General features: G+C 42.1%; 2 protein-coding genes across 2 annotated transcripts; both read right to left on the minus strand.

Moving 5' to 3' along the window:
• Positions 1-15,467: 15,467 nt before the first annotated feature.
• Positions 15,468-16,551, minus strand: LOC119904618 (trace amine-associated receptor 13c-like). Its single transcript, XM_038721432.1, has 2 exons — positions 16,379-16,551; positions 15,468-16,284 (listed from the first exon to the last, which is right to left on the minus strand). The coding sequence occupies exons 1-2, from the start codon at positions 16,549-16,551 to the stop codon at positions 15,468-15,470; spliced, it is 990 nt and encodes a 329-aa protein (XP_038577360.1).
• A 17,883-nt stretch (positions 16,552-34,434) lies between these two features.
• On the minus strand, positions 34,435-46,984 carry LOC119903563 (trace amine-associated receptor 13c-like). The gene is made up of 4 exons (XM_038719815.1): positions 46,812-46,984; positions 46,655-46,712; positions 35,344-35,492; positions 34,435-35,251 (listed from the first exon to the last, which is right to left on the minus strand). Exons 1-4 carry the CDS (start codon positions 46,982-46,984, stop codon positions 34,435-34,437), a joined length of 1,197 nt encoding a protein of 398 aa, XP_038575743.1.
• Positions 46,985-60,948: the final 13,964 nt, after the last annotated feature.

Consider the following 60,948-nt stretch of genomic DNA (forward strand, 5'->3'; position numbering starts at 1 on the left):
CTGGATCAAGTTTGGGCTTTTTCAGAAGAGGTTTAATTACAGCTACTTTAAAGTACTGTGGTACATAGCCTGTTGATAGAGATAGATTGATCATATCTAGTATAGAGGTGCTGACTAAGGGTAAAACATCTTTAAGCAACCTAGTCGGGATGGGGTCTAAGAGGCAGGTTGATGGTTTAGATGAAGAAATTATTGAAGTTAGTTGGTAAAGATTGAGGGAAGCAAAACAGTCTAAACATGTATCTGGTTCTACAGCTGTTTCTAAGGTTCCTGAGTTAAGAGATAAGTCGGTGCCAGTTGAGGCAGGTCTTGGTGAATTTTGTCTCTAATAGCTAGAATTTTATCATTAAAGAAGCTCATGAAATCGTAACTACTGAGAGCTATGGGAATACTTGGCTCAATAGAGCTGTGACTCTCTGTCAGCCTGGCTACAGTGCTGAAAAGAAACCTGGGGTTGTTCCCATTTTCCTCTATTAATGACGAGTAGTACGCTGCTCTGGCATTACGGAGGGCCTTCCTATAAGTTTTAAGACTATCTTGCCAAATTAAACGAGAATTTTCCACTTTGGTGGAACGCCAATTCCCCTCAAGTTTCCGCGATATTTGCTTTAATTTGCGAGTTTTAGTATTATACCATGGAGCTAACCGTCTTTGTTTTAGTATTTTCTTTTTTAGAGGGGCTACAGAGTCGAGTGTCATTCGCAGCGAGCCTGCAGCACTATCAACAAGATGATTGATTTGGGAAGGACTGAAACTAGCATAGGAGTCCTCCATTACTTTGTGACTAGATAATGTATTTAGAGCTGATGGAATCGCATCCTTAAATTTAGCTATAGCACTATCAGACAGACATCTTGTATAGAAATTTTTGCCCAATGGCGAGTAGTTCAGCAATACAAACTCAAAAGTTATCAAACAGTGGTCGGACAAAGAGGGATTCTGTGGGAACACCACTAAATGTTCAATTTCAATACCATACACCAAAACAAGGTCGAGGGTGTGGTTAAAACAGTGAGTCGGTTCATGAACACTCTGAGAGAAGCCAATGGAATCTAACAAGAGATAAATGCAGTACTAAAGCTGTCATTCTCAACGTCCACATGAATATTAAAATCCCCTACAATAATAACTTTGTCCGTTTTAAGGACTAAAGTTGACAAAAACTCTGCAAATTCAGATAAGAATTCAGAATACGGACCAGGTGCTCGGTAAACTATAACGAAGAGAATTGGTTGCAGTGATTTCCAACTTGGGTGCGAAAGACTAAGAACAAGACTTTCAAATGAGTTATAGTTTGGTTTAGGTTTAGAGCTGATTAGTAGGCTAGAGTCGAAGATAGCTGCAACTCCACCTCCTCGGCCTGTGCCTCGAGGAATGTGAGTATTAATATGACTGGGAGGGGTGGATTCATTTGGCTAACATATTCTCCATCACCCAGCCAGGTTTCAGTAAGACAAAATAAATCAATATCATAATCTGATATTAGTTCATTTACTAGTACACCTTTAGAAGAGAGTGATCTGATGTTTAAGAGTCCACATTTAACTCTATTCATTTGCACTATTGCTCTTGTGGTTTTAATTTTTATGAGGTTTTTATGCACAGCTCCTCTTCTGTTTACCTTTTTAAATAATTTCGATGGTCGGGGGACAGACACCGTCACTATAGGATTTTCACTAAGTAACTCCTGAAATGGAGGAGCAGAGAAGTGTGTTAGACTGCGACTCTGCGTAGGGTTTTGGGTGGGTAACTGCTGAAAAAGAAGGGCAGAGAAGTGTGTTAAACTGCGACTCTGCCTCCTGGTCTCAACTCTGGGTTGTCATGGATTTGGTCCACTAATAAACTTGGCCAGATTTCTAGAAATGAGAGCTGCTCCTTCCCAAGTGGGATGGATGCCGTCTCTCCGGATCAGACCAGGTCTTCCCCAGAAAGTCTGCCAATGATCAACAAAGCCCACATCGTTTGCTGGACACCACCTCGACAACCAGCGGCGGAATGACGACATGCGACTATACATGTCATCACTGGTCAGATTTGGCAGGGGTCCAGAGAAAACTACGGTGTCCGACATTGTTTTTGCATATGTACACACCGACTCAACATTAATCTTAGTGACCTCCGATTGGCGTAACCGGGAGTCATTACCGCCGACGTGAATAACAATCTTACTGTATTTACGTTTATCCTTAGCCAGCAGTTTCAAATAAGACTCAATGTCGCCCGCTCTGGCCCCAGGGATGCACTTAACTATGACCGCTGGCTTCGCTAAATTCACGTTTCTCAAAATGGAGCTGCCAATGATCAGAGTTGGTTTCTCAGCGGGTGTGTCGCTGAGTGGGGAAAATCTGTTAGAAACGTGAACAGGTTGATGGTGCCCCGTGGACTTTGAATGCTTATGACTATTCCTCCTTCGGACAGTCACCCAGCCCCCCTTCCTGGCTGCACAAGAGATCCCGGGGGACGGCTACCACAGGCTAACTCAGGCCGTTCTGCACCGACTACCGGGGACTGGCTAGCTACAGTAGCTAAAGACTGATCTACCAAGGTGCGGAGCCGGACTTCTAAATCACTGAGCCTCGCCTCCATGTCTATAAATAAACTACACTTATTACACGTACCATTACCGCTAAAGGAGGCAGAGGAGTAACTGAACATCTGACACACCGAGCAGGAGAAAGTAGGAGAGAGAGAGGAGAAGGAGAAGCCATCGCTAGCTGCTAAGCTAAAGTCGCTAACGGCTAAGCTAAAGTACTGTAGCGTCAGCTACCAAAACTTTAGAACAACTATGAGATTGAACAGCAGTCACTAAAAGATGGAAAGAACTGTGAGTGCTTAGGCAAAATTACTGTAATGAATAAGTGTTTAGCGAACAGTTGGCCGCTGTAATCAAACAAATGTAACTGTTATTTAGCGAGAGCAGCACAACACGGCACCAACACACAAGCGGAAATGAGTCGACACGCTTACCGCAATACGTCAGCAGTACGTCAGTCAGACATCCATATCTAAGAAATAAATGACCTTTTCCCTACTTGCTCTGTTGTCGTCACTTACCACTTTTGCGAAACACGGTTTTAGTGTTGGGTCAGCTCTCTGCTCAGCAGCAAGGCGCTCACGGGTGACTGGCAGACAATCAGAACCTAGGGGCTTTTCTGCCCCAGCCTCCTCAGACTGAGGTCCCCTGTCAGGCTTCTCCACCACCTCCTTCGGGTCAGGCACACCTGTGAAAGCTGGCATGAGGACACGGTCACATAAGTTAATGTCAAGGCTTTCATTCTCACTCATACGGGCTTGTGCACGGGTGATCACACAGGCGGGGAACACTTTAACCAAATCAGTATTATCAAGGAGCGTTACATTACCCGGCGGCGAGTTCAGGACCTCTAGTGTAGGGGTAACCTTGCCTCCAGCAATGTCATTACCCATCAGGAGTACTACACCCTGGACAGGTAGCTCAGGACACACCGCTACTGGGAAGAACCCAGTAATTAAATCGGACTGTACATGTATCTGGTGCACCGGCCGGGGAACATATCCCATTTCGATGCCACGTAATACGGAACCAAAACCACAGGCTGTTTGATCAGTGAAAGGCAAGGCTGAGGCTAAAATCACTGACTGAGAACAAGCTGTGTCTCGTAATACTTTAACTAGGCGCTGGTCAGCAGGTAACCCGGTAAGTGAAATACATGCCTCAAAAACAAAAGGCTTAAAGCAGGCATCTACATCTGTACACTCATTTATATGACTAAGCGGGTGGGCCTCTGCTTTGATCAAACCGACACCCTTAGGCCAGGAAACTCTAGGAGATTGCTCCTTACGTTTCAATGTGTAGCAGTTAGCGATTACATGTCCGCTCTGATGGCAGTAGTAACACTTACGATCATCCTTCTTAGCTTGTGTTGCTTTGGGTGAGCTAAGCGCCGGTGAGGGTGGAGTGTGGCGGATACTGCGAGGTTTACCACCTGCTACCGTGGAGAAAACAGTCTTATGCGTAAGCACATACTCATCAGCTAAGGTAGCAGCTGCTGTAAGTGTCTGCACCTTTTGCTCATTTAGGTACATCACCACACTGTCAGGGAGACACTTCTTAAAATCCTCCAGAAGCATTAGCTCCCTGAGTGAACTAACATCAGTAACCTGACTGGCAGCAGTCCATTTGTCAAACAATACGCCTTTCTCCCTAGCAAACTCAACATACATCTGGCCCTGCTCTCTTTTATGCTCCCGAAATCTCTGTCAGTACGCTTCAGGGACCAACTCATAAATGCGCAAAATGGCTGTCTTCACTTTGTCATAGTTCACGCTGTCCTCCAGAGGTAATGCGGCGATGGCTTCCTGAGCTTTACTTTGGAGCTTGCACTGGAGCAGGAGAGCCCAGACTCCAGGCGGCCACTGTAATGCGGCAGCAATGCGCTCAAAAACGCATAAATAGGAATCCACTTCAGTCTCACGGAAGGTCGGGACCAAAGCTATATGCTTACCCACATCAAAATTAATTTTAGCTGAATCAATAGCTGTATCAGAGGAGGGAGAGGGTTGTGGCCTACTCCACCTTGGAGTTTGAGCTCAAGCTTCCGCAGTCTCACAGCCTTGTCAACCTCCATTTCTAGCTCCAGCCTCCTAACATCCAGCTTAAGCTGCAAGTGCTGTTGCCGTTCCCTCTCCTGTGCGTCAAGTTGGAGACGGGCGAGTCGGACTTTCATCCGGGCCTCATCCCTGGAACGAGCACTGCTGCTGGGTGGAGATGGATCGTAGCGTGGCAGTGTGAACGGCGTCTTCATCTGCTCACCTGCCTCGCCGTCCCTCCCCAAATCAGGCTGGGCTTGGCGGCCAGGCACATCCTCTACCTCTGTAGGGATGTCTGCGGGAAGTGTCACTCCCACAGGTTGCTGAGCCTGCTCAGGTAACACAATCTCCCCCTGATCTATCAAGCCATCAATAACCCGGATCCGGAGATCCTTTTTCAATAAAGTTTTGGCAACCGTGATTCCAAAATGGGTGGCTATACGAATTAAGTCATCTTTACGACAACTGCTAATTTTCTCAAGGGTCGGGTTGACTATAAACGAGTCCAAATCAAAGCACAGTGGAGTCTAAATAGCACTTAAAATCACCTCCAGTAATGAATTGGGGCCGGAGGCTATAAGGTCAAAAACTTTACGAAAGAAACCAGGGTTGTCCATATTGGGGCCATAAATATTAAGCATTGTCACTGGAAAGGAGTTTATGGGCCCAGACATCATTAAGTATCTGCCATAAGGGTCTGCTGTCATAGAGTCAAGGTGAAATGTAATGTTTTTAAAGAATAGCAACCCCCCTGGCCTCGGCCTAGTAGAGTAAAGCTGCTTGAAAAACCTGAGAAATCCAAATCGCTCTCAACCTACACTGCTCATTTGTACCAATGTGTGTTTCTTTGTGTTGATTTGAGATGTGAGAAGACACAACCTCTTTTAATAACATGACAGAGGCCCTTCACATTCAGTGAGACTAATGTTAAGTTGTTAATGATGCTGCTATGTGCAAGACTTTCAGGCGCTGGACAGTATTCTGGCATGCCTCCCAGAAATTACTTTGTCTCACCCAGTGTGGAAAAAACCTTGACGCGGCCCCAGTGCTTGATGTGGAGCTTTGCAGGAATGAGCAGCTCCTTTTCCCGATAAAAATGGACCCACGCGATAATGGCGCGGGGCTTGGATCCCTCCGGAGGTGGCGGTCACAGGGTCCGGTGTGCCCGATCAATAATCACCGGAGCGAGTAAGTGTTTCTAAACTTTTATGTGTTTCATGTCGCGTTAATGTGTTGCTGTGTGTATTTCTAAGGTTAGTTGGTGTTGTTAGGTGTGTGTGTTTGTTTGATGATGTCATTTTTTCTGTAGTGGATGAAGAAGTCAGTTTTTTCAGGTAATTTGATGTTTTTATTTGCGTGGAAGTGTTTTCATTTCTCTAAATATCAACCGTTTGATTCTCTGACTTATTGAATGTTCTTATGTTAGTGAATCAGTGATGTTTTATTAAAGTGGGTTTAAAAAGTCAAAGTCCTTCTCTCTCTCGCTCTCTCTGGTAGGGTATAGAGGAGAAGGTGTGTGCCCGATTGTCCAGGTGGAAATGGCTGCTACCGCAGTTGTCCTACAGGGGGAGAGTTCTGGTGGCCAACAACCTGGTGGCCTCATCTCTATAGGTGCATTCGAGATGACGGTGGCTGACTTTCGCCGACTTCATAGTCTAACGTGAGCTGCAGGTGACTGCAGGGGCGGGGTATAAAAACGGCAGCGTAAAGTTGATGTTGACTGGTCTTCTCTCAGCATGCCTCAGGGTCGCCTTTGCTTTTTATAAACTCACAGACAATCTGGGCACTTTCTTATCCACGTGGGGCTTAAAACAAGTGTTGTGTTCAATATAGAATGGAACTTTAATACTTAACATATGAAGTGAAGTGTTGTGGGGACAGCCCAGCTGACGGTGAGTGTCCTGGTTTTACTTTTTTTTCTCACTTTATTTCACCCATTGTTTTGCACTGCCCCTCAATAAAACCTCCTTCCCTCTGAGTGTTGCGTTTGGGTCCTTTCTGTCCCGTCTCCTAACATGAAGGTGTTCAGTTTAACTTTTTAACCTGCATTTTATTGACGCATTTTTATTTTTACTTTTTTGGCCAAGATACTGACGTGTTTTTTCTTTGTAAAAGGTGTTTGTTTTTTCTTAATTTTGTTTAAAAGATGAAATAAAGTGTTTTTTAAAATCTCTCTCCTCCTCCTTGCCTCTGTCCTACTACCTAACCCCATCCCATATCTCCAAACTCAAACAACGGCAACTCAAACATACATTACTTTGTATTATACTTGTTGTACAGTCCACAGACGATGGGTTGTACAACGGTCAATTAGAGAATTCCAAAGTGTTGGGGGACCTAGAGGGGCATTTGGCTTATTTAGCGGATCGGGAAAAGGGTGATATTTGTCACCTTATTCATTGTCATGCTTCTCTGTTCGTTGATAAACCCACACAAACCATACTTTTACAGCACGATGTAGATGTTGGTGATCATGAACCTATTAAACAGTATGCATATCGCGTCAACCCGGTAAAGCGAGTTACAATGCAAAGGGAGGTTGCATATCTCTTGGAAAATGGCTTTGTGGTCCCTAGCTCCAGTCCATGGAGCTCACCGTCGCTTCTTGTTCCAAAGTCTGACCAAGCCCCATGTTTTTGTAATGATTACCGCAGGGTGAACACCATTACCAAACCTGACTCTTTCCCTCTGCCTCGGATGGATGATTGTTTAGATTGTGTGGGATCAGCAAAGTATGTCACAAATTTGGATATGTTGAAAGGTTATTGGCAAGTGCTTCTTTCACTGTGTGCAAGTGATATTTCAGCTTTCATCACCCCTGACAATTTCCTTCATGCCTTTTGGGTTAAGAAATGCCCCTGCCACCTTCCAACGGTTGATGAGTATAGTTCTTTCAGGTGTCAACAATTGTGAAGCATATATAGATGATATTGTAGTCTTTTCTTCCACTTGGTCTAATCACTTAGACATTCTACAGGACGATGGCCTCCTTGACCCTTAACCTGGCGAAATGTGAGTTTGGAAAGGCGGTGGTCACCTATTTAGGGAAACAAGTGTATACCCAGGTGCGCGGTATTGTATTTTCCTTTGTTGTAGGATTAATTATTGGGATGGAGAAAGGTTTTGTTTGTTATTTTGGCCTAGTTTTCTATACGATCTGTGAATAAATCTAACATTAACTGACAGAATCCGTTGCACTTTGATGATTTATGGGGAGTGGGGAAAAGAGAGGAGACATCATGTTGCGCTCAGGTTTCCCCTTGGCCGGGTGTAACATACATGTTCTACATCTTCCTTGGACCTACATTCCAAACATTCATCCAATTGACTTTTGCCCATGAAAAACAGTGTTTTATTTAGCCCTGTGTGATCAAACCTTAGCCTGGTTAAAACGCTCTCCTCTCTTCTGTTACTTCTATCCACACCCTGAGCATTAATAGATTTTTGCAAGCTGTAATATTTCCTTCCACTTTTATCCCCATCCCACCTGTCCTGCCATTTCTTCATCATTTCTTGTTGATTATCGTCTTAGCTTCTCATTTTCCAAGGGGTGTTGATTTTGTTAGCTATTTTGTCTGCTCGCTCATTCCCTTTTATACCTACGTGGGCAGGTACCCAGCAGAATCTCACATCTTTCCGTAGTGTCTGTTGTCTAAATAAACTTTGTTGGATTTCTAGCATTAGATCTTCTCTATTAGATTTCATATTTTGAATAGTATAAAGGGCTGCTAGAGAATCAACACAACACACCACTGTCTGGTTTTACTTCCTCAACCCACTGCAGTCCTACAATAATCGCCATCATCTCTGTCATGTACACTGAAGCCTGATCAGGTAATCTTTTCCCAATGCTTACATTCGTTGTTGGTAGTTCCAATATATTTAAGTTTATCTCAGTTTTTGGAAATAACCAAATAGGGATATTACTAATAGGTGTAGGGGAGTTAAACCAGGTATTATTTAATATATATTCCTCCGATTTAGTCTTTGTTACCTAGCCAAAGCCATTACCTTTAAAAAAATCTATACTCCCAACATTCCTGAATAACACTCTTTGCATGGTTTTCATAACCACATCCATGTAAGCAACTCCAGTATGTAAGCATGAGTTTCTCTTGTCAGGTCAGAGGGCCCTTCTCCTAACTCAATCTGGATTGCTTTAATTGGTGTTGATCTCATTCTACCAGCACAAATCATCGGTGCTTTGTTAATAACTCTATCCAACTTCAATATATGTGTTTTAGCTGTTGCTCCATATACACAGCATCCAATAATCTATTGTTGACCTCATTAGAGCCTTGTAAATATACATTAATGATTGTTTATTTGCTCCCTAGTCTTTCCCCACTACTGCTCTCATTAAATTTATGACTTTATTGCATTTTGATTGCACCTTTTCAATGTGTATTTTCCATGTTCCCTTTTGGTCTAACCACATACCCAGGTTTTCATGACACTCTGCTGTCTATTTTCCTTGGTTTCATAAGTGCCCATGCAAGCCTCTGCCCATGCTATGACACCTTATTCACAACATCGTACCTCTGTACTTCTTTAGCTTGTTTGTGGACCACACATCCAGCATATGCAGCGCTATGCTCACCTCCACAATTGCAGCATTTTAACTTGGCATCCTTGTTACACTTGCCATATTCATGTTCTCCTCCACATTTCGTACATCTTTGTCTCCATTTACATTGTTGTACTGTATGTCCCATTCTCTGGCACTTAAAGCACCTTAACGGTTGGGGAATATACTCCCTAACTTTGTAGTTTATCCATCCTATTTGGACTTCACAAGGCAAAGCTTTTTCAAAAACAAGCAGTACAGATAGGCTGTCTGATTTGACACCACTTTTATTAGTTTGGCCTCTAATACTTTACCACTTTTTATCTCACTCTTCACATCCTCCACTGACATTTCCAGAGGAACATTTGAAATAACTCCCTTTAGCTTTGCTGCCATTCCTGGTACATGCGCTTAAATCTTTCCACCACCAAGGTTATTCATTTTCCAAATCATTTCCTGCTGCTTTTTATTTACTGATGAAATTACAATTCTTCTGTTACTCAATAGTTTAGCATATTTAATTTCCCCCATATCTTTCTCAATTGTTTTGGTCACCTGAACTGGATGAAAAGTGCCTTGCCTTTTTAGTTTGGCTAACCTCCATATCTAAAGGTAACCCATTATCATCACCATCTGAGCTATAGCCCATTGCTACACTCACAATACACTTCGCTCCGTTCAAACTAGTTTCCTTCGATCTCCCGCCAACCTCTCATATCCGTTCCAGCTCCATCTCTCGTCCCAAGTGAAAGCCATCTTGGTTCACCACAGCTTTTAAAGATATGCACAGGTGGCTGCAATCACTGAGGAGGTGGGCGTGTCTGACCGAACAGAGAAGAGAAAGACCTGAAAAGAAAAGGAGAGAAAACAGGCAAACACCACAGGCCCTAGGCCGTCACAGCACTAACTCAGTCATCATGAAGTCTTTTAAGACCGGGGGCCAATCTGCTGGGTCATTTGGTGGAGCAGCAACTGCTCCATTAGGGTCTAAGCTGCTTGTATCTGATGCTGGCTGTACATCTCTAGCTGTGCTTGTACTGGCTGAGGCTGTCTGTAGTTCACCTGGGTCTGTGTGACCTGCTAAAGAATTCTGGACCGGATCTGTGCTGGTTGTGGATCAGCTGTGCTTGTACTGGCTGACTGGCTGGAGTCTGTATGTATGTTAATGTAGCTGCATTAGGCTCATTCAAACTGGCTCCTCCAGGTTTCCTTAAGTACATTGTGATCTACTGACATCAGACTTGGAGAGGAGAGAACAAGTTTACCTGACTGCTGTTCCCGCACTTCACCCTCACTGAGTTTTTCTCGTCTAGTGCCTAGAAGGATAAGTCGCTCTTCATCCTCTCATCAATATTTTAAACATTTGCGTTCACCTTTGACAGGAAAGTGAGACAGGGCCATCAAGCTCTGTACTGGATTATCACTGCATATACCGCTGTTGCCCCCGCGACGCTGTATTCAGGATAAGCGGTTGACGATGGATGGATGGATGGATGCCGGTGTCGCATCAGCTGGGCGAGTCGGCTTTATCAGTTTGTTTTTCACTGCTGCTCTACTCAGGTGTGCTGCATAGGCCATTGTAACGAAGTCTTGCGCAGAATGTAACGGAGTAAAAATTCGATATTTGTCACCACTGCGTGGAGCTGGTAGATGTTACAGACTTGCGTGCCTCCACTTTCCGTTTGGGGATGCCCCACAGATGCTCAATAGGCTTTAGGTCTGGAGACATGTATGGCCAGTCCATCACCTTCACCCCAGCTGCTTTAGCAAGGCAGTCCCAAGTTGACTGCATCATCCACTAATAATACAGCAATAAAATCAGACACAGGCTAGAGTATAGCGAACACATATAAACAAAAACAATGTAGACAGATTGACATTTATCAACCCCCCACATTTCAGAACATTTGCACATGTCCTTGAACAACCATCCTCCAAACAACTCCTGTGCCTTGCAAAACAAGCACACAAACTAAGCCCATATTAAAAACAGTAAACTGCATTTTACAGCTAACATACATTTTCAAATACTGGTACTGAAGGAACTTAAAATACTGCAACCAGAAAACATGTATTAATTTAGAACATTATTTATCTGTTCTAAAATAATAATTGTATCAAATAACACATTTAGAAATAGTCAATCATCAAATGCACTATATATTTGTAAATATTTATCCTATATAAGAAGATTTTAGAAGTGCAATGTAAAATTACAACAAAGACATAACAAGCTGAAAATCTAATTTGATGCAATTATTCCACAATAACTTAGTATTTACATGAACTAGACATTCTAACAATCACACAAATATTTCAGGGATTTTACTCACTTCAGTGTTGATATATCCAGTCCGATGAAACAAGGAGATGCGCTGCCAGGAAAGTTTGCAGGTTGTATAAGTTCAAGGCCTTATGGCCAGACATACAGTACATGCACAATTAGTATCCAATGGCATTGCAAGGCTAAACAATAGGACCCATTGGCTATGTAAATGTGGTCTTTCAAAAAAAAAACATGGGCAGATGTATTTTTTAGAGAGCTACAAGGGATGTTGTAATTTTACAACCACGGGTCTTACATTTATTAATTTTAGCTGACGCTTTTATCCAAAGTGACTTACAATTGCTATACTTGTCAGAGGTCGCATGCCTCTGGAGCAACGAGGGGTTAAGTGGCTTGCTCAGGTGGATGTCTCACAGTGGGAATCAAACCCAGGTCTCCTACACCAAAGGCAAGCATCTTATCTATGCACCATCACCACCCCTTACTGGTGGCGGCACAGTGGTGCGGTGGTCAGCACTGTCGCCTCACAGCAAGAAGGTCGTGGAGTTTGTATGTTCTCCCCGTGTCTGCGTGGGTTCTCTCCGGGTGCTCCGGCTTCCTCCCACCATCCAAAGACATGCAGGCTAGGTTAATTGGTTACCCTAAATTGTCCTTAGGTGTGAGTGTGAGCGTGAGTGGTTGTTCGTCTATGTGTGGCCCTGCGATGGACTGGCGACCTGTCCAGGGTGTACCCCGCCTTGCGCCCGATGTCAGCTGGGATTGGCTCCAGCCCCCCCGCGACCCTGTATGCAGGATAAGCGGTTGACGATGGATGGATGGATGGATGGGTCTTACAGGGTTAAGTCATACAGGCTACAGAAGAACTCAGTCTGGCCTAAGTGAAGTTACGCATACCCTGGGGGCTAAGCCCCCACTGTCTTTCAATCCTAGTAACGTCCCTGGCTGTGCGATGTGTTATTTTGAGGGGACACTGTTATCCAAGCTGTACACTCACTACTTTACATTGTAGCAACATGTCCTTTATTCAGTGTTGTAACATGGAAAGATACAATCAAATATTTACAAAAATGTTGACACCTCAAAAATGAGGTGTACTTTTTGTAACTTTTTTGAGAATGTAACTGAATGACCGTAAGCTGTTGTTTTATTGCATCTGAGCTAATCCACTGACATCTGCTTTCATCTTGTGGCCTTGGGGGTTCTGTTGTGAACTACAATGTCAGATCATTATTTTTGGGATGTTACATTCTATGAAGTTTGATTGTAGAAATCTACATAGTTAAGTGAACTTGTACTGTTGTGTACTGTTCCTAACTATGGTAAGTTTATATACGAATAATTACAAACAATAGATTAATAATCTGTAAAATATAATGCCATATATGAAATTTGCAGTTAAATAAAGAATAAATATATACATCTTATCATGGTAAAAACAATAGGATTTAATACATATTAAAAAGAGTTGTTATATTTTACTGCTGGGCAACTATTAAAAAGTTAATCGTGATTAATCGCATTGTTACGTGCAAAATTGAATAATGAATTCTAAATCATTTGGCGCACTTTTAATTCAAATGTACTGCTATATATACATAAGTGCAATAAGACATTGTTTGTAAACACTTTAAACAAATAAGGTGCGTCTTACCAGCAGTATTCCCTTTACACAGTAGCAATAAAATATTTCTTGTAAATCTCAACGTAAACCTTAATTTAATCAAATCAAATATAAAACCAAAGCTATTTGCCACTGCCAAGGCATTACCTTTTATCTAGCTTGTTAAGACAAGTTACCATCAGAGTCCAGAGCCATGAGCATGACAAAATAACAGGCAACTTCTGAGCAACAGGGATCAGCTTAAACAGTCTATGTTCAGTAGCAAGTATCCCTGTTACAGTGATGTAAAATGGTCGAGCACAAGGCGTAACGACCAGAGGGCACGTTTCTGTGAAACTGTCGCGGTTTTACTCGCCTTCCTCACCCGACGTCAAGGCCCTTTGGCATCACCTTTTAATGGCCTGGGTACCCCTTTTGTGTCATTTATTGAGGTTTAGGGCTCCGCGGTCAAGTTAGCAATGCTTAGCAACAACAAATATACAACTTCGGTTCAAGTTAGCAACAATAAATATGCAACGTCCAGTTAGACTTTCAAAATAAAACGGTAGCATTTCAAAACATCGCAGTTTAAGAAAACAGATCATGATTTGGGTTAAAATAACTACATACGTCAGTTAACACGTAAGTTAAGTTACGTCACTTACATCAATTTACGTAACTTGCCTAATATTTAATGTTGAATTTTTGTTGAACACAAACCCGGTCTCCTGGTTCAAAGTTGGGGTCCTGGCCCTCTATCCACCCCAACCACCTCCTTGCTCAGTCTTTTCTGTTAAATATCATATACTTACCTTTACCGTCAAAAACGACGCTACAGGGCCTGGTAAAGGGATCCCCAGTGCGTTACAAACTGAGGGAGACAGCTCTTGACCATGCGTCCATATGTGAACGGCTTGTCTGATCACATGAGGAGAGCAGTGTGACCCACAGGGCGAAGCAAATACATTGCGATTATAAGAACGTTCCTAACACTGACATCTTCCCCAATATTAACCAGCATGCAGTGTGTAGCTATCCACTTTGCAATGGCATTTGATCGCTTGTCTTGCTTTTGTTTATCAACGTAGTCTGCCGAAGCATTCCTCCGCTGCTTGCTTGGAAGGGTGATTTGCAGGCTGATCAACATCCCACCCCTCCTGTGACCCGTTTGACTGGATGTGTATTCAGAGCCGGTGAGCGAATAATAATAATAATAATAATAATAATTAAAAATGCGATAACGTGTATTTACAGTATGTTTAAATTTCATATTTCCTTGCAACGTCAATAAAACCTGTGGACAAAGGGACATCTGTACTAAGATTGTTAATGGTGTTTTTCTGACTGTATATACACAGCAAATACTGAGGGCAGCAGAGTTGTTCATGGTTCAATCTCCAAAGAGCAGCATTTTTTTTTAACTCTGGACTCTTTTCTTTTAACTGGGAGTAGTCGGTAGCTTTTTCATTCTCATTGCTGTGCTTATTTGTATGCATTCAGTTTTCGTGGTTCCTCAAAATCCCTTACTCTTGCAACATGTACAGTGTGCCAGGCCAATGCACACATCAGCATTTTCACTCATTGCACACTAGTATTTAACCTTAGCCTAAAAGGTTAACAACCCTAAATTTCACTACACAAATCAGACCTTTAAATCCAAGAACTCCTTGAGTTTGTTGTATTTCTGAGTTTTGTTGAGTTTGCTTTGTTCTGCTGGGTTTACCTTATTGGGTATGTGTGTTTAATTTTGTTTTTCCCCTGGATAAAGTCAAAATTATGTTTTATTTGATTAAAAGGACATATACAGTGTATATTGTAAAGTATTATTTAACTTTACATATTCTGCAGTAATGAAATCATGTAATGATGCTTTTTTAATTCAATTTATTTCAGTCTAATCACATAATGGAATTTCATACCTGTAAAGCATCTTTGGTTACAAGAGCCTTAATATAAATAACAGTAAAAATGCTGGTGCTGTGGTGAGTTTAAATGTTAAACAGTGCAGGGTGCTTATGATAAGTACAAAACAAAACTCTTCTCTCTAATCACATGCTGAATGTGAGAGGAGACTTTACATTGGATCTACACAGAGTCCAAGAACTGAAAACACGCAGGTTAGAATCTGCAACAGCCACTGAGTGTCATAATACAGGCACATTTAACTAGCAGCACACTCGAACTATAACTGAATATTGATCATAATCACCATTACTAAAACAATAAAAACATTCTTTGCAGGTTAGTAGAAGCTTTGAGCAGAATTACACACAAGGCCCGATTCCACCTCTTTTTATGCACATTTTCAATTTGCACATAAATTATATGTAATTTTGTTAATTCTTCAGGAATTAATATTTTCTCCTTTTGGACTTGTGAATTAACACACAACATGTTTTAAATTAATATGTAGATTTCATTCACTCAATCACTCCACAGCCTCTCTAGAGTATGTTGGCCTCACAGGAACCAGGCTGCAGAATCTTAAATGTAACAATTTGAAAAACAGCTTTTTTAAACCAGGGGTAGAACAAGGCATAGATCACAGGGTTTAGACAAGAGTGTAAATACAAAAGAGAGAGTCCATAAGATGTAGATGAAGAATTGAGCGTATTGTCACCTGCAAAAGAGACACAGTAATATGGGCAGAAACATAGTAGGAACACAACTACAAGAACTCCAAGAGTCCTGGCTGCTTTCAGTTCAGATTTCTTTGTTGTTAGAGTCACTGAACTTTGGAGTGTGACAGCTGTAATTTGAGAGTGCATGGCACGAGCCTGAGACACAGCCACTACAAACACTCTCATATACAGAACTACGATGACAGTGATGGGAACAATAAAAGTAAAAACAAGATCAGCAGCTCCTGCAATATAACTTATAACAATCACACACTCTCCGTAGCAGGAATTATACCTGTCTGGTTGAGTCAGGCCATATTTTGCAAAGAGACTGCAGTAGAAAACAGAACAGAACCAACACAGACAAACACAGAGTTTAACTCTTCTCTCAGTGATTCTGGTGGTATAATGCAGAGGGTCACAAATAGCAACATATCGGTCAACTGATATGAGCACTATGTCGCCTACTGAGGAAGAGGGAATGATGAACGATACATATTTATACAGAGAACACATGAGGTCACCAAGAAACCAGCAGGATGTTTTTCTGAGGATTTCTACCGGCATCAGCAGGAGGCCCACGAGAAAGTCTGAGACAGCCAGAGAGAGGAGGAGAATGTTGGTGGGCGTGTGGAGCTGCCTGGAGGGAAAGAGGAAAGTATCATCACTCAATTGTGCTAACTAAAAGTACATGTCTTATATTTCTAAAACTTTGCTGAGAAATTGATCTCTGCCTGAAGTGGGAGACTGAGATGATGACAAGCAGGTTGAGAGCCACAGTGAGCACAGAGATGGAGAACACAAGAGTGTGCAGAAATACAGTTTCGGACCCAGGAAGTGCCGACTTCCTGCAGGAGGTGTTGAGGAGTTGTGGAAAGCAGAGCTCTGCTCCATCAATAACCTCCATCAGACAGTGAGAGGAGGAAAGGAGGAGCTGCAGCTCTGGCAGCTTCTGACCAGAACACTTTATCATACAGTTGATTTATCTCTTTCTGACATTCAGTTTGTCCCTCCTCTCCTCTTGCTCTCACTCTCTGTTGGACACTGATGCCCCTCCTCTCTTCTTCATATCACACCATGATCTTTAACACCGTTTCTCCAATAATCCCTGTGTATGACTGCCCTTCTGTCGGCAATCTGGTAGGTCAGGTTATTAGAAAACTATTTAAGAGATGTATTAATAATAATAAACTTATTGTCACTAAACTTAGATAAAAGATAACGAAGCCCCACCCTGGTATCAGGGACCAATAACAAAAACCTGACATTACATTCATTTAGCTGACACTTTTATCCAAAATGATTAAAATTGCAAAATAATTCATAGGTTGCACACCTCTGTAACAAGGGGTGTCGTTCTCAGGGAGTGGATGTGTCACAATGGGGAATTAAACCCGGTTCTCACTTTAAAGGCATGTGTCGTATCCACTGCTCCATCACCACAACACTTTAAATATTTGGTTTGTTCATTTAACTTGCTTAGTTAAAATAGTTTACTTAAAGTTATAACAATATCTATAACAATAGCTGCTTGACCACTGTTATCTACTCTAAACAAAATTAAAGCATACAACAATCAGCAATCCCCCCCTCGATTGTGAAAGCGAGGAAGATGGTGGATGCAAGCACATGGGTGTCTCAGCACATAATGATGCAAAATGTTGCGCAAAATGTTGCACGTTGTTATCTTTTGTCTGCAGGTATGAGATAGTCATGTGTTGTAACACAAAAACTGTTTGTCATCCGGACAGTGAAGACCCACACCTTGGGAAAATAAAGTTATGTGTTGAAGCAGGTTACCTTTTGCTACTGGAGTCACAACGTCAGTCCCTTCACCGTGTTGTGGTTCTTCTCTGCGGTCTCCATCTGGTTGGACATAACAAAGGTTACGATATGGTAACCCTAGTTCTGTAAACACAGGCGGAGCCCTCTACTGGACTCTATACCTCCTCCAATCACACGCACGCACTTGCCCACTGAAATTTTATTGTGCATGTAGCCGACCAATAGGACGCTGCTACAGATACGTGTGTGACGTATAATAAGCAGTGTCCCTACTGCCTCAGCATCCGACCACCTCTTCAGCAGACGGGGTCAGAGCGGCAGGGCTCATCGGTAGATGGCTCCACCTGTGCTTATAGAACTAGGGTTACCATATCATAACCTTTGTTCTATCTCTCTACTGGACTCTATGGGTACAGTGGGTGGAGCCCGATGTATGTCCGCCCTAGCCGTGACAAGCCAAAGTCCTCCACACTAACCCGGTCGGCCACAGGCCAGCCAAAGCCCTGGCCACCACATCACCTAGTGACAGAATGGTGGGACACCCTGAGAAGGTCACTGGACCGATAGACCATTAACACCTGGACTGCCCTGACTTCTCACTGGAACGTCAGGCACTGCCAGTGTATGTTCCCCCTCTACACCCAGTAGTCACCAGATCCTCACTTTTCAGATCTTAGGTCACACTTGCGAGCTGGATCTCGAGAGATAGAAACGCACAAATGAGCACAGTAAGGGCCAAGATGCCATTGTGCAGATCTCTTCAACACACACCCTCTGAAAAAGGGTCACAGACACTTTCACACTTCCGAGTGGAATGTGCATGCACCGCTAAGGGTGGGTCTGTTCCCGCCCGTGTACAGGCTTAGGAAATTCACTCTCAAAGCTAGCTGGCCAGGCTCTTCTTGGACAGGGATTTACTGACTGCACTCTCACTGAAACAGACGAACAGCTGACCAGTGCACTGAATGGGGGCCATGTGCTCTACACTGGACGTTAGCCTAGCACACATGGACACAACAGATGCACTCTCACCTCCCTGCACCCTAAGTGGGGTAGGGGGGTAGAAAGCATCCAGATTTATTGTCCTGGACCTGAACATGCTCCTTATGTTCTTAAGAACAAAGGAGGTGTGTGAACCGACAGGCACACAGCTCACTCATCTTCTTAGCAGAGGTGAGAGCAAGGCGCAGGGCTATTCAAGAGATAGCATTTTCAATGAGGACTCCTCCAGGGGCTCATAAGGTGCAGATATTAGAGCCACCAACACAAGCAGCAAGCCCTACTGATCTGTGGTGTCCTTGAATGCACCACAGCTCGCTGCTGCAATGATGGCTCAACGTGCAACAGTGTCACCGTGAGCATGTCATCAGTGGAGCAGTCAGTATCAACACAGCTGCCGAGTGAAGCCGAGTCAGGACAGGGCATCCTCCTCTCCACTGCAGCGAGCTGCTGCTGGGAGAATGAGCCGCTGTTCAATGTGATAAAGTGCCACGGGCCGCACCGCTTGAAGAGACGTGTTGTCTGGTTGCATCTCTCCGGCTATATCTGACCTAGATTGGCGTTGTTGCTGTCGCAGCTAGTCAGCTGAACACTGTGCTGGTTCGGTTGAGCGTATGTTGACAAAGTGGTTGTGTGTTTTAGGAACACACACACTGTCAGTGAGCTAGCAGTGTTCCCGTGGGCGCTGTCGTGAGTGCACGGGGAACGCAGAGTTGGCTCGCATTGCTGCATTGTGTCACTGTCATGGCAGCAGCCCTTCATTTGGCTGCCAGGCGATGTAGGCGACCCGTTGCGCAGGCCGGACAACCAGCTAGCAAGGAGGAAGCCCAGGTCCTACTACCGTCTCGCTCAGATGCCACCAGGAGAGCGACCGGGCATGGGAATGCAGAGTTACAGTATTGCATTGCCCAGTTTCCACGGTAAGAACAGCTTGTTTCTTGGCTGTCACGTCGTGGAAGCGGACCATTATGGCTGCGCGGACTCTGAGGTCAGGCTAGTCACCCACCCTCTCACTCAGTTCTGACCGGGAGAGCGGTGTGGGCTGCGGGGCGAACCGTTAGCTTAGCATCGGTGAGTGCAGTTCAACAAGGGTTGGTCGGATGCTGTGCTAAATATAATTAACATGTTTTACTCAAAAAACGGTTTCCACATTCTCAAAAGCCTTACCATAGTGTACACAAGCAGCACATGTAAAACAATGGCGTCTTGAACACCAGACGGGGGATTGTGACAGCGTCAGCAGGCCTCTCTCCCTCCATAACGGTCACTTGGCCAGTCGCATTTCATGTGACCTCCTTTTCCTAGCAGGAGCTAGGTAATGCATTTGAGCATCCATGAGTGTCTGTGTTACGCCCCTGTAAAAGGGGAAATAGAAAGTACGACACGGACACGATGTAGCCTCAGTCAAGTCCAATGTTGTAATGCATTTACCAAAAACATACCAAAATACTTTCACAGCATTTTAACAGTATTGGCAAAGAACAGTAAATTACATTTAGCTCTGTGAAGTGTTGAGAAAAATGAACAGCACAATTGGAAATATCCTGTAATGCTAAATACTGCTACCTTAGAGTTATTAATTCAGAATACTCTTAACAATTAAACCTCAGCAGTGTTGCACTTACATATAAAGTATCCTGCCTCTTCACATTACACTCAGTTTTCTTACACTGCAACAATCCCTACAGTGTAAAACAAATACACAGAAAACGGCGGTGGCGGCGTTCCATTACAGCCCCACTTTAACCTCGGCCCACATGACACAGCTAGCATACAGGCTACACTGGAGCAACACTTCACCTTTAGCCTGCTGTAAAAGGGGAAATAGAAAGTACGACACGGACACGATGTAGCCTCAGTCAAGTCCAATGTTGTAATGGACAAACGTAAGCCACACGTTCCGTACACAGGCTGAACGAGGCATGAGCAATCGTGAACAGATCCTCCAATCACAAACTAGTACTTAAAACTATACGTCAAAAAGAAAGTTAAGCTTATGTAAACAATCAAACACTGCATATTGTTTTTTTAAGATGCATTTCCCCAAATTGATATAGAAGTTAAATAAAAAAAAAACATTTTAAACATAGATCGTCTTTTTATCCTATTAACCTTTTTAGCCTCTTTTACCCAAAAAGCAATAGATTACTGATCTACAGATCAGTGTATTTTAACTTTGTCCTGTTTTATAAAGGAATGAATTATCAGTTTTTACTCAAACAGTGCAATGATTCAAAGCATTCTAATTTTCCCTTTTTATGGACATTTTTAAGTATCTTTTAAGTCATATCAACCCAACTTATATCCTCCCATTCAATTTATTCAGTATAACACCTTTTTGATCATCCTTACGTGCTCACTTAATGTACTCAGTATTACATAATTTTCATCATCCTTACATCTGCACATATTTAGCCAAATAAATGTGGCATGGTGGACCAGGAAGAGTGGAGTGCCAAACTACGCCGCCTAGGGAATTGCACCCCTGGAAATATTATATGAATCTTGATTATTTGAAGGAGATAAAAAGAAAAAAAAGGCACACAGGAATGTTACTGATGAGGCAGAGATGTGGTTCAAAATACACCAAAATGTTTTTTTAAAGGTTCAGTGATTTATCGACAGAAATGCAATATAACTATCCATAACTATGTTTTCAGTGGTATGTAAAGACCTTACATAATAAAGCATTGTGTTTTTATTACCTTAGAATGAGACATTTATATCTACATAACTGCGGGCACCCTCTTCCATGGACATCGACACATTGCATCGTGGCTGAAATTGGACAAACAGCGCTACGGAATGCGTTTTGTCACTACATTCTTCTTGTTCTACTTCTTGTCGAATTCAGGCAGTGTAGACACTCATTACTATGTTGAATACGTATGTTAAAAGAAGTAGTAATAATATACAGCATGGGTCTGCAAATAAATTTTGAATCGGAGCAATATTTTCAACCATTAGATGGTGGATGAGATTGTAAGTTATAATATTACCTTTCAGCATTTAGTTTGGTTAGCTCAGTTGGTAGGCCGCAGGACACCCAACCTAGGGATTGAAGGTTTTTTTTTTTCTCTGCAACAAATGGATTCTGCAGTGAATGTTTCTCAGATCACAGCATGTGCTGCACTGTTTTTGTTTTAGTGTTTGATCCGTCCCCATCAAGCTACGAACGCTTTTGCATTTCCCCAGTATCTCCAGGCAGAGGAAATTTAGGGGAATCACATTCCTTGACGGCTCTTTCAGAGGCTACAGACTCTTTTAATGTTGAGTTTTTCAAAGTAAAAGCTCGGTTCAACTTCAAATACAAGATTGCATTAAACAAGCTTTCTCGTGCCTTTATTTTCTAGGCAAAACCACTAAAGAGGAAGTGATTATGTAAGTCATTGCTGTCATCATGATGGAGATATATGATGTAAATAACATGATAGAGTATGGTCTAGACCTACTCCATTATGAAAAGTGCTGTGAGATAACTGTTGTGGTTTGGCGCTATATAAATAAAATTGAACTGAATATATTTCAGCACCGCTATCAAAGTATTTATTTATATTTTTTGCCGCTATTAAAGCACAATAGCCAGATATTATTGTTGGCGGACAGTTTTGGCGAGGATAGAGTAGTTGCAAATCACAACCCTCGCCACTAGATCTTACACACTGAACACACAATCTGGGACTGGAACTACTGAAAGACAAGGAAATATGAAACATCAATAAGAACTATGATAAGATAGTAGATAAAATAATTTGCTCTGTATTTGTACAGCGCCTTTCTAGCGCTACATCTGCATTCACCAGTCATACACATACACAGGGGCAATTCGGGGTTTATTATCTTGCCCAAGGACAATTCGACACGCAGCCAGGAATTGAACCACCAACCTTCCGATTAACGGCCAACCCGCTCTTCCCCCTGAGCCACAGCCGCCCCTCAAAATGATGCAGTCTAAATGTGGCCCGCCTGAATGCAGAAAAATGAAGTGACCTTGCCACGGGTACCAAGCCTCCCAACAAGATGGCACCCTGCTCTCTGGCTCGGGGGCCCATGGAGAATAAATAACCAGAGTTATAAATGAAAGGGGCTTGTGGTTACAGAGATGTGAAATTAATGTATGTCTATGGGAGTGTTTTTTGATTTCCAATTAATAGCGCCAGCTAGAGGCTGATTGACGCCAAATTTCACACAGGCCCTCGGTAAGGCATGCCAGATAAGGTCCCCGAGTTTGGTGTAGATCGGCCATTGCAAACGTAAGATCTGTAATGACACCCCGTCTTTAGCGTTGTCGGCTCGGATCAGAGATGGTCCGTGCAAAGTGACCATCGTGGCGATCGGACTTGCGGCTGGAATGGGGAAGAATTGGTATCAATGGGACTTGTGGTTATGGAGATCTAAAATGCATGTAAGTCGATGGGATTTTTTTTAATGTCTTTAATCTGCAAAACAGCACCACCTATGGGCATATTTGGGTGAAATTTGGTGCGTGTAGTAAGGGGACCATGCTGAACATTTCGGCTGTGGTTTCATGTCAGTGTGACTTGTGGTTATAGAGGAACAATCTTTTCAGATAAAATAGCGCCACCTAGGGAGTAGTTGCACCAAATTTTTCACAGGCCCTCAGGGGGGCGTCACACATTACTGCTCCAAATTTGGTGTCGATCGGCCATTCCAAACCGAAGATATCACCTGATTTGCTGTTAGTAGCGTTTTTCGCAAACATTTGTTAGCCTATAATTGGGACATTTTTAGTCGGATCAAAATTTTCTCTACAAACTTTCATCAGCTTGGTCCAGAGATTATCCGTGCGAAGTTTAGGCAGAAATGGCCATGGCCTATACCACGAGATTCAGCTCGTTCCCCGAACGTGTGGATATAAGGTTTTTGATATCCGCCTTTGTGAGCAGGATTTCCCAGCCCAAACCTGTTGATCTTGCTTATAGTGCCCAAATGGGCAAATCAACAGTGAACTAAAACCAGGAAGAACCTGGAAAAGTGAAGGAAACAATAAGCCAGGCTCAACCTTACTGTGTTAGAATACACTTACCATGCTCACCACCTCTGAAATGGGTCATGAAGATACAACAATGAATGGTCACAACGCAGGAAAAAGGATATTCCTAACAGTGTTTCAAACAGCAGGTAATCCACAAAATCAACTGCTGAGGGAAAAAAAAAAAAAATATATATATATATATATATATATATATATATATATATATATAACACCAACCACAACCACAGCAGGGACAGATCATGAAGCAGAGAGAGAGCAAGGGAACACAGGTGTTTTATATAGCCTAAGCCTGATAAGGAGGTTGACCAGGGGAGGAGTTAAGTCAAGGCTGCAACACTACTACACATTAACCTGCACTTGGGGCAGCTTTCCCCACCACTTAAAGAAAAACCTTGTATGGGAGACATCGTAGACTCTATGGCAGTGGTCATCATCTGGCGGCCCACCAAAGCTGCCAGTCCGCATAATGGACACTGATGAAGGTATTGCACTATTACAAACTGTGCATCTGTGGCGAAATTTCTGGTAAAATGCTGTTATTAACTAAATATTTACTAGTTCTGCAGCTACATTTAAAACAATTAACTGGTGGAACACAAGTTCACTTTATTATGAAGTAGCCATAGAACAGGGGTCACTAATAGGTGGACCGCGGTTCTTCCCAGCCGCCGTCCTCTCCGGACCGCCGACCTACAGCACATTTATTATTGAGACTTACTACCTCGTGACGGAGCATTTCTATTTTAACCCACGCAGCTTTTCTAGCATTTACTGTACTGGTTTAGAGGACCAGGAAACTCACAGACCAATCGCATGTGCTCCAATCGTCTCATGTGACGCTGCTCAGCCAATCAAATCTGTGCATACCGATGCTTGCGAGTCGAGTCCGCGAGATTCACCAGAGACGTTTTGGAAACACACCCGAATTGAGGAGACGAAAGATAAAAGAGATTTCACATGACTTTTAATCAAGAATGTACAAATTTTTACATGTACATTCCTCCCACGGGCAGTTCAAAACCAGAATATCTCATAGATCTCCAATATGCTAGCTGGAGCTCACGTTTCTCACTGAACAACATAAAGTAGGAAAGTGGTAGCTCTGTAAGAGGAAATGAAAGAGAAGAGGAGGCATTACAGCTGTTCATTTGTTATGATGTATTGAGTGTTTATTATAAAATTGGTTAAGACTACACTTCATCACTTCAAGCTACACTTTTTATTAAATTTTTCTAAAAATTAGGCACTTTAGTTTACTTAAATTTAGAATTTATTATTTGAATAGTTATTATTTATTATCCCTCCAGTTTGATGTGAAAACTGACTGTGAAATATTATTTGATTTGACAGTCCGTTGTTGACTAAAAACATGTGTTGATACAACTATAGGTTATAGTACTGAATGATAACGCAAGTTCGTCGTTTTGATGTTCCGGACCTTTGCTTCAGGAAATTTTCTCTAACTAGACATCTTTGAAATCTACAGTGGGTACGGAAAGTATTCAGACCCCTTTAAATTTTTCACTCTTTGTTTCATTGCAGCCATTTTCCAAAAATCAAAAAAGTTCATTTTATTTCTCAGTAATGTACACTCAGCACCCCATCTTGACAGAAAAAAACAGAAATGTAGAAATTTTTGCAAATTTATTAAAAAAGAAAAACTGAAATATCACATGGTCATAAGTATTCAGACCCTTTGCCGTGACACTCATATTTAACTCAGGTGCTGTCTATTTCTTCTGATCATCCTTGAGATGGTTCTACACCTTCAGTCCAGCTGTGTTTGATTATACTGATTGGACTTGATTAGGAAAGCCACACACCTGTCTATATAAGACCTTACAGCTCACAGTGCATGTCAGAGCAAATGAGAATCATGAGGTCAAAGGAACTGCCTGAAGAGCTCAGAGACAGAATTGTGGCAAGGCACAGATCTGGCCAAGGTTACAAAAAAATTTCTGCTGCACTTAAGGTTCCTAAGAGCACAGTAGCCTCCATAATCCTCAAATGGAAGACGTTTGGGACGACCAGAACCCTTCCTAGAGCTGGCCGTCCGGCCAAACTGAGCTATCGGGGGAGAAGAGCCTTGGTGAGAGAGGTAAAGAAGAACCCAAAGGTCACTGTGGCTGAGCTCCAGAGATGCAGTCGGGAGATGGGAGAAAGTTGTAGTAAGTCAACCATCACTGCAGCAATCCACCAGTCGGGGCTTTATGGCAGAGTGGCCCGACGGAAGCCTCTCCTCAGTGCAAGACACATGAAAGCCCGCATGGAGTTTGCTAAAAAACCACCTGAAGGACTCCAAGATGGTGATAAATAAGATCCTCTGGTCTGATGAGACCAAGATAGAACTTTTTGGCCTTAATTCTAAGCGGTATGTGTGGAGAAAACCAGGCACTGCTCATCACCTGTCCAATACAGTCTCAACAGTGAAGCATGGTGTGGCAGCATCATGCTGTGGGGGTGTTTTTCAGCTGCAGGGATAGGACGACTGGTTGCAATCGAGGGAAAGATGAATGCGGCCAAGTACAGGGATATCCTGGACGAAAACCTTTTCCAGAGTGCTCTGGACCTCAGACTGGGCCGAAGGTTTACCTTCCAACAAGACAATGACCCTAAGCACACCGCTAAAATAACGAAGGAGTGGCTTCACAACAACTCCGTGGCTGTTCTTGAATGGCCCAGCCAGAGCCCTGACTTAAACCCAATTGAGCATCTCTGGAGAGACCTGAAAATGGCTGTCCACCAACGTTTACCATCCAACCTGACAGAACTGGAGAGGATCTGCAAGGAGGAATGGCAGAGGATACCCAAATCCAGATGTGAAAAACTTGTTGCATCTTTCCCATAACGACTCATGGCTGTATTAGATCAAAAGGGTGCTTCTACTAAATACTGAACAAAGGGTCTGAATACTTATGACCATGTGATGTTTCAGTTTTTCTTTTTAAATAAATTTGCAAAAATTTCTACATTTTTTGGGTTTGTTTTTTTCTGTCAAGATGGGGTGCTGAGTGTACATTACTGAGAAATAAAATGAACTTTTTTGATTTTTGGAAAATGGCTGCAATGAAACAAAGAGTGAAAAATTTAAAGGGGTCTGAATACTTTCCGTACCCACTGTAATTGAATACCCCTGCCATAGAAAATGCAATGCGTTTGTGACTGAGATTAGCACTGACCCCTATTGTTTATCAAAAATGCATCTACAAAACGACAGTCATTTTCAAGATTTTAACAGCAGACCAGTTTGAAATACTGCAGCGAGTAATCGGGTAGTCAGGAGAAGACACAGTGAGCTGTTAGATAAATACAGTTACAAAAACAGTTACATTATCAGGAAACACTCCATAAACATTCATTGTTATGCAGATGATACTGAATTATATCTATCAATCAAGCCAGATGAAACAAATCAGTTACGTAAACTTCTAGTGTGCCTTCTGGAGGTTGGATGTCCTTTATTTTCCTAATGTTAAACACTGGGGCCCAAGAACATCCGTGACGCAATATCTAAATTTACATTTACTCCAGATGGCATCATCTTGGCCTCCAGTACCACCGTGAGGAATCTCAGAGTTATCTGTGATCAGGACATCTCCATTAACTCTCACATTAAGCACATTTCAAGGACCGCCTTTTTTCACCTATGTAATATTGCAAATATCAGAAACACGTTAATCAGAAGGTCGGCGGTTCAACCCTCGGCTCGCTGCATGTTGAAGTGGCAAGATACTGAACCCTAATTGAATGTTAGCACTGACAGGTTAACCCCCCACCCCTTTAACCTCTGCAGCAATGTTGGCAGAACGCATGCGTCTATCTCCCAAAGACAACCTCTGAATATGACACTGAGCATGTGCACTCAGCTTCTTCTTTTCAGATCAGAGAGTTCTTTGCCTATTTTAGGGGAGTTGAACCCCCCCAAATAATAATAAGAAAAATAATTACATTTATTTATTTTTTTTACAGTGCAGAGATGTACTCAACAAAGAGAAGCAAGAATATTCATAACTACCACAGAATAATACAAATCTAATTTTTACTTATTGGCTTAAAATAATCGTTCTGGTTGTTTCCTCTGCTTCACAATTTAAATCCCTATCAATTTGAACACACACGCACACGCACACACACACACACACACACACACACACAGACACACACACACACACACAGACATGGTGAAGGAAGATTGATTCAGCGTAGTGAGTGATACAGAGTGAAACTGTAAGTAGTTGTTAATTATGTTAACTTAAGCTACGTTTACTTGAGGTAAAGGAAAAGGGATATTTTAGTTGGTTACGAAAACACTAGTGTTGGTGGTGTGAACGCCATTAATATTAACTATCTCTATAGTATTTCAAAACAATATCAGTCTCCATAGAATGATGTTGTCAGTGAAAACTAAATGTCATAATGTCCCTGTTATTGCTGTTGTACCGGTGTATCCTTCAATTCATTGATCAGATATATTGAAGATATTTTAGGAGAGAGAGAAGCAGGAGATTGGCAGGGCAGCTGATCAGGTCAGTAGTGGTCTACAGTTCAGATGTGTAATCTACAGGTCTGTAGTGGTGTAATAGATGTCATTTACACTGGGGACACTGGTGATGTCCTCACCACATTTTGTAACGGCTGATTTTGTCCCCACAACTTTTTGAAAATGTACTGAAAATAGTTTGCACCAAGATATGTTAACTATTAAATGGAAATGCTTTGAGAAAGGTTTGTTTGCACAATAAGAAAACATGTGAAACAATTTAAATATAAAAGAAACAAATGTGCATTTTGCAAAAAGTGACAGGCAGCTGATTACTGCATTATACCTAGTTAAATTTTCTATTAATGAATTGTTGAAGTGTTTCTCTTTTTATAAATGAAGACATTTCCACCCTAAATTGGAGCAGAAAATGTCTCCAGAATTAAGGAAATTAAGTGTTTAATGCTCAAAATCTTCTGGGGAAGGACAGACTCCCCATTCATATATTTCAGCATTTCATATTTCTTGAAAATAGTGTTAAAAATCTTCTCATCTTGTTTTTGAGCATCTTTAGGTCTCGTGACAAAACAAAGTAACGCCCTTGAGTGGTCTACAGGTCTGTAGTGGTCTACAGGTCTAAGGAAATGTGGGCTGTTTTGTTCTCTTCTAACATTATGTATTTGTTGGCAGGTCTAGGCACTAAGTCATAACCTAAACTAACTAAATTTGCTATATTCTGAACCACTTAACTTTCTGCGTGTATTGGCTGTAATAAATAAAATAAATATGTACATGTTGCCTAAATGTAGGCTAGGCTAGGCTATACATGAGCATATACCACAGATATACACACAATAAAATATAATCAGAATCAGATGTATTTGCCAGGTATGTGTATTGTACATTGCACGTGCTTACTCATGAAATAATACAACAATAAGATCAGACACAGGCTAGAGTATAGAGAACACCCAACAGGGTGAGGGTGTTGAATGTCGAGCTTAAGTCCACGAACAGGATCTTTGCAAATGTCCCTGGACAGTCAGGTTGTTGCAGAATGTAATGCAGTCCCAAGTTCACTGCATCATCCACTGACCTGTGGGCCAACACCAGTCATTCAAAGGACTTCATGACTACAGATTTCAGGGCAACAGGCCTGTGGTCATTTAATCCAGAGATGGAGGGTTTTTTTGGGACTGGGATGATTGTGGAGGGAGCTTCACACAGCTTCAGTGATCTGTTGGAGATCTGTGTTAAGATGGGTGCCAGCTGGTCTGCACAGATTTTCAGGCATGATGGTGACACACCGTCTTCCTAAGTGCCTTCCTAATCATCTTCCTTCTTGGAAGAGCTGGTTCACATCCTCTTCACAGATCATGAGTGCAGATGAGGGGTCGGTGAATGGGGGTGAATGCGTGGCAGTGGGGAAGGGTGACTGAAGTTGGAGTTGGAGTGGGGGAGAGGTGTGACTATGGGCTTCTCAAATCTACAGTAAAAACCATTCAGCTCGTCAGCCAGTTGTTGAGTACCAGCAGTATTGGGGGATGGTCTCCTGTAGTTAGTGAGTGTCTGCAGGCCTATCCACACTGACGCAGGGTTGCTGGCTGTGAAGCTGTTCTCTTTGCTGCTTTAATCTCTTTAGTCAGTGTGTTCCTGGCCTGGTTGTACAGATCTGTGTCTCTACTTCTGAAGGCCTCCTCTTTGGTCTGAAGAATCTGCCTGAGTTTCGCTGTGAACCAGGGTTTTTGGTTGTTGAATGTGCGGAAGGTTTTAGTCAGCACACACATGTCTTCACAAAATCTGATGTAAGATGTCTCAGTGTCAGTGAGTTCATCCAGGTCAGTGGCTGCAGCCTCAAAAACACTCCAGTCAGTTCAGTCAAAGCACGCTTGTTCCATCTTGGTCCATCTTTTCACACTCTTTACAACAGGTTTATCAGATTTTAATAGAATAAAAGCATACATGGATACATACATATAGTAACTCCAAATCTAAGTAACTCTAACTCCTTCCACCATCAGACAGAAGCCACTTTAAACAGGATCCTTATCAATAGCTTCTGTATGTTTGTATCACACTGTGTGCCTGTCTGCCCTGTTCTAGTCAGTTTTGCTATTTTAGTCTGTTCTTTATCTGTTCTTTAGTGTGTGTTTTGGGTTTCAGCTCTGTCTATCGTCTTGTGTTTAGTATGCCCAGTGTTAGTCAGAAAGTTGTTTACCATTGCCTGTTTGATGTCAGTTTGGTATGTGTTTCTAGTTTCAGTCTGTTTTCCCCATTAGTTTGTAGTCTACTCTGTGCCTTTAGTGCTGTTCAGTCTGTTCCTGTTTAGTTTGGTTTTGATCTGTGCCTGCCTTAGTTCCTGTCTAATTCTGTCTATTCTGTTCATTTATCTTAGTCTGATATGTCTTGATGTGGAGTTTGTCTGTGGTGTTCTGTTTTATCCTAGTTTCAGTCCTGCCTTGCTGTCTGTTATGATCTCTTTGCTATAGTTGGTCAGTGTTTGTGTGTTTACATGGCTTTCTGTTTGTCTGGAGTAGATTCTTGTGATATTTTGTAACATGAGTTCTGTCTGTTTCCCCAGTAATCCCTCTGCGTGCCTGTCTCTTTGTTTTCATCTGCTGTCTCTCTGCCTGCCTGTTTCGTTAGTCCTGATCCCCCTCACCTCTGTTGCTCCCACGTGCTCATTAGTCCCTGGTGTTAAATGTTTGCTGTTTCTGTTCAGTCTCTGTCTGGTCATTGTATAGTGTGGTGTATCTTATGCCTCCTGCTGGAATTACCTGTTCAATCATTTTGGATTTACCAGTCACAGCAACCTGTTAGCTTTATAACTTGTTTTGTTTGGATTAAAATCCCTGAACTTGACGCTGGCTCTCTAGTGTCTTGTGTTTGGGCTCTCTCCTGTTTTCACTTACCTGAATCCTGACAGTATGTTTGTATGTTAGCCAAACTACAGAGCAAAATCAAACTCTCATTGAACCTATCTACAGTAAAGTAATATGAATGAACACATTGGCAGATATTTTTTGGAGAGCTAATAGGGATGTTGTAATTTTACAATCATGTGTCTTACGGGGTTAAGTTATACAGGCTACATAGGAGCTCAGTTTGGCCTAAGTGAATTCTCCCCCAGCTTATGTGTCTAAAAAGTAACTTTACAGTAACTTTTGTTCAACAGAGGAGAAATGGAAGAAGAGAGTATGTCTGTCACTTTTACCTGTTAACATCTTGGCTTCTTCAGAGGTACATAAATGTAGTTCTAATACAGTAACAAACCATGTGAGTGCAAAGATTTCGCATGCGCAAGTTACATACACATCCCTGTCTTTCAATCCTAGTAACGTCCCTGACTTTAAAGACATTAATGGCTGTGCAATGTGTTATTTTAAGGCGACAGCAAATTTACAGCTGGAAACTCACTGCTTGTGTATCCTTTCTTCAGTGTTGTCACATGAAAAGATACAATCAAATATTTACAAAAATGTGAGAGGTGTACTTTTTGTGACTTTTTTGAGAGTGTAAGTGAGAATGATCGTAAACTGTTGTTTTATTGTATCTGAGCTAATCCAGTAACATCTGCTTTCATCTTGTGGCCTTGGTGGTTCAGTTGTGCTCTACAATCTCAGAAGTTTGATAGTACAAATCTACATAGTTACAGTAAGTGAATATACTGTTCCTAGGCTGTAGTAAGTTTTATATGCGAATAATTACAAACAATAGATTAATAATCTGTAAAATATGATGTCATATATTACATTTGTAGTTAAATAAAGACTACATACATACATCTTATCATGGTAAAACAAGAGGATTTAATATATATTAAACAGACTTTTCTATATTTTTTTGCGCTGGGCAACGATTAAAAAATTATTTGCAATTAATCACATTGTTAATGCGCAAAATTGAGTAATGAATTCTAAAGTAGTGTATTGTGCACTTTTAATTTAAATGCACTGCTATATACACAAGTGCAATAACATGTGGTATGCAAACACTTAAAACAAATAAGGTGTGTCTTACCAGCTGTATTCCCTTTTACACAGTAGCAATAAAATATAGCTTATACTAGCTTGTTAAAACAAGTTACCATCTCCAGAGCCACGATTATAACACCATAACGAGCATATTTTGAGCAACAGGTTAACACACACACACATATATACACAGCACATATCACTGGAAGAGTGACTGATCCTCTCTGTTTGTAAGTTTCCAGAATCTATTACTGTTTACTAAATAGTTATCAGGACAACAACAGGAAGAATTCGCATGACAAAGCATCTCCGCAAAACTAGATGTAGGCCTATCAGGTAAAGTTATGTAACCTGTAATTTTAACTTAAGTTAAATAGGCTATAGCTGTGTAGCACACACACAAGCCGTTGCCATGGTTACTATCCATAGAGCGCCTGCTGTTTAATCGCGAATCACTTGTCGTCCTGTCTGATCGCATGTGGAGCGCAGAGTGACCTGCAGGGCCAAGCAAATATGTTCAGATTATCAGAACATTCCTAAGATTGACATCTTCCTCAATACTAATCAGCATGTAGTGTTTAGCTATCCTCTTGGCCATGGCATCTGTTCGCTTGTCTTGGTTTGTTTATCAACGTAGTCTGCCAAAGCCGTCCTCCACTGCTTGTTTGGGTGGGTGATTTTCAGGCTGATCAACATCCCACCTCTTCTGCGATTCATGTTTTGACTGTAAGTGTATTCAGAGCCAGTGAGCAATGCACTTAAAAAAAAAAAATTAAAAATTAAAAATGCGTTAACGTGAGATAAAATAATTGTTAATTAACTAATGCGTACTAAATCGTGATAATAACACGTTAACTTGCCTTGCCCTTGTATATTTCCAGTATAGTATGTATATCTGTACATGTTAAAATCTAGCATAGTATTGATTAAGCCTTTTGTATGTTTAAATTTCATATTTCCTTGCAACATCAATAAAACCTGTGGACAATGGGACATCTGTACTGAGATTGTTGATGTTAGAAAGGTATTCTTTTTCTGACAGTAAAGTTATATACAGCAAATACTGAGGGCAGCAGAGTTGTTCATGGTTCAATCCCCAAAGAGCAGCATTTTTTGTTGACTCTTTTCTTTTCACTGGGAGTTGTTGGTAGCTTTTTCATTCATATTGCTGTGTTTATTTGTATGCATTCAGTTTGGTGGTTCAACAGCATTTTCACTCATTGCACACTAGTATTTACCCTTAGCCTAAAAGGTTAATAACCCTACATTTCACTACACAAATCAGACCTTTAAATCCAAGAACTCCTTGAGTTTGTTGAATTTGCTTTGTTTTATTTGATTAAAAGGACATATACACTGTATATTGTAAAATATTATTTAACTTTCCATATTCTGCATATTCTATAAATGATCATGTAATAAAATCATGTCATAATGCTTATTTACTTCAGTTTATTTCAGTCTAATAATCACATAGTAGAATTTGATACCTGTAAAGCATGCAAGAGTTTGGTTACAACAGCCATAAATAACAGTAGAAATGCTGTTGCTGTGTTGAGTTGAAATGTTAAACAGTGCAGGGTACTTATGATAAAATAACAACAGCAAAGGTAAAGAATAAACACAAGAGTACAAAACAAAACGCATCTGTCTCATCACACGCTGAATGTGAGAGGAGACTTCCCATGAAAGCTACAGAATGTCATAATATAGCCACATTTTATTAGTAACAAACTCAAACTATAACTGAATAATGATCATAATTAGGGATGCACCGAAATTAAAATTCTTGACTGAAGCTGAAATCAAATATAATGGAAAAAATTGGCCGAATACCCAACATTGAACACGTACATTCACATTTTAAAGTAAATTACATGTGTCCATTTACTTTTAATGGACATATGTAATGTGTTTTATACTTTCTGTGAATATAATCCAAAAAATCTGACAGGATAAAGTCGCTAACCTACCTGTCAGCTCGCACTGGTCCGCTTCAGTGGATTTACCATAAAGGCTTGAATACGTATGCACTCCAAATTAGGTGCAGCTAGCTTAATCGCCTTCTCATAAACAAGTGACTTTTCTAAGAAGTCAGCCACAGATGGAGTGGATGTGCTAGGAGACAATTCAGCAGAACAGTGTCTCCAAACGGCGATTTTTGGATCTTTCTGTAATTGTAATCTAATTGTTCGGTAAAATTTAATTGTTTTTTTGACTTAGTAGGCCGAACACCAAAAGTGCTATTTTCAGCCGATGAATTTCAGTGGCCGAACATTTGGTGCATCCCTAATGATAATCACCATTACTTAAACAATGTAAACATACTTTGCAGGTTATTAGAAGCTTGAGAAGAACATTGAGCAGAATTACACACAAGGTGTGTTTTTACCTCTTTAGATGCACATTTTCAATTTACACATAAATCACATGTAATTCTCCTAATTCTGCAGGAAAGCATATTTCCCCCTTTTGGAAAAAAAAATGAATTAGTCTCATGCTCACAGGTCTCATTTCAGTCACACCACAGCCTCTCTAGAGTATGTTGGCCTCACAGGAACCAGGCTGCAGAATCTTAAATGTAACAATTTGAAAAACAGCTTTTTTAAACCAGGGGTAGAACAAGGCATAGATCACAGGGTTTAGACAGGAGTGTAAATACAAAAGAGAGAGCCCATACGATGCAGATGAAGAATTGAGCGTATTGTCACCTGCAAAAGAGACACAGTAATATGGGCAGAAACATACTAAGAACACAACTACAAGAACACCAAGAGTCCTGGCTGCTTTCAGTTCAGATTTCTTTGTTGTTAGAGTCACTGAACTTTGGAGTGTGACAGCTGTAATTTGAGAGTGCATGGCACGAGCCTGAGACACAGCCACTACAAACACTCTCATATACAGAACTACGATGACAGTGATGGGAACAATAAAAGTAAAAACAAGATCAGCAGCTCCTGCAATATAACTTATAACAATCACACACTCTCCGTAGCAGGAATTATACCTGTCTGGTTGAGTCAGGCCATATTTTGCAAAGAGACTGCAGTAGAAAACAGAACAGAACCAACACAGACAAACACAGAGTTTAACTTTTCTCACAGTGATTCTGGTGGTATAATGCAGAGGGTCACAAATAGCAACATATCGGTCAACTGATATGAGCACCATGTCTCCTACTGAGGCAGAGGGAGTGATGTAAGCTACATAAATATACAAAGAACACATGAGGTCACCAAGAAACCAGCAGGATGTTTTTCTAAGGATTTCTACCGGCATCAGCATGAGGCCCACGAGAAAGTCTGAGACAGCCAGAGAGAGGAGGAGGATGTTGGTGGGTGTGTGGAGCTGCCTGGAGGGAAAGAGGAAAGTATCATCACACAATTGTGCTAACTAAAAGTACATTTGTCATATTTCTAAAACTGCTGAGAAATTGATCTCTGCCTGAAGTGGGAGACTGAGATGATGACAAGCAGGTTGAGAGCCACAGTGAGCACAGAGATGGAGAACACAAGAGTGTTCAGAAATACAGCTTCGGACTGAGGAAGTGTCGGCTTCCTGCAGGAGGTGTTGAGGAGTTGTGGAAAGCAGAGCTCTGCTCCGTCATCACCCTCCATCAGACAGTGAGAGGAGGAAAAGAAAAGCTGCAGCTCTGGCAGCTTCTGACCAGAACACTTTATCATAATGTTGATTTATCTCTTTCTGACACTCAGTTTGTCCCTCCTCTCCTCTCTCTCTCAGTCTGTGTTGGACGCTGATGTCCCTCCTCTCTTCTTCATTTCACACCATGTTTCTCCAATAATCCCTTTGTATGACTCCCCTTCTACTGGTAGATCAGGTTAGTTTATTAGAAAAAATTTAAGATATGTCTTAATATTAATGCAGTTATTAATGTCAGTAAACTTCTCAGCCAGGTAACCAACTCCTTTCACTTTCTCTGTTCAATGTTGTGTGAAAAAAACGGTTGATTAATATTTCCTGTCAATCAGAACTGCATCCTGCAGTTACTTCCTTAGCGAAAGTCTGACAGGATTTTGTAATTAAGTAGGCTATATATCATTATGGATTTTCCATATTTTTAGAAGCTTTTCACAGTGGTAAAAATTTATTTTGTGTATTTGAAAACACTAATGTTCTAAATGAAGTAAATTAGAAACAAAAATTTTAAATTCGTCTCTCGCAGTGTTTTTACTCATTGGCAGATGCTTTCATCCAAAGCGAGGAACAACATACAAGCATCAACAAAGCATCAATATAGTACAAGATATATAACTGAGAATACATACTAGTAAGAGCAGCACTAAATACTAGTAGGAGCTAATGGCACATATCACAGCAATAAGGTAAATACCTAGGGAAAGAAGTAAGAGTTAACAAAAAGTGCAATCAATACAAGAGAATTGTAAGGGGATAGAAGAAGAAGAGCACAGGAAGTGATAGAGGTTAGAGGTGTTATAAGAGAAAGTGTTGTTAGAGAGGGACGCCCCTGCTCTGATGGCATGTGCTAGCTCATTCCGCCATCGTGGTGTCAGTCGAGAACAGGGACTGAGACTGCTTTGTGTGAAGGGATGGCAGAGTCAGGCAGCGTTCGTTGGAGGAGTAAAGTGGCCCAGAAGGAACTTAAGCTTGTATTATGAAGTTTAGGTAGATGGGTTGCAGACCCAGTAGTCACTATGCAAGCGTTAGTGAATTGAATTTGATTCTGGAGGCCAGTGGAGACATGCGTCCTTTTGCTGCGTTCTGAACCATTTGTAGGAGTTTCACTGCACAAACTGAAAGACCCACTTGGAGGGCATTGCAATAGTCGAAGCAAGACATAACCATGGCCTGTACCAGAAGCTGGGTGGCATACTCGGTGAGGTAGGGCCTGATTTTTCTCATGTTGAATAGAGCAAAGCAGCACAACCAAGACAGCAGTAACATTGTCTGAAAAAGACAGCAGGTCATCAAGCATGATACCCAAGTTTCTCACCACCCTGGTTGGAGTGATGGTTGAGGAGTCAATTTGTAGTTATGGCAAGCCTTCATCCACACAGATATATAGTTGAACCCCTGCTCTATGGAATAGCAAAGGGATAAATATTGTGGAGCAAGAAGCAATCTTCAGATTTGGTTTGGTGCTACATTGTGTTCACACTCTGTTCTGCCGATGCCCTTTTCTCCTTGGACGAGCTTTAGTGCTGTGTAAGACATTCTTATTTTCCTGAAACCCTTTTCTTCAATAAGAGGTAGATCACTCACAAGAATTTCCATCACACGCCTTACAGTTCTACCGAGCAGAGCATCAACTCTGAGCTCCTCCCAGAGTCCAGACAGCCTGCAGAGGAAAGTAATTTAAATTTGGGTATCCATAATCTCATTCATTCATTCATTCATTTTTTTTTCTCTTTTTCAGGACAGTTTGGGACAGTGCCCATAACACAGCTATTTATCCACTAGACACAATTACATCATTCTTACCCTCACTTGTGAACAAGACAGTGCGATATCTGAATTCCACCATTTCTAACAGAGTACCAAGGCCTGGACTTGGAGGTGCCGACCCTAATCTCAGATGCAAACTGCCCCAGTGTATGCTGAAGGTCACGGGCCAATGAAGCCAGCTGAACAACATCATCAGCAGAGAAACAATCCTCACAAAACTAGACTTTCTCAACTTCTCGGATATAGACTACTGCTCCTGACTTCTTAGCTGTCCAGTAACCCAGAGACTTTCCCCACTAGTTTCACCAAGATTCCGCTGTCTAGTGCATCTGAGACTTTGTTGCCCAGGACCTCAGAGACCAAGCTAACCTGTTTTCCTGAGACATTTCTAGCCAGCACCCTAGAGACTCAGCTGGTTAGCATTCCACTAAGTTCCAGAGACTTGAGCTGTGTCTCAATTCATGTACTTCCGTTAGTACACTTACTTAATTAGCAGAAGACTGCTCATATTGTTTACTTTCTTTCTTAGTGCAATTTCGACAGGGTAATGTCTCAAATCAAATAATGCCATTGTGCACTAAGGGGAAATGACAATTGCAAGATTGTGCAATACCCCCAGCACAGAGGTCGCCCGCAGAGCTCCAATATAACAGGCTTCATCAACCAAAAACAAAAAGCCCAGAATTGGGTTACAAAGGAATTTGCTTTGGTATATTGATGCATAAATATGAATTATATTTTAAAAAAGCAAGTACTGTAACCACAACTGTAAGCTAACAATATAATGTCTAATATAACAATAAAAAGTGATAATGATACTAATAATAATAATACCAATAGTAATTATAATAATACAGCAACAATAGTCTCCTTTCATACTACTTCCGGTGTTTATTTTATTTTTTTATTAAGTTTCACAAACCAAGAAATTTCTGTACAGCACGAGCCAGATGTCTCTTGATTTAATTTAAATTACACAAAATTTAATGACAGAATAATAGCAGTACAATCATTAAAACCATCTTACAGCTGTAAGTGCAGTACACTGTGAGTGCACTCACTGCCATCCTGTCACCAAACTCCAATCCTGCTGCCCTGTCACCGGTCTCTGGTCTTGCACTCCAGTCATCATACTATGGTCTTGGTTTCTAGGGCTGAACGATTTTAGAAAATAATCTAACTGCGATTTTTTTCTACCAATATTGCATTGCGATTTAATATGCAATTAATTTTTAATCTCTTTACCTTCTGTATTATTTAAAACGGACAAGCAGTAAATCAGCGTATATACTATCTATCAATATCATAATATTAGATCTAGAACTACACTGTTCTTTCTTGTGTTATGATGAATTAGGTAGAATTATTATTATGAGCAATGGTGGAGAAGATATATCAAATTATAATAATATGAGAAAGATAATTTGAGTCAAGTCATGGCATTAAATAATCTGGAATAAATTTCCTGGAAGCGCTCAATGCCAGTCCATCTTTCTATACCCCAGTAAACAAACAAAAAACACTCAGTTTGAGGTTCAATTCAAAAGAACGAAAATACAACCAAGTGTTGCCTCTCATGTTTAATAGACAAGCTTAGTAATTCTCCAATGTTGTCGGAGTTCCCCTCCTCCCCCGCAGCCTGCGATGCTGGTGAGCAGTGATGCTGGTGAGCAGCGCACTGGCTGTAACCGGGTAGTAACTTGGGACAGAGTGGGCCTCTTTCGGAATGTGGGTTTGGTTTGAAACGCTGTTTCACAGATGTCTATGAAGATTCTCTTGTCATCCAGGTCATAGTTATCCAACAAAGGTTAAAATCAAGGGCAACTGGAAGATACTGGAAGACGTTTCGTCCCTCATCCAAAGGACTTCTTCAGTTCTGACTGACTGGCAGGGAAACTCAGCTATTTAACCTCAGTGGGGTCGTTATCCCGGCCTGAACTGACTGGTGTCGCCAAAATGTGCTTACCTAACTACACATTCTGTTGTGCATTTTTCCTGTCCGTCAAAGATGATGATAGCCCGACGATTTCACCCATCACCACCACCACCAAGTTACCTGCGGGTGGGGGCTGCTGTGACACTAAAGTTTATGTAATGTCAGCTTCTGTCAAGCTTAAGGCCGCTGTACAACAAGAAGGCAAGGTACAGCGTAACGTGCAGACGCAGCATCAACTTCGTCCGCAGACTGCTTTTCTCTTGGGTGTCATGTGACCCGAGTTTAATCGCAGCCTTTGCGACTAGAAATTCTCGTTTTATTACATACATACATACATCGCAATATCACAAATGCAATTAATCATTCAGCCCTAGTTTCTAGTCCCCATTGGAGGGTCCCCACCCTCACTGCTGGCCTCCTGCCCGGCCTCCAGAAGTTGTCGTCCTCATCACCAGCCTTATGAGGGGATCCGTGCACACTGTTGGCTTCGTGGCTGCTCTCCTGACCTGATCAGTCTGTTCGGCCCCACCGTTCAGCCTTCAGGTCGTCCGCCTGAGGAGACCTGTCCACCTCTGTCTGGTATCTCTGTGTGGCTCCAGCCACTGGTCTCCCACCTCTGGTTTTCCTGCTGTCCCCTGACTTTTTAATAAATATAATAAAATTTCTTCCTTAGGTAACGGAGAAGAGAGAGATTAGTTACAAATCACAGGTTTATGGTCAGATAGATAAGAATCATCCGCTCAACATTTAAGACAGGAAAACCTGATGATAAAACAACATCAAGCGTATGGCCATGTTCATGTGTAGGGCCAGTTACAGACTTTGTTAGATTATTTGAGTTGTAGGGATCTTCTAAACCAGGCAGATGCAGCTGACACAGCTGGATAGGAAGGTGAGTCGTTCCAGGGATTGTAGATGGGGTGGCTGGGGAACAGAAATAACAGGGAGGCCAGCACAGGGCTAATAGTTTTGTGATCAGCTGTGGCAGCAGCTGGAGACAGGGAGTGCCCAGGCACTTAGGGCGTACTCACCATAGGCTCAGTTACCTTGTACTGTGCCCAAGCACGATTGTCCTTCCTTTCCACCCTTGCTGGCCTGCGCTCACATTGCGCAGGCCATATATTTTCCATCTACAATCTTAATCTGGTAATGAGATGCAATTTTTATGAGCTGCTCCTTAGTGCAGATGCTGAAGGAGACTGAAGGAACAGAAGCCATAACATCCATCAACCGCAACCTTAATTAAATAACAAACCAAATAACAAATCTGGGGTAGGTGAGCATGAAACTCACCCCTATACCTGTGATAACTTCAGCAATGGCTAACTAACTAACTAACTCTCTCCTCTTTGTTCAGCTAGTTGTGAGGGGTATTCAAAACCAGTGAGGAAAAAAGGGCAACTAGAAAACCAGCAACCATCTCACAGCCACGGAGGTGCTCCAGAGCAAAGCTCTACCCACGCTGACTGCCACCTAAAAGCATCACACCACAAATTCCCTAAGGGCCTGTTAGGCCTAACAGGGGAAAGTTCTACTGTAACACTACAAAACCCAGATAAGGTCCAACACAACAAATTAAGCCACCTAAGCTAAGCCACTGACAAAGGGACCATGCACCTCAATCCTAGGGAGCACTAAGTGGCCTACCCAAACCTGAAATTCCACTCTAGCATAGACTGGCAAACAAATACCAAAGTAGAGCTAAACAATACCACAACACAAGCCAACCTACACCAAACAAACCTAGTCCATGAACCACTGGGCAGAAGGTAAATAACACAGAATATATCCGTCACCCTAGCAAAAACAAATCCCAGAACCCCTCGTTTAGGGAGGGAGGGGTGTGGGCAACAATATAGAATGGCGTATAAATAGTAGACCACTTTTAAGGAAATTTTGGCATGCATGTCAATGCATTTTACTTTACTACTTTACTGTTAACCTTAACCATCATTAATTAAATATGCACGTCGACCGCCTAATGCTACAGCTGCATAAATCGGCCTCAGTCTATTTCACAACATACTGGAAACCAGGGTAAGGACTTGAAAATGGGGGTGATGTGTTCCGCAGCTGCATTTTGTATGAACTGAAGAGATTAGATTGTCTTTTTTGGGGGTCCATGGGAGATGGAAGTTCTGACCTTGGAACTCACATCTGATCAGCTGTTTCCACAGTCGGCGTCTTGCCAGATTTTCCCATAACATGCGGAGACATGGCTGGTAGCAGTTTGCCCACTTGAAACACATTCCTGAGGGCCTCTCTCTATTTTTCTCAGATTAAGGGTCATCGGTTCAATGTGACTGGTTTTGTTTCTGGTTTGAAACCCATACGTCTTGTTTATTACAGCCATGTGTAACGTCAACTACTGACATAAATACTCTAGCCTTAGCTTGGTTTATTCGCTTTAAACCAGCTGATAGAAACATATATATATATATATATATATATATGTCTTGTGCAGAGTTTGCATGTTCTCCCCGTGTCCGCGTGGGTTCTCTCCGGGTGCTCCGGCTTCCTCACACCATCCAAAGACATGGAGGCTAGGTTAATTGGTGTCTCCAAAATGTCCTTAGGTGTGGATGTGAGTGTGAGTGGTTGTTTGTCTTGTGTGGCCCTGCGATGGACTGGCGACATGTCTAGGGTGTACTGCGCCTTTCACCCAATGTCAGCTGGGATTGGCTCCAGCCCCCCGCGACCCTGTACGCAGAATGGATGGATAATTTGGGGAAGCCCGGCTTCCGTTGGCTTCCAAGTATGTTCACCAGCAAGTCTGGTGGTGGGACTTTTTGCTGAAAACGGCTGCCTGCTGATGAGAGCAGTGAGAGTGAATCAAAACAGTGAAGTTGTAGGCCTCAAAAAACAAAACAATGAATTGCTTTGTAGAGGAACTGCAGAGTCAGTGGATAATTCACTATGGATTTGTGACTGTGATGACCCCTCTTACGTCACACCTTGTAATTTGATCCTATGTTTTTATTATAAAACGTATTTCTTAAATATCTGAACAAACACTAAATGTCATGACTGACAATCTCAACTGGGAAAAAAACACCACTGTCAGCAATGATTGCATCACTTGGTGATGTGTGGTGGCTACATCATGTGTTTATGCTGAAGCTTGTTTTTCTGAACTGTGATTACAGCGACACCTCCGAGGTTAAGATGGCATCATCTGAGACATATACATGCAGGTGTGAAACTTCCTGTCTAGGTTCAGCGCTCCATCATTAGACAGCTAATAGCCTGCATAATGATGCTCACAGAGAGGCAGATTTAATCTTGTGGGAATTTACGTTTGTGTGTGTGTGTGTGTGTGTGTGTGTGTGTGTGTGTGTGTGTGTGGTATGGGTCTCCCAGTGGCCACAATACATTAGGGAAAATTCAGAGATCATGTGGAGTAGATTATAATTTTTACCATCAAACACTGATCTGTAGAGAGATATGTTTTTGCACTTAATTTGAGCTCTGCTCATTAAGTCATTCACATCAACTTTGTTTTATTTTGCTGAAAACTTAAAATTATTATTATTATTATTCACTAGTAACATGTTTAGTGCTTCTTAAGTTGGCATACTTTGCTTCATTTGTGACCTCTGCACTCCATGTGTTCTAGGGGGTTCAAACATCTAGTTCTTAGGTGCCAGTATTATGCCAGTAAATTTTAAAACATTAAATAGAAAGTAGAATATTAAGTATACTATCACTATATTTACAGGTCACACATTATTTGGATAGTCAATTTGTGTTGTAAAGTGGTGAAGGGAACATTTTGGTCACATGAACAAGATGAGAAGATATTTTAACAGTAGGGTCCAAGAGTATTAAACACTTAATTTCCTGCATTCTGGAGACATTTCCTGCACCAATCAATGGTTGAAATGTCTTTATTTATATGAAGGGAAACAAAATTAAGGTGGCAGGTGACAATTCAAAATTTAAAAATATAATGGAATAAAATGCAGTAATCAGCTTTTGGACAATGAATTTGTTTCTTCTACATTTCAATTACACTGCATGTTTGTTATTATGCATTGTTTCATTTGTTAGTTTACATTTTTGTTGTAAATGGAGACTTTCTGATTCTGACCTGTCCCCAGCATCCCCAGTGTAAATGACACCTATATGTCAATATTTTTAAATGTCCCGCTCCATCCAGGCTATGATTGGTCGGTTCACAAAAACTGACATTGACGAGCTACATTCATCACATGACTGCTTGAAAGACACCCGAGCTTCTCTTGTTCCTCGTCTCCTGCTGACAGAGACTAGCAGGCAGGCGAGAACTGGAACAGGTGAGGTCAGGTAGCGCCCAGAGCAGAGGGCTGAGGAGAGTACCGGCAGCTTGGGAGAAGTCCCGGTAAGAGTTAAATGTTGTGGTGCCGCTACTGTGTCCCGGTGCGTTCCAGCCCCTTTAAGCACTTTCTTAAAAGTATTTTCTTATTTTATTCTTGTAATTCTGCAGAAGGCATCAAGGGAAGGACCAAAATGCAGACCGGCCAAGAAAACTGGAAGACCCCCACCCCACCTAGGGTACAAGGAGGTGAGATTACATCTGTTATCACCAGATTACAAATTACAGTTTTGGCTATCCATTTCTGAAAATGTATCCTCCCTAACGTCAATATATTTTGAGCTAGATGTACATCTAAAAATTTAATAGATGCAAAAAAAATATTCCTCAGCATAAAGGCTAATATAATATGTATGCAAATAATATAATGTCAAATTGTTCTGTTGGGTTTACCATATTGGTTTATAATCATATTTCATAATGTTTATTTAATTCAGTTCATTTCAGTTAATAACTGTCAACCTGGTGGAATTTGATTCAAGTAAAGCGTGTGATAGTTTGGTTACAAAAGCCACAATATAAAAAACAGTAGAAATGCTTTTGATATGTTGCGTTGTTATTTTTACTGTTACAAAAAAAAGGTTTCCTGAATTTTTGAGCTGGGTCATTTGTTATTTAGAATAAATCATAAACTGTTATCCAATATGCTGTGATTGATTCATTACAAATATATGTATATACATAAACAGTTTATATTGAAATTGTGTGCTACGAGTGTGGGCTGACGAATCTAAAAAATGCCTCCAAAAAAAGAGGCAAAACAGGAAGACAAATATGTGACAATCGCCAGTGTAAATGAACAGCTGCAGCAACAGAAACCAATGTTTACTGCCCTACTGGAACAACAACACAGCAATTTTAAAGGCTTTGTCAAGCTAATAATGGACTCCACTAACATTAGACTGGAATCAATAACCAGGGAACTACAAGAAATAAAAACCAGCCTGCAATATACACAAAAAGAAGTGGATGACATTAAAACTGAGACAGCAAATCTGAAGGAACGTCTAGCACTCGATGCAAACAGATATTTTTAAAGTCTGTGATAGCTTGCTGGCTGTCACGGACAAAATGGAGTATCTGGAGAGTTAATCCAGGCAAAATAACCTGGTATTTGACAGGATACAGGAGTCACAGGGCAGAGACGGAGGAGAAGGTGAAAAAAGTCGTGAAGGAACAATTACAGCTGCAACGCGAGGTGGAGGTGGAGAGGGCCCAATAAAGCTTACAGAGCTCTGGGTCAATCTTCCTTTCTCTGACAAACAACAAGCTGTATCAGTTCATGAAGTCTGACCAGCTATCTCTCCCTGACCCAGTGTTTTAGTATACATCATCACGTCATAAAAAATAATAATAAAAATAATAAAACAAAAGTGTGGGTCAGTCCGTGATTGGCCCATGTCCTCTGACCCCAATGTTTGTCCTTGACTCCACAAATCACCATGCTGTTGCTGGGCAGCGTAGTTCCTGAAATAAGATATCTTGGAGAAGAAATGTTTTGTACCACATTCCAAACTACCCCTCACCCATTGTTCCTAAGTAAGTGTCTTTATCTGTACATGTTAACAATGAGTACTCCAAGCACGCCAAAGTTAGTCATGGAGTTCCTCAAGGATCTGTCCTCGGACCAATCCTCTTCACTTAATTTATGATTCCCTTAGGCAATATTATCAGGAAATATTCCATAAACTTTCAGTGTTATGCAGATGATACTCAGTTATATCTATCGATCAAGCCAGATGAAACTCAGTTAGCTAAACTTCAAATGTGCCTTCAGGATGTTAAAACCTGGATGACCTGTAATTTTCTAATGTTAAACTCTATCTAAATCTAAAGATATAGTTTCCCTTGATGGCATCGCCCTGGCCTCCAGCACCACTGTGAGGAATCTTGCAGTTATCTTTTACCAGGACATGTCGTTTAAGTCTCACATTAAGCAAATTTCAAGGACTGCCTTTTTTCACCAAGTAATTTTGCTAAAATCAGGAATATTCTGTCTAAAAGTGATGCAGAAAAATGATAAAACTTAGAGTTAGGGCTGGCTCAGGTGAGTCCTGAACCATCCCTTAGTTATGCTGCTATAGGACTACATAGGGATTTCCTATGATGCACTGAGCTCCTCTCTCCTCTTCTTTCTCTCCCTCTGTATGCAACCTCATCCCATTATTGCATGTTACTAACACAACTTCTCCCCTTTCCGGTAGTCTTGTGCTTTCTCGTCCCTCTCCTCTCTCCTCCTATCACTTCCTGCAGGTGTTTCTGGCTCTGGAGCTGTGGAGTCTGGATCTGTGGCTGCGGGTCACCTGCTGCCCCCGTGTTCCTGCTCGACACCCTCTGCTGCAACGACTATTGTTACTAGTCCTATTGTTATTATAATCATTAACATTACGATTATTATCATTAACACTACTATAAATATCTATACCATTTTTCATTTAGTCTATAGCAACATCACCTTTACTGTCTGTACCTCTGTGTGTGCATATTATGTACTGTATAGTACACTACTTAAAGAGAGTGAAGAAAGACATATGACTTTTATGTTTTATGTTTTACATCAGTGAAAACATTTGTAGAGCAGATCTCATTTCAGTCACACCACAGCCTCTCTACAGTATTTTGGCCTCACAGGAGCCAGGCTGCAGAATCTGAAGAGCAACAATGAGTTTAACAGATTTTCTAAACTAGGGGTAGAACATGGCATAAATCACAGGGTATAGACATGAGTAAAAATAATACAGATCGATCCCAATGATTGCAGAAGAAGTACTGAGCAACCCATCCCCTGCAAGAGACACACAGTAATATGGGAATAAACATATTAGGAACACAACTACAAGAACACCAAGAGTCCTGGCTCTGGCTAGTCCTGGCTAGCAACATATCAATCGACTGAGATAAGCACCATGTCTCCTACTGAGGCAGAGGTAATGATATACACTACATACTTGCAAATGATATACACTACAACACACGAGGTCACCAAGAAACCAGCAGGATGTTTTTCTAAGGATTTCTCCCGGCATCAGCAGGAGGCCCACGAGAAAGTCTGAGACAGCCAGAGAGAGGAGGAGGATGTTGGTGGGTGTGTGGAGCTGCCTGGAGGGAAAGAGGAAAGTATCATTACACACAGAATCACACAATTGTACTAGCTAAAAGTACATTTATACAATTAAAAAAAGCTAAAAGTACAATTGCCTGAAGTGGGAGACTGAGATGATGACAAGCAGGTTGAGAGCCACAGTGAGCAGAGAGATGGAGGACAGAAGAGTGTTCAGAAATACAGCTTCAGACTGAGGAAGTGTCGGCTTCCTGCAGGAGGAGTTGAGGAGTTGTGGAAAGCAGAGCTCTGCTCCGTCATCAACCTCCATCAGACAGTGAGATGAGGAAAAGAGAAGCTGCAGCTCTGGCAGCTTCTGACCAGAACGCTTTATCAAACAGTTGATTTATCTCTTTCTGACACTCAGTTTGTCCTTCCTCTCCTCTCTCTCTCAGTCTCTGTTGGACACTGATGTCCCTCCTCTCTTCTTCATATCACACCATCATTACCTTCATCACTGTTTCCTCCAATTCTGCCTTTGTATGACTCACCTTCTATTGTCAATCTAGTAGCTTAGGTTTGGTTATGATCAAATATCAAAGAGGAAAGCTTTATTTTTTTCTGACCGCTGTTTATTGCTGTTTAGACAATATATTGCTGTTGGACATGTGTATAGTCTACCTGTAAACTGTTTGGCCCTCATACGTAAGTTATCACCTGTTTAACTGTATTGAACAAGGCTCCAGACTGCGACCGTTTTGGCAAACTACCGTAATCCCCCTGCCCCACCGCTAATTGTTCAAAACAGTCGCTCTGTGGCAGCTCGTAATACAAAAACACGAGAGATGTGTCGTCAGCTGAAGTGGTGAGACAGAAGGCAGCAGGCAGAAGATAATGAAGATTTGTGTTTGGCTAGTTGGACATTTAGCTCTATCAGGTGCCTTTTGTTGAAATGTTCATGTCGATGAGCTCTGCGATCAACCAATCACAGCCCGGATGAGGTGGGACATTAAATAAAGTTTGACGTGCTGCAGCAAACTTTCAAATGTTGAACTGATTGTTCTGTTACCACTTAGCATTATCAAATTAAGAGACTAACTCAACCACCATGTGGAGCATTTTTCTTGCACAAGCATTTAATGAATCAAAACTAGCCACAAAATTTTTTATTTTACTAGTGTTAAGCTATACAAGATTACATGATTAATATTTTAATATTATACTAACAGTATATTATTAAATTAACATTATACTTTCATGTTATAATATTATATGTTGCCACACATACTAGTTCCTCCTCCAGGTTGTGCATTGAGCCTCTGCAGTGCACAGATGTAGATTTAGCCACAGCCAGGATAGGGACCAGGTGGTTACAGTACAAGGAGGATTGCAATGCTGTATTTATATTGTAGGAAAGGTGGCCGATGTGCAGGCAACTCTAACCTTGGTACCGGGTCAACACAGTTATAGCTTAAAACTTTGAAGGTGCACAACGAAAGTAAGAATCATAAAACTTGCACGGACCAATGCATTACCCCAAACACTGGGCCCCTTCCCCTTCTTATCTGTGGTCACTGATTAATACCTGTACAAAAAAAAATGAAAAGGATGCAACTGAGAACTGAGAAAATTGGTAGCACCAGTGCTACAAGTGGAAAAGTTGGTCTCTAGCTGTGTTTAATGCTTAAAAGTAACCGGATGTTGGATTCTTAGATAAGTCTCCCCTCCTTCGACTCTCGCCGCCTACGTTTTTCTTTTCAGGTAGTCGCCTATAACTATTTTACATTAAGGTTAAATTCAATCACTGACCGTCACAACCAGCTGTTTTTACAACATATGCACAAATAGCCACAGGCAACTGCTCTTAATAGGGTTAACTGACCATGTGGGTAGATTGTCACACGATGATCCAAAATGGTGAGTAGGCCTAGGAAGTTTAAATAAAAGGGTAAGAGCCAAAATGAAGGACGCACCTTACCTGTCCTCACTAAGATAGCATAGAGCACTACTGAGTTAGGCTGCCACTGCCCGTTCCAAATGACTGTGTATGTGTGTGGATATGCATAGGACCCCTAGGTGTGTGTGTGTGTGTAGGCTGGTAAAGGAAGGGAGAGGAGAAAAGGGCGCAAGGTACATGAGATTGTACTTGCAATGGCAAGACACTAGCCTTTCTCCTGGCTGCTCTGTCGATGTGGTGATTGAAAACCAGGCAAGCCAGCAAATTTCTCATCGGCCGCCTTGTTAAGGGAGAGGACTGTTTGTGTAGCCTAAATAAATGTTTTAACACAAGCGGAATGCATTTGGTTTACTCTCCTCTCAAACGGGGGAATCCAAATTAGAACCTGGGTCATGCCATCTTGCGTGTATGTCCCCCTCCAGCCAGTGACATCACTACTCTGGAGGGCTGCCCCTTCCTGCAGGTAAGTTATAAATGGGTGGAGCTCCGGTGCCCCCTTGCTACTGGTGCACAAGCGTTTTGTGAAAGTGTGTTTTTTACCCACCAAACAACATGCTTCAGCTTCATCAAAAGGAACAGGGGTTACGTACTGTAACCCAGATTCTATCAGTATAGGCGCAGCCCTCTAAGGCTATCGCTATTGGGTTTACCCCTTCCGTGCTTGCACGGAACTGAGAATTTTAGTCTACGCCCACCCACAGCGTGGGCCTCTCCTACGTCCACACTTTGTATATATACACACACAACGGTGAGGCCCAGCCGTCGACTCCCAAATGCCTTTTCTTCAGCACTGAGAACCAAGGTCCAGTGAGGCCTTCAACTTAGAGGGCTGTGCCCATAATCTGGGTTACAATACGTAACCCCTGTTCTATTTCGTATAGACTTCGCACTCTAAGGCTATCGCTATTGGGTTAGAGGCGAAGCAGGATGAGTCAACGCATCACAGGCCCATACGGTACCACCAAGCACAACTCTCTTGCCCATAGCCATAATGAGCCACCCAGTCGCCTGCTGACCACGGCATTGGTGTCGGCGTGCACACGAGCACCGATGGCGCGGCATGGGAAGCCGAGGGCCGACCCATGCGTAAGTTGGGAACCTGGGTGGGGAGCCCCGCAGCTGTACAGACGCAGGCGGGGTCACGACAGCAGCCGCATCAGCTGCGCATAAGGCAGGGCCATGTAAGCAGCGGCTGCCACCGCACATTCACAAGGAGAATCACTAAACGAAAAACACTCAGTACTGAGTGAGTCAGAGAGAAAAGGGAGACATCCCGCAGGTAGAAACTGACGAAAGAGCATGGGGATGACCAGGAGGCCGCTGTGCAGATGTTGTCCACTGTCATCCCACCGTGCAATGCCACTGAGGAGGAGACTCCTCTCGTGGAGTGTGCTCTGATGCAATTCAGGGGAGATTCACTGGCAGACACGTAAGCCTGGGAAATGGCATTGCAGTGAGACAGGCGCTGCGAACGGCGCCAGGCGGCTGTTCGCACCGGAGAGGAGGTGGGACGTGGCGTCCTCCACCGACCCATGGGGGGGAGGAAAAGAACCTGATGACCCGCGACCGAAAGGAGTTTGTAATGCTTTTAGGCATTAACGTGACATGACGAAATGGCGGCAGTGTAAGTTTTAACTGTACTGAACGCCAGCCCCCCATTCATGAGCAACTGGAGAAACGAAAGCACTGCCTGCAGCGGACAGGCGACAGGGTCCGTCCCCTGGTCCAGACACTAGTGTTGGAAAGCCGACCACTTAGAGTAGTAAGAGGACAGAGTGGAGGGGGCCCTCGACCCCTGGATAGTGCGAACCACCTCCCAGGAGAGACCTTAGCCCTCCAGGCGTTGCCTCTCTGGGTCTGGACGCTGAGAGGCGATGCCTGAAGGACTAAGGTCGGCAGAGGAGCGGTTAACTCCTGATCGCACCCCCCGCCTGAGAGAGCGTCCCTGCTCCAGGGGAGTTTGCTGGTGGGGCAGCCGCTGGAGACAGGGAAAGCAGGACGCGCTGGTGCGCTCCGGGGCCACCAGAGTCACTACCAAGGTTGAAAACTGCAGGTGATCCAGAAGGCACGGGATCAGCCGCACCGGCGGAAAAGCATACAGTAGCCGGGAGGCCAAAGGGGGTGCGCAAAGGCGTCCACTCCCAGAGCAGGGACGTCCCGCGGGCTCAGTGAAAACCAAAGGGAGCACTGAGCATTCTCCTTTTTGGCAAACAGATCCACCTCTGCCCTGCCGAACCGAAGCCAGATCTGGTCGCCAGATCGGGATGGAGGTGCCACTCGTCTGGGCGAGGGCCTCCCCTCGACATGATGTCCGCCCCTCTGTTCAGCATGCCAGGGATTTATTCTGCTCTGATGGAGAGCAGGTGAGTGTGCAGGTGAGTGTGCCCTGCCACAGTCTGCCAACCACCTGAGAAAGGCAGGTCCTGCCCCAATTCATCAGGGAGGTGTCGGTGAAGACTGAGAAATGGCCGCAGCTTGTGGAGCAACGTGGGCACACGGGGTCTCCCTGGCCGGCTGATCCAGGCAGACCGCATGTGACCGTCGTGTTAGCTATCAGTTAGCTCAATGTTAGCTCCCTGTTAGCTTGCCTCGCCACGGCAACCTAGTAGCGTCGAGGCCGGCGTCATCGAAGGTCGGAATGTGGGAAACTCGGAGCCACTCGGAGACCCGTGAATGGGAAGAGTGGAGCCATCCAACTCCGTCGACAAGCTATCCGCCCGGCGCCGCCACTCTTGTGGAGAACGGTCAGTGCGAACTGTGAGTAAGCGCTCGGCTGGCGTGCTCCGGTCCGAGGCACGCCTCGCAGTGGGGACGGAGATCACCCAGCACGATGTAGCTCGTGTGGCAGACGCCGCGGCGTCTCGCCCCATTCTGGCCGGCTTGCTGGAAAACATTGTTCCTCTTGTTTTCCGGCTGGAAAGTCTTTTGTTCTTTAGACAGCTCAGTGCTGAAGAAAAATGGGAGCCGATGACGGACGTAGGAGAGGCCCACGCTGTGGCTGGGCGTAGACTAAAATTCTCAGTGACGCGCAGGTGCGCGGAAGGGGTAAACCCAATAGCTATAGCTATAGTCAGTGTCACACTGAGTTAAATTTCGTTTTGTGGCTTTTCTATCAGAATTTGCCTCCTTTTCTTCATGCAGTCAGTATGCATTAATATTAATGAGGGGCGTTTCACTGACCATTTACAGGCAACTATGGGCGTTTGAAGGGTCGGATATGGAGCTCCCTCACATGCGCCACATTTCAAGTTGATTGTGATTCATAAAAGGAACTTGCTTACAGAGGTGCATACGCACGGTTTTAGAATTTTTGGCTTTAGGGAGTACGTACACTTTTAGTGAGGATTCTACGCATAGATTTGTAAATGAGACCCCTGGTCATGTGACAATTTACACTAAACATGTGACACTGCACATACTTCATCATGAGTAGGTCCATGAGTCCCTTTATTATTTCAGTATTTGCTTGAAATGCATTGATGCAAGATTCAGTAACATTTGAGCCTAATAAATTATGGTCACTATTGTGACCGAATATTGTGATTAAATGGGTTAATAACCACACAATCAACCTGGTGGCTTTTATTCCTGTAAAGCATGTGAGACTATGGTTACAACAGCCACCATGTCAACAACAGAAGATGGTCATCTTCCTTGTGATACAGGTAACGGGACTTTTTAGCCACCACTGCCTTACCTCATTGCTGGGCAAAGCAGAGGAAGCGTGAAGTCTCAGGTAGGTAACAAGCAACTTCAACAAGATTTGCTAGAGGGACATCTCAGTGACTCTGGAGGGGGACAAAGGTGATACTGCGTCTATACTCAAGGTTGCTTAATGAAATAGGAAGATGAACAATTAGCGTGCCGCTGTGCATGTATGCTACTACTTAATTGGGCAATGAGTGCAAAGATCTCTGTCAGTATGTAGAAGCAGAGCAGAATTGAATTAAAGCAGAAATGGAAAGTTTGTTTGTGATTTGTATTGTGACTTGGACCATTTTTACTAATGGTCCAAATTTACTAATTTTTACACCGTTACTAATTTGAAATTGCCAGCGCCGTAGACTGTGGAATTGAACAAGAGACAAGAGAGTGGTGTTGAGGTACGTGCTGTGATTTCTAGACAGATAGAAAATGTAGCTGGTTTTTAGGCCAATGCTAATGTGTTTTTGAGCTGATTTTGTAATACATTGTCAGACTGATTAATTTAGTTATTTGGAGCTTGTGGATACAGTGCCCATTGGGTTGTGCTGTGGAGTTGTTGGGTAGCCTTGGCTATCGTTACTGGTTAAAAAGGCAGTGTCTGTGGCAGAGGACAGGTTGACAGTTAACATTAGTTGGGGATTATTAAGAACGTGCTGTATTGAGAGCTTAATTTACACAGCACTCGCGTATTATGACCACCGTTGCCCATACCTCATGTTAAAATGATCTGCTCATGTTCAGCTTGGACCAATGAGATTGATGGTTTAAAAAAACAATTATTTTATTCCTGTCAGATACATTTTCTGTCTTTTTCTCTTCTTGGCTCATTCCCGCCTTGACCATTGTGAGATTGTAACATATGAAAATAATATGTTAGCTGTTGCAAAACTTGCTTTTTTTTAGCTAAGATTTTTTACTGAAAGCTACTGCAGCCACCTATCTAGTCTAGCAGAAATGTCTAATTAGCTAAACACATTTTTGCATCCTTTGTGGTTATTTTTTGTGTGGCTTTATCTTTTTTTTGTGTTTCTGATTTTGATCATTTAGTAGTGACTTTTTTATTGTTAGTTTGACAAACTTTTTTTTCATAGAACAGTTAAGATTTATTTTTGCTTATTTTGTTGTGAAATAGCTAGTAGTTTGGTAAACTACGCTTGTAGGGTCCCCAAAACTGGAATTGGTAAAAGCCTAGTGTCTTATAATTTTCATTTTGTGTATCTGAACTTGGCAAAGTAAAAATACGTACGTCTTTATGTGTTTGTGTGTAGTGGCCATTTTTGTAAATAATTAGTATAATAGATATTGTAAGATCGACAGAAACACATTTCAGGAAACCCCGCCACACTTGTGTGGAACAGCAAGGACACCACAGTCCTAGGATGTGTAGGATAGAGACACAAGTCTCTGCGGTTGCGGGATCAAGTTTGACTCGGCTTTTAATCAACTGGCTCATTTGCATGTTTGCCAGCCTGGCCTAGCACTATGTCTAGGGCATGACCTGTTTGAGGGCATTGTGTCCTACAATCTTGCTTTGTTTATTGGCCATTTAGTTGAAGAGAAACACTTTAGTTACTTACAACTTAATCGATGCAAAAATCAATTCAAATATCAGGGCAACGATGCCAATGACAAACCTGCTGACCTGTACCCTGGTAGCGAAAAGGCTCATGCAGTGCAAAATTGGTGCTTTCTTAGATTGTTCCATCTCCTGGTGGGGGACCGGATTAAAGATCCATATGAAAAATGAAGTATGGCAACTTACAACTGAGACAGATTTCACTGTGGGCTTTCATTATAACTAAATAGATAAAAGCCAACACAAATGAAACATGAGTCTGAATGTTGCAGCCAGTACCTCCTGGGAAATGGCACAAGGTGCAACAGATTCTTACCATTCCCCTAAAAGACTTGGGTATATATGGGTGTATATTCCATCGGGTCCTTAGTCAGGGGATGACTGTCTCCCTTTTCAGTCAGCTTTGCGTCTGGTGGGCTGTCTTGAGTGGCCTGACCTCCTCACAGTAAAGACCTTTGCATCTGGCGTGGTGTACCTGCTGGGAGGTTTGTGAATATTGTATATTTGTGTCAGTTCTTTTAAATTAAGACTTAAGACTTTTCTTTTTACCATTGCTTTTAATTAAATATTTAAGATTTTTCTTTTTACCACTGCCTTTTACTAGTAGATTGATAACTTACACTGCACTGTAACTTTTACTGTTCTGTTTTCTTTTCCTTTTTCTTTTTTACCATTGCTTTTAATTAAATACTTACACGGTGAGAAATTAGTAGGTAATTGAGTGAAAAGATAATGAGAGTGAGATTGAACAGAGTGAAGGAAGTGGTCTTAAATCTCACGCCTGAGTGATTTGCAGGAACCTCTGTCCACCTGTAAACGCGCAAGTGGGTCCAGAGTACAACTGGATCAAAGTGGCCTGCGGACAAACATGTCCTGGTTTCGAGTACAGACTAGCTAGAGAGAGATGATCAAGTGTACTCTGTTTATTCTCAGTTATTTGCTCAACCCCTCAGCCCGTTTTTATTTTCCATTTAACTCTTTTAACCCTGATTGTACACTGCACTGTAACTTTTATTATTTTTTAAAGTATATTTTTTCAATTTCCCTATGTTGCTTTTAAACTTTTTTATATTTCTGTTGCTTTTATGTTTTATGTAAAGTACTTTAAATTACCTTGTTGTTGAAATGTGCTATACAAATAAACTTGCCTTGCCTTGCCTACAATTCGTTTATGGGATGTCTTGTGGTGTCTGGGACTGGATCCCTGTGGTGTGTCTTATTGCGTATATAGCTATTGATTCTGTGTCAGCAAGCCAAGTTTTAAATAACTAAATAATTTAAAGGGATAGCATACATTTTGATGGCTAAATAGTCTTAACTCTTTTGCCCAGTCACAGATCTTCAAAACAAACAGAAGTGGTTGATTTTGACAGACCAATGCAAAACAAACTTTAGGAATGCACCAATACTGGTATTGGAAAGACTGTTAACAGACAAAATTTTATAGAAAATGAACTGTCAGGAAATCCAAGAGGCAGTGTTAGCGAGTCTTCCAGGCCTCAGTGACGAAGTGTTGACATCTGGCCATTCACAGCAAAACTGACTTGATGTTTCTTCAAGAAAAGGAGCTTGAAAAGTACCTCAGGCCAATCCAGTGCAGAAAATTTATGAATAGCTGGAATAAAATGACAAAAAACTGTGCAATATATTTATTTTAGATGTTAATTTAGATTGTTTACAACACTAAGCGTGGGTATAAGGATGCCATTTACCTCTAGAATATATAATTATAACTAATCATTGTAATTAAATCATTAGGGCCTTAGTGATTCACAACCTTACTATTTAGTCTAGTAGTAAAGTTAAATTGTGTGTGTGTGTGTGCATGTAGAGTTTTTCCTGCATATAGAAATTTTTGCCACCACCCAAAGATGTTTTAGCGAGTGCCTAAGGACAAATTTCAGTGCCATGAAAAAAACATAGCATATTCCTCAATTTATCAATCAATGACAATTTATCAGACAACTGTTTAGCAAGCAGAACAAAAACTTAAATACTCCGTCTTTGACTTCCAGCGGTCTCCTCTCATCCCATCCATAACTGCAGTATTTTACACATGCAGCTGGCGCTGGCTTTATAAACCAGCTGCTACGTTGGTTTGAATGGGCCTGAATGCTCCACTACGAAGCAAGCGCTAGTGGAAGACATGGCTCTGCAACCTCGCATTAACTAAATAAGAGTTTTTACACTAGGTGAGAATAATAAATACATTTTTTATTTTTTTTTATTTTTTTTTTTATTTTTTATAATGCACTTTACATTTCAGGGAAATCTCAAAGTGCTACAACAACAAGGGGTTAAAAACAGTTCCAGATTAACAAATAACAGTCGCAATAAAACACCGTAACAAAAAATTTGAAACCATGACTGATTAAAAGGCCTTTTGAAATAAAAAAGTCTTTAGGCCCTTCTTAAAAACCTCCAGAGTTTGTGGGGCCCTTAGGGGCTCTGGGAGGGCATTCCAGAGCCGTGGGGCGACTGCCTGGAAGGCCCTGTCTCCCATGGTGGAGAGTTTAGTCCTTGGTTGGTGCAGGCAGTGGGTAGAGGTGGAGGAGCGGAGGTTTCTTAAGGTGGTGAGTGGGGTGAGGAGTTCACTGAGGTAGGCAGGGGCAGTTCCATGTATGCACTGGTGGGTAAGGAGACAGATTTTATATTGAATTCTGTATTGAATGGGCAGCCAGTGGAGGGATTTCAGGACTGGAGTGATATGGTCATATGGAGAAAGCGTCTGACAACAATCTCCTGTTGTGTGCTACATACAGTATATGAAAGGACAACTGATATCTGTCTGGACAGTAAGTCTAAACAGCCAGCGGAACCTTCAGACTGGATCACTTGTGTGCAATGCTTAAAGTGGACCAGTAGCGTACTAATCGGTACACAATATTACATTATACTCTTTTTTTTGCGTATGCCAGCCTTTACTTTTTCTTGCATATACCAGCACTTCTCAAAAGCTGCTGCTACTCTTTCCCGCCCTCTTCAGGTTCTCTGGGCGCTACGTGACGCTCACCTGTTTCTGTTCTCGCCTGCTTGCTTATCTCTGTTGGTGGAGACAGACGAGGGAGAAGCTTGGTTGCCTTTCATGCTGCTGTGTGCATGAAGTAGCTTGTCAGTGTCACTTTTCATGAACCGACCGACCACAGCCCAGATGGGGTGGGACGTTAAAAAAAGGTTGACGCACTACATCAAACCTTTAGAATGTGTTCTGCATGAATGGTTATGATTAGCACTTAACAAATGAGAGACTAACTGTGTGGCACATTTTTCATGCACAAGAATTTAATTAATACAAACAACTCACAAAAATGAAACTGCTGTTTTTTCCAACTGGAATTGAAATTATAGTAGTGGTAAAAGTTTATTAGCCTAAACTATCGTCTGAATTCACTAACATTAACCTTATTTTAGGCTTAACCATAGGGATGTAATTTCAGAAAACTGTTTTATTTGTGAAACAGTTGAATTTTAACTAATAAGCTGTTTAAATGTTACATATACTGTATAGACTGGGCAGACTATCCAAATAAAATGTAACCAGTAAATATAATCAAACGGACAGAAATAACAAGAAAATGCATAGATTTCAGTCTTAAAGTAACATTGCCTTTACTTGTTATGTTATGTTTACCGATCATGCTTACGATATGCTTATGATCACACCACCCAAAAGCCCATTCTAAGCCAGGAAAAACTGCTATGTGTGTTCTTTCTTCCAGAGCACAACTCAGTTGATTCACATTTAGGAGCTGTTGCCTCCCTTCCCCTCTCCCTAAACTCTTGGAGTACCCCATGCATCCCACCCACGAGTACTCATAACACTCAGAAACCTCTTTAATTGCTCTCCTCAAAAAACCATGGCATACAAACTTCAGGGTAAACTGATGCTGACAGGGATACGAACAGCAGTCCTCAGTCTCACAAGACCATCACCAAATGACAGAAGAGAGATGGTAAAGGCTGTGGTAGATCAGATGCAGGAGCATGATCCTAATCCTTAAAGAGCTGTTTGCCGCTACACCATTGTGCAGGGTATCGTTAGAGTATCCCAAAAGTGTTTGTAGCTCCCTCCTGATGCAAATAAAAACAATAGTTGAGTATAAGAACCGAAACAACACACTTGCACGGCGCCGGCGGTGAAGTATCTCTAGTTCCTCTATTAAGAGGTAAAATACCAAAATTAAAATATTCGTCTCCATGCCGGTGGACCGCAGCTGTGAAGGTTGCTAGGTGACAGGAGCGGCGCTTCCCCACGCATGGGTAAGGGTGGGGTCAGTTGATGACACAATAGACAGTCCTCCGTAGACCAGACCGTGCCATTTAACAACGGTTGGAACGGCCTTCTGTGGCCGCATGCCTTCGTAGGCCGCGAAGGCCACGCCCTTCGAAGGATGCGGCCCCTGAATTGAGACACAGCTCATGGTCATGTGTCCCACACTAACGTCATGACAACGCTCAGTCTGCCAGTTACGCCCAGCAACAAAAGCATGGTAACATGCTACAGGTCTTGGCCTATCAGAAGACAGTGGGCTTTGAGAGGGGGGGCCTTAAAGAGACTGGAGCATCTACAGCTTGTTCAGACAGAGGCTGAAATGACGGCCTACATAAAGAGCCAGTATAAGAAAAAAAATATATATGTTTTTTTAACTTTGAATCATGCAAAGCTGCCATAGGAGTCACAGAACTACAAAATAGGACTTGAAAAGCAGTATAATAGGTCTCCTTTAATTGGGCTCAATCTAAAAGATTATGAATTTATCCAAGGAAGGTTAAAATCAAGGGCAGCTGGACCTTCCTTCCTTGTATAACTATGACCTGGATCACTGAGAACCTTCACAGACATTATGAACTTAATTTCACTTACACTTTTTAGCCATGTGCTACAGCTGCTGATGTTCAGAGGACCCTGACCTTGCCCTCCACCCCCCGGTTGATCGTACCAGGCATTGTAAACTAAGATATCCCCTTCTTTCTTTTTTCAGAAGATTTTATTTTTTTTAGTTTATGATTTTGTCCCACAGTAATTACAGTACCTACGTGGGACAGAATAACACTGCAACAGGCAACAGGAAATAAGTCATCTTGAATCTTCATTATGTCTACTTCAGGTGAGGTGATGAAGCCTAAGGCCTGGATGTTATTGATTGAAGGACAAGTGGTCATGGGACCGCATGCCAACTTTGTTAATGGGATAGCAGCTGTCTTTGCAAGTTACTATAACTTCAACTTGCAGGAATCAGCATGCACCGCAGGGTTTTAAAAGTATTAAAAAAGCATCAGATTTAATATTCTCAAAATAAGCCATCAAAAGTCTTGAATTATTGAATTTCATTTACAAAAGTCTACATTTTGTTCTTGTCCTTGTACTGTCAAATGTATAAATTAAACCACTGACTTGATAAGGAATCGGAATGATCAAAACACGAAAAAAACGAACAGCACATACTGTAAAAAGTGAAAACTAAAATAAGTATGAAACAGCAGTAAGGAGATCAGTGGCGAAGTTAACGATTCTGTAGAGCTGACAGAAGTCCAGTATGTTCCAATTAACTTTTATGGAATAAAAATACACTGTGAAATGTAGGCAGTGCAACAGATACGAATTGAGTGTCTGTAGTGACTTTGTTAGAGCTTGACTGATTTTTGTACAGATATTATCAGCCAATATAAGCTCCTTGCAGATAAATCGGCATCTGCGTTTATAACAGCCGATTTATGATTATTAAAAAAAGAAACTGTCCAAAGAGAGTCGGCTCCTTCCCTCATGTCATGAGTGTTGCATAGTTTACTCACAAGAGTGGGCTCTGCAGCTCCTCTGTTCAAAACACTACAGCATCACAGAACAAAACATCAGCTGACAGGAGTCTACCGGAGCATGCAGAGACAACTACGAAGAGTATCTCCTGGTAGCTCTTACACTCATTGTTCACGGTGAGTTGGTCTTTTGTCACGTCAATTATCATAAATAATAATAATAGCCCTAAATCACTTCTCCTCTTCTGATAACATTCATTACAAGACTTGCTAACCTACCGTTTTTCATAACCCTCTCCCGGGTCACAACTGTAATGGTACGGTAGGTGAGTAGTGAAGGCTACACTGACAAACGTGATTGTAGATTTATTTTTGAAACAGTGTGGCAGTTCTAGCGAACAGTCCCCCCATTTCTCCCTAATTCTTCTAAATATTTCCCCAAAATCAAAATTAGACAAGTAAAAGTTAAAATTACCATTTGAGGTACCTACTAGAGCCTGACTGATTTGTGGGCTAATGCCGATATTAAAGTAAATGCTCCATATTTGTATAGCACCAGTATTCACCAGTCATACACTGAGCCTAAGTGCTCAAACGGAAGCTAACATTCACACTCATTCATACAAATCGAGGTTCAGTATCTTGCCCAAGGGCACTTCGACACGCAACAAGGGGGAGCCAGGAATTGAACCGCCGACCTTCCGATTAACAGCCAACCTCCTGAGCCACAGCCGCCGCAACTTTGTGAATGTGAATGTTATGATTTTGAAAATGATTTGGATAGTACTTTACAGAACAGGCCAATATTGAAAGCTGTTCTATATGTGGACTATCATACCTTTTCCTAAATGGATTATATTAATATTACAGATTTAACCTCTTAACATATATACATACTAACCAATTCACATACATGCATACTCACTACGCACATATATACATACTCACCTTGCACATGCATACATACTTAACATCGTGCATATATATACTAGCCTTGCACACACATGCATACTCACTACGCACATATATTCATACTCACCTTGTGCATACATAAATACTTAACCTCGCACATATATATATATACACTTAATCTCGCGCATATATACAAGCCTGTTCTCATCTCAGGGTGTCATATACCGATGATTTGAGAAAGGGTGATAAAGCGTATTTACATGATGCTAAAGGACACTAAAGGGTGTGAGCCGCTCTCGGGCGTCCCCTTACAGACCGGAAGTGCTAGTTAGCTAGCGCTAGCGTTTCATAGGGGCGTTTCATACGGATGCTGAAGGGTACCTTTCGCGTA

This window comes from Micropterus salmoides, unplaced genomic scaffold (genome assembly GCF_014851395.1).
Source record: "Micropterus salmoides isolate LMB-PRFRI ecotype aquatic unplaced genomic scaffold, ASM1485139v1 Ms_hic_scaffold_15, whole genome shotgun sequence".
Classification (NCBI taxonomy): domain Eukaryota; kingdom Metazoa; phylum Chordata; class Actinopteri; order Centrarchiformes; family Centrarchidae; genus Micropterus; species Micropterus salmoides.

Excerpts from the sequence above, each read along its gene's own strand:
- LOC119904618 (XM_038721432.1), bottom strand. The coding sequence starts at position 16,551 with ATGGAGGTTATTGATGGAGCAGAGCTCTGCTTTCCACAACTCCTCAAC. Across the intron at positions 16,285-16,378 it reads ATCTCAGTCTCCCACTTCAG|GCAGCTCCACACGCCCACCA; the intron begins GCAGAGATCAAT and ends CTTTCCCTCCAG.
- LOC119903563 (XM_038719815.1), bottom strand. The coding sequence starts at position 46,984 with ATGGAGGTTGATGACGGAGCAGAGCTCTGCTTTCCACAACTCCTCAAC. Across the intron at positions 46,713-46,811 it reads ATCTCAGTCTCCCACTTCAG|GCAGCTCCACACACCCACCA; the intron begins GCAATTGTACTT and ends CTTTCCCTCCAG. Across the intron at positions 35,493-46,654 it reads TGGCTGTCTCAGACTTTCTC|CTCTGCTTTCCACAACTCCT; the intron begins GTGGGCCTCCTG and ends GACGGAGCAGAG.